Genomic DNA, 72,089 nt, shown 5'->3' on the forward strand with positions numbered 1-72,089 from the left:
TCATTTTTTGTTTATATCAGCTCCTCTGTTTAAAGTTTGGGGGTGATTCATCAAGGGGGGGGCCGAGAAAAAAGGGCGGTCCCAAAACGTGTTTTCTCCATGTTCATTTCCATAGGAAACTTTAGACAAGGCTACAGGTCGAACGGGTGAACGGAATTACCCCAAATTTGGCAGGGAGAGGAGTCTTGGTCTAGTAAGCACACTTTTGTTTATTTGGTGTAAATCCGTTCAGTAGTAGTAGTAGCTAGAAGCATAATGTGCGCGTGCAATGCAGTTGGGCCAGTCTGTGTGCATGTACACTTAGTAATCAGCTCACTACAGTGCCCCAAAAGACAACACCACGTGTCTGTAAGGCAGCATTGCCCGCTGGCTCAGGCCTACAGTACGGTCCAGCAGGTCTTTAAAATGAGAGAGAGATGTGACCGAATGAGGTCAGAGATCACATCATTACGCACTGCAACATCGCTTGTTTGCACCTGTGCATCAGCACCCAGGCTGATGCACCCCATCCCTTCCGCCGCACCATGCTCAATTGCAGTCACTGTGCACGCAGGCCCCACTGCTCACCTGCTGTCATTAGTTTGTGTCCAAACACGACGTCCAGCAGGGTTCACAATTCAGATGGAGTTTTGATTGCCAGGATGATGTACACCTCATGGGCTGGGCTTGCATACGCCAGGCCAGCGTAGGGGTGTGAATAATTATTCTGGGAACCTGGGCGTTGTTCAGTTCCTGCTGGGCAGGAATTGTACTTATGTGTGTGTCCCTGTTGCGGTTTTGATGTCGCACAATCCGCAATTTACATTAATGTAGCATGTAACGGGAGGGCGGCAACTATCGCTAATGAAATGCTGTCCGAAAACATTGAATGGACAACATCACTTGTTGTTGTCAAGCTTGTGGAAATGTGCAGACTCGCATGTCAATGGTGTGCGGTATTATTGAAAGTGTTGCTATCACGAAGCGCACACATGTGAATGTGCTCAGATGGAGGAAGGATCAGCAGTGAGGCTACGTCATACACAGTGATAACGCTCATTACAGTTATGCAATGCATGTCAAATGTGAATCTGAAAGTCTCACATATGACACACTACTATACTGGTAAAGCCTGACAACAGAGCATACTGCAACACAAATCTACACATTACTCTTTACTGTTTGTCACATGTGATCTAGGATGTGCACTCTGCCCATGGCTGATGATACCCATTTGACCCACCAATAGCCAGGCCGAAAGGCAGCACAATAATGCGCGCACACACACACCAGGGGCATCGTGTCACACACATTTGTTTTTTGATGTAATCTTTCAGATGCATGGGTATCACACGTGGAAGACTACTGTACAGAGCATGATTATTGATCAAGATGATTGTTGCATGTTGTGTGTACTATAAGATTAAGGGTGGGCATAATATGCGTAAGGGACCTACGCGGAGAGGCACGGAGATGGAACGAATCTCTGCACTCTCCGCATAGTTTCCTTACAAATATGCCGCCTCCCTCCCGCCCCATTAAATATATTAAAAAATACATGTTTAAATAACCTTACCTGATCGGTGGCGTCCCCGGGCTTCCAACCTCTTCCAGCGCGTCTTCTTCTGAGAACTGCACATGCGCGGGAGCCCGCACATGCACATTCCTCGGCAGGAATGCGCATGCGCGGGCTCCCGGGACACCGCCGATCAGGTAAGGTTATTTAAACATGTATTTTTTTATGTATTTAATAGGGTGGGTGGACAACTTCCGTTATGCCCTGAGTGTGCGGAGATTTGCCCTGTTTCTCCACCTATTATCGCGGAAGGCGGAAGGGCAAATCTCTGCACATTCCATGGGCGGAATGGAGTTGTCCGCCCACCCTTATATAAGATATGTGTACACAGCAAAAATGTTTTTTAAAAAGCTCTGTAAGCAGAAGAGGTGACTCTCATCAAACGGTGTAGAGAGAATGACTAAAATGGGTGGGGTCCTCCAACTGTTACAATGGGAAATGTTATGAACCAATCAAAAGCTTTTTTTTAAGGTCATATGGCAAGCGCGCACCGAGCCTGCAAGGAGGCCGCACCCGATGTGATTTTAAGAAAATATATTTACCATAATATAAGTTTATTGCAGTTAGAAATATATAAATGTGAAAAATATTTTAGATTATTGCTTGCTCTCATATACACTTTAAACTTATTTAGATATAGTTTTTAGACATCAAAAAATAAATGAGGGAATGGCGTACCTTGCGCGATACCATATGTCTATGACATGACACAGGGCCTGGCAGTGTGCACTCGTCGCATACGGAATGCGCAGCCGGTGCTACCCTATACGTAGATGATGTAACTTGCGTATTGGTACCGCACAACCATCGCATACCAAACTAGGAGCTGGCGCGACATTATACGTATATGATGTTAGGCGGCACACTGTGCTACGAAGCCGTCGGATACGAAATGCGCATCCGTAACGAGTTTCGCAATATCGCGGATAGGATTCGCGTGGTGATGGAGCTTGGTACACTACCGGTACAGGAGTCTAGTTTTCTAAAAAATATATATACATACTTTTTTTTGAAGATATAACAAATTTCACAATTTTTCAAATTTAAAAAAAAAAGGATAATAGAGTTCCAAAATATTACAAAAAAATAGAAAAAAATATAGGTTTTATATATATTAAATTATGAAATTAATATTTAATAAGCCTTTGAAATTCACTGAAAAAAACATAGGTTTTACAGACCTTATAGTTAGGAATTAGCATTTAAAAAACCTTAGAAATTCACTGAAAAAAACATAGGATTTACAGACATTATAGTTAGGAATTAGCATTTAAAAAACCTTAGAAATTCACTTAAAAAAACATAGGTTTCAGGGACGTTATAGTTAGTTGGACATTTGACTCATAAAACCAGAGAAATTCGTCTGTTATAGTTAGTTGAGCTAACTATAACTCGCACGCCCACAATGCACTGGTGATGATGTCACATATTACATGACTCATGACATGGTCAGTGACATCACTGATGACATTGATGATGACATCTCAAATGACATCACTGATAACATCATCCACGTGATAATCTGATGCATATACTGATGGTCTAATATAAACTTTGATACACGCACTCTAAAATACAGACTACTATTTTTGAAACCATACACACAACAATGCCAGATACTACATACCACCCACTATTTCCTAGGTCAACACTCACATCCACTCACTTATACATGCAGTTACTCATCAATACAGTACTATAATATGCACTCATACACCTATACATACATTGACAGTCTGCCACTCATCCATAGAGTTACTCACACACCTAGTCAGTCATGCAAAGAATCAATCACATAGGCATTTACTCATGTATACAGTTATACACATAAACTGTGTTATTTATACACACACCACATCACTTATTTATGCAGATACTAACACATACTTACTGTCTTATACAATCACTGATAAAAGCAGACTCTCTTTTATAGATCCACTCTTCAAATAACTTACTCTCATTTATAGTCATTTATATTCTCCAACACTCATATATACTGCCTTAAAACATATGTAGTTACTCACACATATACCAGTGAGACGTTCATTCACTCACCAACTCACCCATACACACACTAACTCACCGATACAGCCCTTCCCAGATGCACTTTTTAATCTATACAACCAGTGAATCACCCACTCAGACATGTATGCACAGAGTCACACACCCCCCGCACCCACCCAGACAGACACTCAGGCACCCATACAGATAGTCAGACAACAAATCAATAACCCATTTAGACACTCATGTAGCTACTCACCAACCCATGGAGCCGCTTATACACCAACTGAGACACTAATACAGACTTTCACACAGTTTAGTCACTAACCCATACATTCAGTAACACATGTTCAATCACTTATACAGTCAGTCACACACCTACTAAATAATCCATTCAGGGACTTGTAAATTCACTCTTTCTTCAATACACCTTGGCATAGATATATATGAAAAATATTTAAACTTTACAGAAACACACATTCACTGGATGATGTAATCAGTGATGTCATCAGTGATGTCATTTGAGATGTCATCAGTGATGTCATCAGTGATGTCACTGACCATGTTATGAGTGATGTAATATGTGACGTCATCACCAGTGCATTGCGGGCGCGCGAGTTGTAGTTAGCTCACCTAACTATAAAAGGGGAATTTCTCTGGTGATGAGGATTCATTATGGTCAATTCCTGCATCAAACGCGTACCCGATGAGGGGGTGGACCCCACTAGTCTTGCAATTAACCTCTCTTGCCCTTACCTATTCATTGAGGGCATGTAATGGTTGGTTCCCTAACGATAATCCTGGGCATCCTACCTTCGATAGAACTGGACAGGCAACAATAATTGATTATATTTTAATAAATGTTGAAATTTGGCATAAGGTTGCAAAGTTTTCTGTCCTCCCCCCCTGATGAAAGGGACCACAATCCATTGGTTGTAACCCTAGATAGCCATGTAGTGGAAGTAGGGCGAGACCTGGAAAATCCGCTACTAGACAATTTGATAGTGGTTGAAAGAGGGAGAAGAATATGCTTGGTCTCAATAATCCAAGCTCCAGAAGTAATGGCGGATATGTATACTAGCATTATTCCCTTGTTGGAAAAAGCAAGTCTTGTCTCTGGAAGCAGTGCTAATTTAGAATCCGATGAAGATCTAGGCAAAATCCACCTTGATATGGTTGCATGCCTGGCGGATTTTTTTTTATAGCAGTAATCCCAATAAGAGTAACCATCACAGAGATAAAAACCCCTGGTACAATAGGTCATGCAGGGATGCGAAGAGAGCCCTGTTGTCAAGTCTGAGGGGGGGGGGATAGCATTTAAAAAAAATCCTTTTAGCTGCGAAATCTGAATGGGAAATGGAAAGATGGCAGGCCATTAAGAATGCCATGGACGCTAAAGACACAAGAGCTTTCTGGAATTTAGTTCACACTGGGAAAATAGAGGGTAGGTCTGCCCTTGAGCCTAATATTGTTGAGGAAGCCTGGCGTCTGTATTTTAAAGATTTATATTCAAGCCCCTATAATGGACCTAGTGAGAGTGGGATATCGGTTTGTTGTCATACCTTCGATTCCCTTGGGGATATACCTCCAGGTACCTTGGCTGAGGTATTATCTGCCTTAGCCAAAATACTGCCAAAGAAAGCTCCTGGGTTGGATAGAATCCCCGGGGACCTGTATAGAAATGAACAGATTGTTTGGGCCCCATACCTCCAGACATTATTTATTGCCATTCTTTATGGCATGTCACCCCACCCTACGTTGGCCGGGGCAGAGATCATTCCTATTTATAAAAAAGGGTCTACCATAGAACCGGCAAACTACAGGCCAATCAGCCTCATCGATGTAACTCAAAACATTTTTGCTAGAGTCTTACTGGGAAGACTCCAGGAATGGATGGAAGACCTTAATATTTAACTCCTTTACAGGCAGGCTTCAGATGTAAAATATCTACTATAGATCAGTTGTTTAGGCTTCAACTGATCTATTGGAAGCATATAGTTTTGGAGGGTGGTAGTCTGTACCTTACATTCATGGATCTCAAATCGGCGTTTGACATGGTGGATCGTGACCAGCTGTGGGGAATCTTGCTGGATATGGGAGTACCACTATACCTCTGCCACCAGTTTAAACGCCTCCATGAGGGAACATTTGCTAGGGTAAGGTTCGGCAAAAATTAGAAATTAACGACTCCTTTCCCTGTAGGAAAGGGGGTGAGGCAGGGTTGTGTGCTTGCACCAACCCTTTTCTCACTCTTTCTAAACGGGCTAATAGGAGACCTTCTTGCCGTTAAGGACATTGACTCCCCAAAACTAGTCAACCGCAAATTTCCTGCCCTAATGTTTGCAGACGACACCCTGCACCTCTCGAAATCACCAATGGGGATGCAGCGTGTATTAGAGGAATTTAGTCGGTTTTGTAAAAGGAGAAATTTGGTAGTAAATATTAAGAAAACAAAATATATGGTCTTCCACGTTCACTCCATAAACTGTCCACGCCCAAGAATGGATGATGGACCTATAGAAAGGGTTCCTATCTTTGATTATTTGGGCCTCACACTAAATGACAAAATGGGGTGGGGACCCCAAATCAATCAAACTAATTTAAAGCTAATTCAGGCAGTCAGTGGGATTTTAAAGGTTTATAAGAGATGCGCCCTAAAGGTTATAAGCCCGCCTGTAGAAATCTACAAGGTTCAAGCTAGGGAGGCAACTATGTATGGGGCCGAACTTTGGGGACATAGCTTCGTTAATGCCCTCACTATAACTGAAAATAATTTTATGAGACAAATCCTGTGTTTGCCCAAAAGTACTCCTTTAACGCCACTAAGGATGGATTTGGTCATCCTTCTCATTGCAGACCTAATTGCTTCACACCCACTGCTTTATTGGCGACGGCTGTAGAGTACGCCAGAGCTATGACATTATAGAGAGGAATTAAAGGCTGTAATGTTCACTCTGGGGGCGGGTAGTATCCCGTGGTTCTCCTTTATCAGAGACTCATTCCGTGCGATAGGAAGGGAGGACCTATGGTAAGCACCGGAGGAGTCATGCTCAGCCATTTCAAAAAAATCCTTGGTTTGTGTACTGAAGGAGTAGAAATTGTCACCATTTTACAGACCGCTAACTCTTCTAGTTTAACCTATGGGTTCCTGGACATAAAATAGCAATATAAATTGGAGCAGGTGTTGGATTTTATTCAACCGCCAACAGCAAAAAAACTGTTTTCGCAATTTAGATATGCACTTACCAACAAATGGGGAGGCGCTACCACCCACCTTTGCCTGGGGTGCCTAGTAGAGGAGGAAACTGTAATTCCTGTGTTGTTCTTCTACTTGGCATATAAGTGGGCAAGGTTAAAGTGGGTTACTCAACTGTGTAGGAACCTAGGTATTAGAAATTATAAGGAATCCTACAGGGTTTTAAAATCTGATACTAACCCGTTTTTTGTAATTTCTAAGTTTTTTTTTGCAATGTGGTGCAACCGAAGGTATCTATTGAAAAATCGATGTGAGAATTAGTAATACCCGCTCCCACTTGACAACTATTGTGACCCCAGTTTTGGCAAAAACCTAGCCTGTAAGCGTAGGTATTTTATCAAACAACTGATACGAGATCTATTAAGACCTGCTTTTAATTGGCTGCTACTGCGACTTAGGTTTTATATAAAAACATAGGCTGTGAATTTCCTTTTAACTTTTTTAGTTTAATTTATATTTTTAATGATTGGTTTGCACTGATTATATTTCCCATAGTGATGATTATCATTTTATTCCCCTGTTTCCCAATGAGTGATTATTACTGCTATCTATGCTTGTACTATTTTATAATAAGTGGTTCCTACGACATCGTATTCTTTCTTGATATTAATTTTAAGTGGTTTTGTATATGTATGTACTTTTATGGCCGCAATAGCCGAAATAAAGTTTCATGAATGAATGAATATATGTTGCTCCAACATCTACAATCGTGCAGATAAAGGCCGAGGCACTCCTTAGGGAAAATCAATAAATGGATTTATTGGGCTAAATCACGGGATACTGACAGACGTGTTTCGGCACAGATGATGTTTTGTACAATCATATTTATGACCGATATTTTCTTTTCCGATAGTTTTGTACTTATCATTATAAGTATAGGATGTAGATATTTTTGACATGGATATTTTGGTCAAGAATTTTTTGTATGGGCATATTTTGAGTGACGATATTTTGTCAGTGTACCCCAGCTTGAGTTACATATAAGGTAGCTGGTTGTTGGACCTCCGGTCTGCAAGGCAGAGTGAGTAGATGCAAATAAGTAACTCACAGAAACATCTTCTTGCACCAAGTCGCTGACGCTAGTGGTGAGTGTACACCGATACAGTCTAGTATTTAGCAGCAAAGGGCAAATGCACGGGTGCTACAAGGAGAGAAAGGGACACAAACAAAGCAATCTTTGGCACATTAGAAGCATGCTCCCCAGATAGGGTTAACATTCAGCTCACCTACAGTTGTAGATGTATCTTGGGCTGCCCTTCACTGATCTCTAGAAAGTGGTGAAGATGGTTTTTGATGTTGTCTGGTAATGTGTCTTGACTATTTGGTGTGGCTATGGACCACCACACAGAAAAATGTTGTCTGGTAATGTGTCTAGACTATTTGGTGTGGCTATGGACCACCACACAGAAAAGGACATCTGCAGCAGCAGGCAGACAGTAAACCTTCAGAAGGCCATTGGAGTCAGTCCTAGCCCAGTTGAAATTGGCAGCACTCATGAAGCACTGCAGAAGGGTTCATGTTGCTGGAAATAGTCCTTTTTTGAAGGAGGCTTCAGCTTATATGCTCAGCCCCTAATGTCTGTCAATTGGGGCTAGATCACATTCATTGATCAAAAGTACAAGCAGTCAAGTAGAGGATGATTTTCACTTCTGAGAAAGGGTGCTATATATGGCAGATCTTATCTGATTCCAGAAAATCTCTGGGTGCTAGTGCCTTTGTGACACCTAGCAAGCTTATTTTCCCAGTGGTCTGATCTCAAGGCACTGTGAATAGTGCAGAAAGGGTGAGGCAAAAGAAGCACAAGATATTTTTCTTTGAATAGACACCACACTTATTCATACATCTGCTATCCATAAAAAACAATGAAAATATTGACAGGAGTTCCAAAGAAGATGACGATCAGCCTTCCATTTTCACTGGTTCCAATGTCCATGATCATTATTTCAAAATGCAACTCAGATAGTGTTTGAAAACATTTTCATTCATTTAATGAAAATAACCACAATGGATTTACATTTACCAGAAATCATTGGACTTAGTTTACATGAAAAGCTGAGCTTTTAGGCATCAACCATTGGTGACAATATAGTTTCTAAAACCAACACAATACTTGCCTCTCATCGGTACTTTGGAAGGTTTACCATCTTTCTTTTCTTAGATTAGACCACCGTTGTTGGGCCCTTTGGGATTAGGGGCACATTAGTACAGCCAAAATGGAATCATGCAGAGAAACTTCATGGGCAAATTAAGAAATGGTGAAGTTGGGAAAGCTGCACAGTCAATCAAATATCTTCCTAACACACATTACCTGAGGTGTACAGCAATGTGTTAGCCCTGCCAATATGCAGTGCTTATGTTTGAGGTTTAATTAATCCATGCAAATTCAGTAAGAATTATTTACCCTTGATAGCGGTAATCCATAACTAGTGGTGATATGGCACCACTACCTGTATGATGAGCTGGTCCACGTATCTCTAGACCAGATGTCAAAGTCAATTCAGAGATTTGTTGACATTTTGAATTAACATTATTTCCTTCTTATTGTGAAACAATTCACTCTTGATTTCCTCTGAGGATGATATTCATGTGGCTTCAGTTCCAGGCTCAGCAAGGGTGGTGTTTCTCCATGTGACCAGAGCAAATAGATTTGAATCTCTGTTTCCTGATCTGCTTATGTCTTCTTGAGCTCTGGCTACATTTTCAGGAGGAGACATCAGCATCCTTCTCTGCAGTGTCCTGGGTCAGGCTCAAGTTGTCGTGTTGTCCGTGCGACAGGTTTCCCAGTATAGAGAGATTTGAAGATCAGACTGTAGTGAATTTAGGAGGGTTTTCAGAAGTGGCTTTCATCAGTGAAATCCTCAGCTACTGCTTCAGGGGGAATGGAAGCATTACCATCGGTATTCATATAGCGTGAATCACTCCGAAGAACAAACTATACACTTAGCTAGGGGTGGGGTCAATATGAGTTTATATATAGGACTAATTCATCCTCTTTATTTACACTAAATGTAAGTCGATTTGCAATGGACTTACATTTCACAGATTTACTATTCTGAGCACAGTGAGAGTTAATGGTTTGATGAGACTTACACGATTTCCAGTCACATGGTGACACTGGGATTAGACCTCGCATACCTGGGCTCCAGAGGAAGCAGCTCATATGCCAGACCACATCTCTTCCCTCCTTTGTGAATGTGTTGAAGTCCATAAATGGATAGAACCATCCTGCGCGGTTCGAAGTAAATGCATTGCATATGTGATCCCAAAAACTATCCGGAGGACCAGGTTCAGTTGCTGCCAACGGGTCCAGGTTGGGAAAAATGCAATAGAAACTGCATTGCCAAATGTGTACAGTGTGTATCTGGGAAAAATGTACAAAGCAGTAATGTTCGTGTTGACAGCTTTCACACGTCATTAGAGGGAACAAATTGAGTTGCTGTAGAATCAGAATTAACTACCAGTGCTGTCTCTGCTCTGCATGAGTGTCAGTTGTTTGCAATTAAATGTGCTAATGTGGTGTTGTTAAACTGCTATTGTGTATGTTTTACTTTCATTCTGCTCAGATTGCTTCTAAAATGTTTGATAAAACTATTTTGTGACTCTCAGAGTGTGCAACCCCTCCAAACTTCTTTTTTTGTTTTAAGAGGACAATTTCTGGCAAATGCAGCGAGTTGAAGGTTTCTCTAAACATAAGAGGAAAGAGGAAAGAGTAGAACCTAAAGCTACGCGTGGGAAACAAAGTTTGAGTCGTAGGTCTAATTGGTTGCAGCCATTGTGGCAGTTCGTTTCAGAAAACAAAAACCATTGGCTCTTTGTTTTCAGCCAACAAAAATAATCAATAGATAAAACAAAGCATCCACTGACATCTGTGGTCACATGTCTTCCAAGAAGCACAGGCATGCCATAAACTGTTACAATTGTAGTGTTACACACCTCAATGACATTCATTTTAGTGGCCCAGAAAGAGGTTTGTCTGCATCATTCGTTCTGCACATATGACAGACTCTGACCCAGCCCTAAAGACTTTCCGGGAACTCTCCCCATCCTATCAATCAACACAAAGGTACTCATTTAAGCAACTTCAGGAGGATGAGTGGTTCCATTATGCCTGCTTGACATGTGAGTGATTCTGTCCTAGACTCACCGGCATACGGGGATGAAGTTATATTATGAAGCCAAACAATTATCCACTTCACCTGTGTTAATTATATTGAATGGAGGGAGAAAAAAGGGTCCGTCATCCCAGAACAGGTTTTAACCTGTGAAATGCAGGTTACACGCATATCTTTTCAGCAGAAACATTAACCTAAAGAGAGAGAGGACTGCACAGTTTAATGTTCTATCTTTTCTGGAAACTTTCACAGAGACACAGTACTCGATTTTTAGGTCTCGACCTTGCTATCGCGTAAGCGATCGCAAAGCGAGACTATAGAAAGCGGGTTTAAAAAGTGCTCCCAAAAAGCGTATTGCATGGCTAGCACGCGCACAATCACGCGCATCGTGCCGCCATGCAATCCGCCTTTTGGGAGCACTTCAAAGTGTCCGCTCCCCTGCCTGGAATGTGCTCCCCCGCCAAGCGCGCGCGCCACGCTCCGCCGGGCTTGTCTTGTGTTGCTTTGCACCCTCATGTCCTACAATCCTCGTGCTTGCCCGGGTGCAGGCTTCCTCAATGACTTTTAATTCAGTGATTCAATTTAGTGATTTATTTATTTGCAGGTTTATATGGAGCGAACACTGCCCGAGGGCTTTGTGGAACGCTTTACAAGAGCACTTTACACGAGGTCACATTCAAATTTCTAGGCATGGGGAGGTTTAGTGATTTGCACAGAATCACAGGGTGGGGCGTCGACGCCGGGACTCGAACCTGCTTTTACAGTTCAAACGTTGCTAGTTCTGGCTAAAACGCCAATTTAGCACTGCCTTTTAATTAAGTCACCACTGCTACTGCCCCTGGCACGGTTACAGATCAGTTCACTAAAGCCCCTTGCACAAATACAGATCTTATCTCTACAGACCTTCACACTAACACGGAATTAATCACTAGAGCCCCTCACTCTTTTACACATCTTTGCATTACTAAAGCTTGCATAGTTACAAATGTGAACACTACAGCTCCCCGTTGTGTTACAGATCGTATAACTGATAACACAGCGCATTATTACAGATTTGATTTTTACAGTACTTTCCAATAATAACCATGTGACTACCACAGCATCTAGCGCTGCCATAGAAGTGATCCATATCGTCACATGCACTATTACAGATATAACAATAATGGTCTCTAGCAATAATATAACCCTGATCACAACAAAACCACAGGCTATTACAGGCCGGTTGGCTACAATTCTTCACTCCATTATAGATCTGATCACTAAGCATATGCTATTATTTCTAACTTGATCACGTCACCCTCTCCTATTACAAATATGACTACAGAATCACATCTATCTATTACACATCTTTTCACTGCAGGCCTTCACAATATTACAGATTTGTTCACTACAGCTCCTTGAACTAGTAGCAATCTGTGCACAAGCGCTCCTTAAACAATTATACATCTGATCACTACAGTCCTTCATATTTTTTATAAATCAGACGACCACGGACCTTCACTCACTCATATGTCTGTTTGCAACAACCAGCCGCACCATTACAGATCTGCTCATTGAAGCAACATGCACTATTAAAGATCTTTTTCTTTCATCTCCTAACACAAATGCAGATCTGTTGACTTGATTCCTCACTCTACAGCTGTCATCCCTATAGCCACATGGTAGACACTATTGTGTCTTAAAGGCACCCTCAAACAGCTTCACAAATCTCATCATTGCCTCCTGTTGCATTATAGGTCAGATCACTACAGCTGTTCACATTATTACAGACCTGATCGCTGCACCATTGCATACTTTTCCAGCTCTGAGATCTCCCGCACCTGACTTGTTACAGGTGTGAGCAATGGAGGCCTTGTGCAACTACGGATTTGAAAACTATAGCTTGTTGTACTATTACAGGTTTGAGTATTGCAGCTCCTTACACTATTGCTTAGGTGATCACAATAGCCCATGGTTTTCACGCCATGAAACCACCGAGTTTTGCACTATGACACCTCTGATCACTACAAAAGGGCGGCTAGACATTTCCTTCAGGAAAGACTGCCATTGCATCATCGAAGAACCTCTAGTGATAGCACGTCAAAAGAAGGAGCATGACGTTCAAGTTATTTTTAAATCCTAGCCTATGACCAATCCGGTTTCACGCTGTTTATTAGCTTAGGTGACCTACCGGGAATAATTGATTTAAAGAAGGAAGTGAACAGGCATCAGTGCTGGGAAGAGAAACTATCTGTGCCTCAAGGTCTTGCCGTGAGTTACATAGCTGACAAGTCATCCCATTCCACAGTGTCACCTCGGAGCTCTGAAGATTCCACGGTCCATGTGTATGTAAGTGGGTTGTCCGGGCCAGGTTTTTCATTGCATTTTGGGAAACGTGAGCATTTTGGACACCTCCAGCAAGCCCAAACAAATTTACCCAGGAACACATTGTAGTCTGGGCTTTCGGGATCCCCTTTTTAACATTGTAACTTTGGGTTCACAAATTCCATAATGCAAGGTGCAGCTGGCTAAAAGGCCTTGGAGAGATGAATGTGTCATATTTGACAAGGGGCCACTTTGCAGCAAGGTGGGCCTCTGAATTGCTTTCAAGTTGATAGAGAGCCCCCTGGGGGCCTAACTCTTTGATGGAGCTTGCTTCCCAGATACCATGACTATAACTGTGGCCAAATTTTTGAGGAACAATGCTGGCCATTTCATGAAACAACATAGAAAGCAGAAAGCATCGCAATCAATATTTTATAGTTCGTGTATAATCGGAGAATTAAATCCAAAAGCTAATTTCTCCTGAAGATGACTGATGCTTCTTGTATGTCGTCCTAGATACCTCTGAAAGTACATAGTTACACAACAGCGTATGTATGCTGGTTCATGAAATTATGCACTAGTTGGGCAACAGTTACTTCGGGAGACATCCATGTTAGCGCCAGGCTTTTGTCTAGCCATAGTTACCCAGAACGTGGCAAATGGTAGTCATGTATTCATACTTTAAAATTCTGGATAGCTGCGGCCTGGGGTCTTGAGTAAGAACTAGAGTCATTTCCCTTGTGTTGATGTAGGGAAAGCGAATTCCAATTCCATTTGCCTCAAAACAGGTCTAATCATCCCCTGAAGCTTCCCAGCTTCTGCTCACAGTTTTTTTGCTTCGCTAGCCCGCACAACAAATATCTGTTGCTTTGGTTAAATACCCGCATCACTAGGCACCTGGCGCCTTCCCCTTTGCAAACTGCCAATGAAATAGTTCCAATCTACCCACTGTCCCGGAGGAGGTTTTGTTAAACGTTTACTGAAAGAATCCACCCCAGATATGACCACACATGATTTAAGAGAGGTACGCCTGAAGAAGAGACCAACAGCTGTCTCGGAGGCTGGCTACCTATGCTATGAGTTGCTTTAATAATGTTATTATATCTCAAAGAATGTATACTTTGTCTTAAAAAAAACCAAACACTTTTCTTGTTTGGGTTTCGATCCTTAACAGCAACAGTGTATAAATGTTGCCATTATTTTTCAAGGCTATTTAACCTGTGTGCAAATCAGGATCAACAAGCATTGGCAAAGCTAAATTTGACATTTTCTGACAGCCTACACTTTGTCAGTGCTTGTTTTATGTTGTCATGGTTTTTGCAAAACATTTTTGCTAGGGAAGATGTAGGTCCCTAAACATTAACTAAAAGCACAACTATTTGTATTTTCAGAGAGCAGCCATATGCAAATCAGTCTTGACCCTGTTCCTTATGGGAACAGTTCAGCCCGAACTGCCAAGCTTGGTCCTCCCTGGACCGGAACGGAAACAAGCATCCTGGGACCGATTTCTGGGCATCACCCCTCATCAGCCAGGCTAGCTTGAATCCAAGAGCGCAGTGAGCACAGGACCTACGTCTGGGCAACCAGTAATTCTTAAAGCACAATTTACAAAAATAATACCTTAACATAATTAGTCACATTTGATAGTCTTCCGGTCCTGCCGCTCTTGAAAGCGCTGGCCCTATTTACCTGCTCGCAGTCGTTTTTTAACCCCAAGAACTGTCGTTCGGATACACTACTGGAGCTAAAAGCACCTATTGTCCAAGTCTTCTAAACGACTAGTAGGGAGTTATATGTTAAATCCAAGCAACTTATGGGAAACATTTTTTTCAAGTTTTTCTCGAGGTTAAAGTGCACGCACTGAGCGAAACAAAAGGTTAAGACTTAAAGTGTGCTAGAATTTCCCACTGACAATTTAACGTGAACTATTTTATTGCCTTAAGAAAGAGGAGCAAATTTGAAATGCATTCTTCAAGCTTCAATAAAACTTTTACCATGCAGGTCAAGAGGTTGAACAAGAATTTTTTGTAAGTTTTAAATTAAAAGCTGGAAAAGGGTTAAAAGTGGCATTGTTACTGAACTGCTGCACACCCCATATGCAAGGTAAACAAGCATTTGCAATGCAATAGGTCTCGTATTACTGAATGTTTGAGCGATTGGTTTTGCAAGTAATAAAGCAACGCCAATAGCTCAAACTTTCAGTAATGCGAGACCTATTGCATTGCAAATGCTTGTTCTCTTTCTTGCTCCCGGTCCATTCTTTCCTCCTACTTCTCGCAGCAAATATCTGCCTTCCTGACTCTTTCTTGTCTTTGACATTACTATCAGAAAAGGGATTATTAGTTAGGGAGGAAATCTGTTCTTTCAAAGTATTAATGGCCTAATTAGAAGTTTGTCGGTCTATAGCACCCCCAAACTCTCAGTGGAGGTGCAGTGGAGATGGTTGTCCAACTGCTGTATTATGAACACAGCAGTTGGACCTCCATGGGACCACTGCAACTACCAGGGATCCACGATCCCAGGCATTGGCGCAGCGATCTTGGGGAGCCAATATGCTTGGTGGTGCCGCTGCGGCACTGCCAAGCATATTACGAGTTTCCTCACCACCAGCGGTCTCATCGTGGTTCTCAATCCATGACACTGCTGGGTTTGAGGAAACAAATGGCTCCCGCCTTGCTCCTATGGATGTGGGTGCATGCAGGGGGGCACATGTTGTGCCCCCTGTGTGCATGCACCCCTGTTCCTAGACGGCCAAGCAGGAACGTGGACTGGCGGTCACGCTGCAGTACAGTTCTGAGGCTCACATATGAGCCTTTGTACTGCACCGCTGCAGAACCGCCACACTCGTAATCTGGCAGGCGGCAAAGAGGTTTGGCAATGTGGGAGCGGGCGGTAGCATGGTTGCCTGCTCCTACAATGCCAAACTCTTAATTAGGCCCTTAGTCTTCAATCTTCCCAGGTCCAACACTTAAGTTCAATCAAATAAACCATGGATTAAACCATGGTAGCTATGGCACAAAGCAGAAATGGCTTAACAAGAGGAAAACGGGATAAATATTGAGCAGTATCAAAACAAGTAAAAAGTAAACACAAAGCAAAATGAAAATCACAAAACACATTTTTTTAAATCAAAAGAAACTAGAAAAGCAATGCCAAAATTATTAAAATTCATCCAGGTGTACTGAAGGTATTATTTTTTTTTTCTTTTTGTTAAAAGGTCCCAAATAAACAGCAAAATGTCTATAGGTCCAGTAAACCAGCACCAGGGCACAAGTTGAGGCTTACCTTGGTGCACTGGAGACCAGCTAAGTCAAGTGGGTCAATTTGGTCAAAGATATTACCTTTTGACGTAGTCTTTGTTCGAGAAGCAGAACTTCTCGAGGAGGGCAAGGTTGAAGGCTCCATCCTGATAAATTCTCTCAAAGTTGAATACTCTAGGGTTAGATCAAATCAATGCCATTGACATTTGCATGAATAGCTCTGAGCAGGAATATTCAAATGTCATACCTGCCAAAGTCCTCGCCTTGGCCAGCTCAAAATGCTTCAGTAGGACAAGACTGGAAGCTGTAGCTGTGCCACAGTAAAGCCAAAGTCTTTGTTTGGGCAACCAAGAGCTCTGAGCAGGACCAACTTGATAAATGAACCGCATAAGGTGTGCCTTGGGTAGATAGCTTTAGGAGTTCAGTCCCGGTCCTCAGGAGAATGAGCATTTTCTATGTCTCAACTTTTCCAACTTGCTCCCTCTTACGATCTCCGGGACAGCACTAAAAGACATGATCCTCTCCAGCGGCGGCCCCCAGCACAGTCCATTCCAGGTCCACTTGCTATTAGTTAACTGGTCAACCCAAGAAAATGCTTCTTGTAGTTTTTGATGTCCCTCTAGCTACACAGGAGGTTAGAGAATTTACTCATGAAGTCCACTTCGAAGCCCTGAGTACAAGTGGGAGCAGCTCTAGCCTTCCAGCTCTCCACACAGGTCACAGTCAGAAGCAAATTCCTTTTCTGATCTACCACAGAACTGGATGTGTTCTGAGGACCTAGGATGAGGTGCCACTTTTGTACAATTCACTTGCCAGTGGTTGGGCTAACACATGGACACTCCCTAACCAATTAACAGAACGTTTCCAAGGGCAAATTTTACCCCTTAGGCAGCACATTCTCTTTGCCTTACAGCACACTATACCACAGGGCACCATTCTCATGGAAAATCAAGATGGCAGAACCTTTCTATCCCTGGCATTTCCAGAGATGTGCATAGGGAAATGAAAGTCCCCTCCTCCTAAAGGACACCAAACTGGTTCTGGGTCAAGCTCCAGCTCTTACCGGAATGAACCCTTACTGGTTACAGTTTGCCCAGGATCCAAAGGGCCCATTTACCCCAGATTTTACTTCACGTTTAACTATGAATGGACAAACCTTGATCCCTGTCAAGTGAATGAAGTTACTGAACTCTCCACAACTGTATTTCCTGAAACGGGTAAGTCATATAGCGCGCACCCAGGTCTTACTGCCAAAAGGCTCAATCCATTGACTCTGTATTGAGAGTAGTTTTCACACCTCATCAAGGAGAAAGCACTGAGAGGGATGGCAGCTGCAGGCAGGCTAGTTTTAAATATGCTAGCTTCAGGCACTGTAATTCTAACTTTCTAAAGGTAATTTTTCCTGTACATTTATCAAAATCCAACTACCGTATTGGATTGGATGAATAGACTTTGTAGCTGATTCCATACCAATGTTAACAAAAATTGTATGTTGACTGTACTTTTGTTTTTTCAATTGAAACAGCCGCAGACCAATAATGGGAAAATAGCTTTTTGGGGCTAGTCACTGTAGGAACATGCCAGCCTTAAATTCTAACACGTTTTACTTTTAAATACTAAGCAGCTTACCTGATGGGCTATAAGGCCTACTCATTGGTGATTTACTTAATATTTAAAATTAGGGTTTGTTCTAGTCAAAAGAGGTTATTTTGAAGGATTGTGCCGGCAGGTTTAATAGTTGTATTGTTTGCTTACACCCGGAGGCATGAAGTCATGCTTTCCTCATCAGCGTAGTGGGTGGCTCAATATGTTCTTCAGCCTACAGTTGACATTTAACTTCAACGTCATGGAGGTATTTCATGCACCACCTTACTGGAAGGTTAATTATGTAAATTTGGAGTTTTCCAATTCTGTGATATTTAGGGGTTAAAGAACATGCACTCGTCAGCAGTGCCGAGTCCAAAGACCAGGATCATCAATCCAGAAACATTTAAGAAAAAAGAGGGACTTTAGCACATTTAACTTTTGAATCTTTTTATCATGAATTTCTGCCCTAAAAATCTAAACATCCATTAAACAAGCCCTGGAGACTCATGTTTTAAGGAAAGACATCGAATCTCATAGACTTAGCATTACAAGTTTACAGCAAGTTGAAATTTGACCTGAAGCTCCATTGTAGATTCACAAATGTTTTGCTTTAAACCAGTCCCAATACAGGGAATACCGTGTGGAATAATGCATGGTAATTCTATGTTCACGCAGGGATTCCCTAATCGGAGAGGTTTAACTCATATTTGCATAGTACCGGGGGTTAATGCATGGTAGTGGTAATTATGTGAGCAGAGTTTGTATCCTGCCAGTATTATGCAATTTGTAAACATGGCCTTACCTGTAATTTCTACTACCCAAATCATGCCTTGCTTGCTCACTCCACGTATCACATTCCTGACACCCTTCTTATGGTTGAGATGCATGCGACCTTCTAATGGACTAATGGTGACCACAGGAAGTTTCCTCGGAATAAGTCCCTTTATTGACCTTTAAGCCGAGTGGTAATAGGGTATTTGTTAATATACATCTGAAATATGTGTATGGTAACAGGGTGAATGTTTCAAAAGTAGTGAACTCTCTGTATTATATTTACGACTGAAACGATAAAATGAGGACTTGGGGCAAGACATCGAATGTTTTCTCATAACTATGATTTCACACAACTGCTTAAAAAATCCAAAAGAGGTCAGGCTGGTGCACAGGTTCATGGTTTTATTGCGTGAAGCTTCCCCCATGCACGCATTTTAATATCAGTATTGCATGTACTGCCAAAGGCTGGCAAATCCAAGACACTGACGGAACAAATAGTATATATAAACTTAATGTTCTTCTCAGAGAAAGAAAGTGTGAATGAACCCAACCAGCATTCTAACTGCTGACGTGCAAATTTCCCACAGATCTCAGCCGCATGCGTTTAACCCGCTGCACTATTTCCTTAACTTCGGAAAGGCGCTAAAAGCCAAGAGTCCCTCAGTTTTCCGTCTATAAGTCTCTACATTATACTACAGAACGGTATATTGGCACCCGATGCATTTTGTGGTGCGTGGTGCGCTTTGATAAACAAGAACCCGCCCTCTTATCTATTTCATAAAAGTGTTTTACTTGAGAGCGTATTTTCGATCACTTTGACAGCGTGATTTCTTCCCGTATCCTGAAGTTTATACCTGTGAATTATTAATGCAGCTTTTGTTTGTAGCTATATCTTAATTCCTCTCCTCTCATTCACCTGTCACGACTGTTTTGATTCTCATCTCCGGTTGAGGCACCGGATCCGTCTTTCAGAGATACCGCGGTGTCACCAGTATTTTTCAGCTGTTAACAAATTATTCAGACTTCACAGGAAAATCAGAGCATTTCGAGGTTTCCATTGGACCTGTCAGTCAGCCTGATGGTACTTTGAATTTATCTTGTGGATAAAAGAAAGAATTTAAAATACATCTCGTGTGTCAGCTGAGAGAACATAGGGCGCAGCACTTGCAATAAACACGCGGTTCGTTGCCTTCATTAAATGAAAGTTCGCCTCTTTATCCACCAGAAAACAATGCAGCAGAATTAGCAAAGACTCACAGAAGAAACCTGCTCAGCACCAGCATAAACACGGGAGCTCATACTGGTTTGCAGCAGGGGTTTAGATTGTTTTCTTACATTATGTATTAAATCAATACAAATGTTTTGCAAGCTAGCTAAAGCTCAAGGAAATAAATTGCCACGTCGGTCCCCAAGAACACGCATGAGGTAATGGTCAAAGGTCAGCACTACACAATAGTGAGCATTAATGTGGTAGGAGGGCCTAGTGGTTAAATTGTCAATTTTGTAACATAGAAACCAAGCTCAAGATAAACACATGGTTGCATGTTCCAGGTTTGAGCTGGCATGCTCTTGGTGAGCCTAGCACAAGCTGGTACCATGCGTGCCAAGAGTTAGCGTATTTGCTGGAGAAACCGCTTTGTAGGGCAGATTTATTAACATTTTACACTAGGTGTGCCTCATAGAATTGACTCAAACCAGTGCAAAATACTTATTTTGAATTTACTTTTGCGGTTGAAAGTTTCCTGAAAGTAACGCAAAGCACTACTTTACTTCTCTCGGAATTATTTTGCATGGGGGGCATTCCATTGATGGTACTTTGCCATGTCCATGCAACCACCCACGGTTGTTGATGCAAAGCCCTATCTACTAATAATAGTAGACAGAGTTATGTGGAAAAATGTATGCTTTTTTGGAAGTGTTGTTAACTTTTCTGACTTTCATGTGTGCTGCACTATACAGCACACTTTCAAAGGGGAAACAAAATTAAAGTTTGTCTGTGCATAATATTTTGTACTGGAATGTTACCCTTCCAGTACAAAACCTATGCTATACATCGAGCACACACACTTACGCTATGGTGCACATGTCTGTGCATGGCTCTAGTCAGCATAATTGTGCACCAACAGTAGGTAGAAAGCAGCACTTTGCCATATCTTAGTGGATATGGTACTTTCCTGCTCTTTCCCTCTCACGCTATGCAGCACAGCAACTTTGGTAGCTGTGCTTCGTTACTTGAGTATTTAGTAAACATATCTGTGTTTCTAAGTGTGCCTTCTGATGGACATAGTACTCAACCTCTTGATAGCATTCATTGTCCCCCTCAAAGGCCTGGGTCTAGGGCACCTGTCTCAAATGCAAAAAGTACGACTTATAGCCATGTTGTCTGTTTCTGTACATGGTCACCCCTGGCAAGAGTCTAAAATGTGGCCAGGAACCACCACTCTTCTTCTCATGGAAGGTGATGTTTGTTGTTACTTGAGTATTTAGTAAACGTATCTGTGTTTCTAAGTGGGCCTTCTGATGGAGATAGTACTCAACCTCTTGACAGCATTCATTGTCCCCCTCAAAGCCTGAGTCTAGGGTGCCTGTCTCAAATGCAAAAAGTATGATTCCTAGCCATGCTGTCAGTTTCCGTACATGGTCACCCCAGGCATGAGTCTAAAATGTGGCTAGGAACCACAACTCTTTTTCTCATTTTTTTACCGCTGCCAACCAGAGGTAGCATGCTCGTGGTCCCCCTTCTAAACATAGGTAAATTAACATTTCTCTAATTGGCACATTTATTTTACTTATAAGACAGTAGTATGTGATTTTACATGTACTTAGGGCCTTTAAACTAAATGCTACAAGTAGGCTGCAACACTCGTTGTGGGACTCATTACAATAGTACTGTGAAACAATTCTTCAATGACTGCCCATGCCACCGGTGTGTGTAGTTTTCAAACTGCCATTTCAAACCTGGCAAAATAAACCTTTTTCCAGGCCTAAACCCTTGTGTTTTAATTCCTATAAGTTACTCCTTACATAGACCCTAAATGCCCATAGGAAAGGGTGAACGGATTTGAAAAGTAGGGTATGTATATTTGTTGTTTTACCTGTCCTGGTAGTGGGTAATCTTCAAAGTTGATTTTCGCTTTTGCAAGTTTAGTACTCCCATGGGAAAATCCTGGGATACAGTATAATGAATTATAATGGGCAACTTCAGTTTGGGAGCAGCTAGAACCATAACCAATTACTCATTTTAATAGTAATTTAAAACCCAACTTAATGGGAGAGTCACATTTTATATCACGATTTTACAAATGACACCTTTGGAAAGTTTTCACTCCTCTGCCTAAGCCAAATGTGCCTTTCTGTCAGGGCCCAGTGTCACCTGACTGTTAATGGCTCTCCTGTGGTGTCATGTGTATCACTCCCAGTAGACAAAGGTCTTGGGTGCGGAGAGTTGTTTTTCTTCCTTGAGCAGGATGGCTGGAGGGAGTTAGGCCAACTCCTCCCTGAGCTTGAAAGTGTGCCTATCCCTAAACTGGACGATGTAACACACACCTAGGCCTGCCTTTCTTTGTATTCCTAGTCAGTTTGACTCCAAACCCTGGGGGTGGGGGCTGCCCCAGAACTGGTTTAGAGTGGAAAATAAGGAGGGTTGCTCGTCATCATGGCCACACCTCCTGTTGGGCACAGGGAGCTTTGATCAGGGGAAGTAAGGCTTTGCCATGCTGGATTTAGGTAGAGAAGGGCACTGTGGAATAGTTTACAGTGAAACACATAGGAAGTGCTGCAAAAGTGGGTAGGGTTACCCATGGCAACTTTTACCCCATTGGTTAGGGAGTGGCCAGGAGTTTCTTTCACCCACGGACTGGCACTGGGCATAAATGTGGCATCCCCAGTACCCTACTCAGATCACTTCTGAACCCATGGACAAACAGAAGACGGCATGATCTACTTTCTGTGATCTGAGAAGAGCCTTGAAGAGTGGACTAGCTCTCCCTTTGTGTAACCAGGACAAAACGTTGACTCCAAGGGTCTGTTTGGGAAAGAAGGACACAACAAGCGCCAATAGGCATTTTCCTGCATTCCCAGCTGACCAGTTCCAATTGTACCTGTCTAGGGCCTTGCTGGTGGCTTCTGTTGTAGTTAGTCTTCACTTCCAAGTTCTGTCCCCAGAGGTCATAGTCCCTTGGCAGGTATCAAAGCTTACTCCTCGTGAGGTTTCCTGAAACCTGAGACGTAGAACATTTTTGCTAGCCTTTTTCTCTGCGAACAGAGGCGGTCCCAGACCAACCTGCAAATTCAATCGTATGGAGGCACATCACCACTGGGCAAAAGATTCAGGTTGCTCCCTGTACATTTTACTCCACTGCAGAAATTTGGATCCAGTAGGACCTTGCGGAGAAGGTGTCCAGCGTCGTAGAGCTCTCTTTGAATACAACATGCTGGCTTATCCCCCTGGAAGAATCAGAGTGCCAAAAATGTGTCTAAGTTCAAAGGTAGAATTCTTCATCGGGTTAAGGTGTGAAAAGGATTTGGCTGGCGAGGGAACTTCCTCGGGCAAAATTATTAATTTCTCCCACTCAGAGCTTTCCCTTCACCAGGACTTTGTCCGACAGCTATCCGGCCTCATGGAATCAATCTTCATCACAGCATGCTGCCTTGCCCACTGAAGATTTTTGACTTCCTTTCCAGAGACTAAGTCCGAAGATAAAACTATTCATTGGGATGAACCTAGTCCCTCTATCTGACCTGTGCTCCAGTGCTGTCGGCATTAACATTTTAATTTGTCCCTGTCAAGAGCAAACAGATGACCGCATTAGGCCTTAAAGCTTTATGGTGCCATTTTGAATTTTAAACTTTAAAAATGTTTAACTTTTGTTCAACTGATTGGAATTTTTTTGTTTTGGTGGATCTTCATTTAACAAAAAATACTTTTTTTCTAAAATGATTTGGGATTTTTCTTGTGTTGTTCTTTCACTTTATTAGTGTTTCAGTATTGCATAAATACTTCACACATTGCCTCTAAGTTAACCTAGTTGCCGTGTGCCAAAATACCACAGGGTTAACCCCTTCGCTGCTAGGCCTTTCCCCCCCACCCCGTGCTAAGCCTTTTTTGGCTATTTGGGGTAGTTTGCGCTTGGGACCCTGTAACTTTTTGACCACATAAGGTATCCACGCAAAATTTGTGTCCTTTTCTTCCAACATCATGGGGATTCTAAAGGTACCCAGGGTTTGTGGATTTCCCTGGAGGGGACCCAGAAATTAGCCAAAATACAGCAACATGTTTTTTTTGGGGGGGACATGGGAAAAAGGGCTGCAGATGAAAGTGTCTGTTTTTTCCCTGCAAATGGCATCAAAAAAGGGGTCGTGGTGCTGAAATCACCATCTTCCCAGCATTCAGGGACAAGCAGACTATTTTCAGATAACCAAAATATTTTACACAGTTTGGGCATTTTTCTGGGACATAGCCTATTTTTGCTATTTTTTGTGCTTTCAGCCTCTTTCCAGTTAATGGTAGAAATGGGTATGAAAGCAATAATGGAACTATGAAAAGCTATACATTTTAGAAAAGTAGACAGAATTCTGAATTCAGCAAGGGGTCATTTGTGTAGATCCTTCAAGGTTTATTTATAGAAACTAACAGTTAAATATAGGAAAAATTGAAAATTAGTTGAAAAAACAGCCATTTGTTTCAACGTTTTCACTTGTAACTTCTTCTAATTATGACAGCTCTTTGAAAGCAATATACCGTTACATCCGCTGGACCTAACTGGTTGTGGAGATATATAGGACTTATAGGTCCACCAAGAATCCGACGAACCAAGAGCCAAAAACTAAGCAGCGACTTGCAATGATTTTTTACTGTGTACCGGGTCTATAGCAATTATTCCGGGGCAATATATACATGGGAAAATCGGTATGAAAGACACCTATGTGTTTCTGCAATGGGAACAAACTATAGAGTTTAGAAACAATAGATATTTGCACATTTTCGAAATTGGGAATACTCATACTAGCATGAGAATTATCTGTCATTTTTCAAAATGAAGTCTTTTTTACACATTGTCTTTCATTTGGAAGGCAGAAATGCATCGAAAGTAAATAGGTAATAACAGTTGCTCTACAAATCTGAATTACCCTAAGTCTCCCGATGCAAATGGTACCTCACTTGTGTGGGTAGGCCTAGTGCCCACGACAGGAAATGGCTCAAAACGCAACGTGAACACACCACATTTTCACAATGAAAAACTATTTTGCTAAGTGCCTAGCTGTAGCTTTTGAACCATAGCTCTGCCGGCACCTAGGGAAACCTAGCAAACCCATGCATTTTTTAAAACTAGACACCCAGGGATATCCAGGATGGGGTGACTGGACTGGCTCTCACAAAGTTCTGTTACCCAGAATCCCTTGCAAACCTAAAACATTGTAAAAAAAAAAAAAAACATTTTCCTCACATTTCTGTGGTGGAAAGTTCTGGACTCTGCATGGATCCACAAAATTCCACCCACCCTGCATTCCCCAAAGTCTTCCGAGAAAAATGGTACCTCACTTGCGTGGTTAGGCCTAGTGCCCGCGGCAGGAAACAACACAAAACGCAACGTGGACACACCACAATTTCACAGTGAAAAATGAACCTTTTTTCCAAAGTGCCTAGCTGTAGTTTTTTTAACCCTAGCTCTGCTGGCACCTAGGGAAACCTAGCAAACCTATACATTTTTATAAAGTAAACACCGAGGGGAATCCAGGATGGGGTGACTTGACTGGTTCTCACCAGGTTCTGTTACGCAGAATCCCTTGCAAACCTAAACAAACAACAAAAAAACATTTTCCTCACATTTCTTTGGTGACAAGTTCTGGTCATCTGTGTGGATCCACCAGAACTTTCCACACAGAAATTTGAGAAAAAAAGTGATTTTTTTAAGCTAAATTTGAGGTTTGCAGGCGATTCTCGGTAAGGAAATATTGGGGGACCCATGCAAGCCATACCTTGCTGGACTCCCCAGGGTGTCTAGTTTTCAGAAATGTATGGGTTTGGTAGGTTTCCCTTGATGGCAGCCGAGCCCGGGGCCATAAAGGCATGGGACCCCCCCCTTGCAAAACCAGGTTGTTTTGTGTTAGGTAATTTTGAAGTCACCTCACTATGTTTTGGGCTCTTGCCTGCTGCGGGTACTTGAACCACCCACACAAGTGAGGTACCATTTTTCTCTGAAGACTTTGAGGAATGCGGGCTGGGTGGAATTTTGTGGATCCACACAGATTCCAGAACTTTCCACCACAGAAATGTAATGAAAATTTGTTTTTTTGCACAGATTTTGAGGTTTGCAAGGGATTCTGGGTAACAGAACCTGGTGAGAGACAGACAAGTACCCCATCCTGGATTACCCTGGGTGTCTAGTTTTCAAAAATGTATAGGTTTGCTGGGTTTTCCTACGTGCCGGCAGAGCTAGGGTTCAAAATCTACAGCTAAGCCCCTTGCAAAAAAAAGGGTCAGTTTTCACTGTGAAAATGTGGTGTCCATATTGCGTTTTGGGACGTTTCCTGTCGCGGGCACAAGGCCTACCCACACAAGTAAGATACCATTTTTCTCGGAAGACTTTGGGGAATGCGGGCTGGGTGGAATTTTGTAGATCCACGCAGATTCCAGAACTTACCACCACAAAAATGTGAGGAAAATGTGTTTTCTTTGACACATTTTGAGGTTTGCAAGGGATTCTGGGTAACAGAACCTGGTGAGAGCCAGTCAAGTCACCCCATCCTGGATTCCCCTGGGTGTCTAGTTTTAATAAATGTATAGGTTTGCAAGGTTTCCCTAGGTGCCGGAAGAGCTAGGGTTCAAAATCTACACCCAGGCTCCTTGCAAAAAAAGGGTCAGTTTTCACTGTGAAAATGTGATGTGTTCACGTTGCGTTTTGGGCCGTTTCCTGTCGCGGGCATTAGGTCGACCCACACAAGTGAGGTAATATTTTTCTCAGAAGACTTTGGGGAATGCGGGGTGGGTGGAATTTTGTGGATCCACGCAGATCCCAGAACTTTCTATCACAGAAATTTGAGGAAAATGAGTTTTTTTTTTAACTACGTATGAGGTTTGCAAGGAATTCTGGGTAACAGAACCTGGTGAGAGGCGCGCAAGTCATCCCATCCTGGACTCCCCTTGGTGTCTAGTTTAAAAATAATTAAAGGTTTGCTCGATTTTCCTATGTGCCGGCTGCGCTAGGGCCCAAAATCCACAGGTAGGCACATTGCTAAATCAAGACTGTGCCTTGTGGGCTTTCTGCCACCCTGGGGGCGGAATGTGGGGGGGTTGCTCTGATATGCCCCCAAGGGGGGCAGAAAGGCTGTGGCTATGTTTTTGGGGGTGGAAGAAATGGTATGCCCATTCTGGGCAGCCCCCACGCATAAAAAAAACCAGCATAATTGCTGGCACCTAGTGGGCTTTCTGCCCCCCCGGGGGCAGAACAGGGGCCACTGCCCCCATTCACCCCTCGGGGGGGCAGAAAGACTGTGGAATTTTTAGGGGAGGTGTGGGCATTGGCACTCCCATTCTGGGATGACCTCAACCCTGAATTTAAAAAAGAAATCTTGAGGCCTAGAGGGCTTTCTCCCCCCCCCAGGGGTCAGATAATGGGCTATTGCCCAATATTCCTCCGAGGAGGGGCAGAAATACAGTGGTCATTGTTTTTGGGGTGGGGGCATTAGCATGCCCATTGTGGGAGCCCCCACCCCTACATTATTAAAAAAAATATCCTGGTGCCTATTGGGCTTTCTGCCCCCTTGGGGGCAGATTAGGGGATATTGCCCCCATCTGCCCCTGGGGGGGGCAGAAAATCTGTTGCATTTTTTGGGGTGGCTGGGGGCATTGCCATGCCCTTTTTGGGGAACTCCCACCCCAACGTCAATAAAACAAAACTGGATCCTAGTGGGCTTTCTGCCCTCCCCGGGGGGTACTGCCGCCATCTGCCCTCGAGAGTGGGGGAGAAAGACATACATTTCTCTGGGGGTGGGGTTGGGGCATTGCCATGCCATTTTTGGGCAGTCCCCACCCCAACGTAAAAAAAAATACAATTAAATCCCTGGTTTCTTGTGGGCTTTCTGCCCCCCCCCCGGGGGGGCAGATTGGGGCTAGGGGACAGAAAGACTGATATTTCTCTGGGGGGGTGGGGGCATTGCCATGCCCTTTTTGGGCAGCCCCCACCCCGTCAATAAAAACACATAAATCCATTTTTCCTAGTGGGCTTTCTACCCCCTGGGGGCAGAAAGACTTACATTTCTCGGGGGGGGGGGCATTGCCATGCTTATTTTGGGCAGCACCCACCCCAACGTCAATAAAAAAAACATTCCCTGGTTTCTAGTGGGCTTTCCCCTTCCTGGTGGGGGGCAGATTGGGGCTACTGCCCCATCTGCCCCCCAGGGGGAGCAGAAAGACTTACATTTCTCTGGGGGGGTGGGGGCATTGCCATGCCCTTTTTGGGCAGCCCCCACCCCAATGTCAATACAAAATAAATAAATCCCTGATTCCTAGTGGGCTTTCTGCCCCCATCTGGCCCCCAGGGGGGGGCAGAAAGACTTACATTTCTCGAGGGGGCATTGCCATGCCCTCTTTGGGCAGCCCCCAAAACAACGTCAATAAAAAGAAATATTCCCTGGTCTCTAGTTGGTTTTCTGCCACCCCGGGGGTCAGAAAATCTGTTGCGACCAAACAAATATGGGGGGAGCAAAGGCCCTTGCCCAAGGGGCCATTATACCTCCCTGGCGCTAGTGGGTGGATCCCTGCTTGGGGATCGCCCTCCTGGGGTGATCCTCAAGCAGGGAACCACTAGGGAAGGATATCATTGGAAAGGGGAGATTCTCCCCTTTCCAACGATACCTCTCCCATCTTTTCGGTGCTCGGGGGGCTGAGATAGCCCCACAAGCACCAAAACTGAGAAACTGAAACTAAGTTTCAGTTTCAGTTTCATTGCAATGACGATAGCGCGCCATGCTCGTGATTGTCATTGCAAAGAAATTCACAAAGAGACCTGAGACGGATGTATGACGTTACAACGCACACTTTTACAACGCATGCACTTACAACGCATTTTTTACAACGCATAATCCATTACAACGCATGACATTACAACGCATGACACTACAACGCATTTATTAAAAATACCTTTACAACGCATTACCATTACAACGCATACTACCTTTACAACGCATACCATTACAACGCATAATATTAAATTACATTTAAGGTAAGTATTAGATAGTATAGGGGTAAAAATTACTATTCTAACTCCAGGGGGTGCAACAGTAGGGTACGTGTTGGATAGTATAGGGGTAAAAATTACTATTCTAACTCCAGGGGTTGCAACAGTAGGGTAAGTGTTGGATAGTGTAGGGGTAAAAATTACTATTCTAACTCCAGGGGGTGCAACAGTAGGGTAAGTGTTGGATAGTGTAGGGGTAAAAATTACTATTCTAACTCCAGGGGGTGCAACAGTAGGGTAAGTGTTGGATAGTATAGGGGTAAAAATTACTATTCTAACTCCAGGGGGTGCAACAGTAGGGTAAGTGTTGGATAGTATAGGGGTAAAAATTACTATTCTAACTCCAGGGGTTGCAACAGTAGGGTAAGTGTTGGATAGTGTAGGGGTAAAAATTACTATTCTAACTCCAGGGGGTGCAACAGTAGGGTAAGTGTTGGATAGTGTAGGGGTAAAAATTACTATTCTAACTCCAGGGGGTGCATCAGTAGGGTAAGTGTTGGATAGTATAGGGGTAAAAATTACTATTCTAACTCCAGGGGGTGCATCAGTAGGGTAAGTGTTGGATAGTATAGGGGTAAAAATTACTATTCTAACTCCAGGGGGTGCATCAGTAGGGTAAGTGTTGGATAGTATAGGGGTAAAAATTACTATTCTAACTCCAGGGGGTGCATCAGTAGGGTAAGTGTTGGATAGTATAGGGGTAAAAATTACTATTCTAACTCCAGGGGGTGCATCAGTAGGGTAAGTGTTGGATAGTATAGGGGTAAAAATTACTATTCTAACTCCCGGGGGTGCATCAGTAGGGTAAGTGTTGGATAGTATAGTGTAATATTATGCGTTGTAATGGTATGCGTTGTAATGGTAGTATGCGTTGTAATGGAATGCGTTGTAAAGGTAGTTTTTAAAAATGCATTGTAGTGTCATGCGTTGTAATGTCATGCGTTGTAATGGATTATGCGTTGTAAAAAATGCGTTGTAATGGTAGTGCGTTGTAAAAGTTGCGTTGTAAAGGTTGTTCCCCACCTGAGACAGTTGGGGGAGCTCTTCCCCACCTCCGCAGGCAAAAAAAAAAGGGAAATCCCTCTGCTGTCTGCAGCAGCGGGATTTCCTGAGCATGTGCTCATGACGGAATGGTTCCGTCATGAGCAAACTAGAACTTGTGCTCATGACGGAACCATTCCGTCATGAGCACTGCAAGGGTTAAACACAGGTTTATTTAGGAACTTTTGTGGTTCACGCTGACATAGATTGTGGTTATTATCTGAGGTGGGTTCAATCTCATCCCCCCTCTCCTAATACTCCAACCTCTTACGACCGCCCAAACAAATTCAGTCCCCCCAAAATCGTTCTTTGTGCACAAAAATGGGCATAAACAACAATTGAACTAATGAATCAATTTTATTAATCTGCCCCCTTGCATAAATTCTAGCTTCAGCACTTGGCCAATTATCTGTGTGTTCTAACATCAAACATGTGAAAAAGACGTGCACTGTGCACAGTGTACCTCAAGTCATGTTGCTGCTTCACCTCCTGACCTTGCCTCCGTTTTTGCACCATAATTTCAAATGTAGAGCACCTTCAGCCATATCACACCAAGCGATCATTGGAAGTGCTAAGTTAAGACATTGTCTCTGCCACCATTTTATGGCTGATTTGTTTCCTAAATAGTTGACATGCTGTAGTAGTACTATTTCACAGGCACTTTCAAAGCATGGGCTGCTTTTGGATCCGGTTTGAAATACTGCAACATCTGTTGACATTTCTAAAGTAAGCAACAATATAACAAAATAAAATACTCAAAGTAACATAACACAATTGAATCATAACAGGGTACAATGCAACAAAACAATCAAAACAAAAGGCAATACGATTACTAATTTCAGCAAAATAACACAACACAGAAACACCGCAGCATAAAAACACAACAGAACACATCACCACTATAATAAAATGCTACACTACAAACGTTCTTGTCTCACATTAGCACCTCCAGAATCATATTTTCATAATGCAGAGGTAAAAGTTGTTTGCCTTAACTCACCACCAAGGACATGAAATAGAGCCATTCAAAAATGTTCTGTGGCCCGGTCCCGTATGCTTTAAATCAAGCTCCTGTTACAATAAAAATATTATTTTGTGGAACCTTCGGTTTCACCCTAGGCCGATATCGCGGCCATCTCGAGGAAAAAATACGAGCTCATTTATGTACCAGATATGAAGCCTTATGCTGTGCTTTACTGCTTCCGATCGTAAAAGAGAGATATTGTCTGCCTTGATGCCCCAAAAACACACGTTTATTTGAGGGATGGACGATAACTTTTAGTTTAGTCTCAGTAACTTTGGGTCTGCTTTTAAGTGTCCACCTTGCAGACTGTTGAAAACAAGGAACACATATTCTGTTTATGGAATAATATTGGGATGCCGTACCTACAAAGACCAGAGACTTTCAAACAGACTCGACTTAGACAGAAAACAACCTGCACGCCTTTGATTCCTTTCTGAAGAAAAAAATGAAAGGGACAGTGATACATATTTTACGCCCGGCGAATCCACAATGGGGCTTTCGAATACAGAGGCGAAAACCTTTGAACTAAACAAAGATCCGTCCCCTTGCACGGCGTGTTCCATATCACAAGCACCACGCGAGAGGGACTGTGCTCGACACGGGGACCAGCTGGCTTTTTCCGCGACGCCTCTCCTGGAACAGGCAGCCATGTCATTTGCAGCCTGCGTCGGGGCGCACTAGGCGCCATGTTGTTGACTCCTCTGGCCCGCTCTCTCATCTCAGATCGTTGTTTGTCTGCTGAATGCCCTGTGAAAGCATCCACTCACATCTGAGTGTCCCTTTGTACTGCCCGAATCGCCGCAGTCTCCTGCAAGCTGCATTAAGTTGATTAAAGAGCTTCCATGGGCAGTTATTTAGTCTCCAGCGCTGCCCTTAGATTAAAGACAAAGCGCTCCCTCTCGTAAGATTTGTTTGCAAAACTGAGACTTACAAAAGGGTCAGCAGGAGACAAAGAGGAGAAAATAATCCTTTTATTACAAATGATATCTGATTACCCCTTTGTTCCAAAAAGACAGCAGTTACATTTTGCTGGAGCAAAGCAAGCTATTACATTCTCCATAGAAAGCTTCTAGCAGAGAATACCTATTCCTATGTAAGTGGTAGTAATTTTCACAAATTGTATAAAATAGCTCTGTTTCAGCCAATTCTTTGAGCTTAGGAAGATGAGTGAGAGCACAGCTCTCGGTATAGCGGAAAAAGAAAATAGCTGGACCTCAAGTCGCAGATGCAATATTCTTAAAATTTAGTTTTTAAACTTTCAGATCGTGGTAGAAGGGAGGGCAAGCACTTCTTATCTTTGTTTATATACTTTAATGTAAATGTCTGCCAATTTCATTCATGGCAGCCTTACATCTTCTCTAGTGCTGTGAATCGGGTGATAGAATGTGAGCTACACATGGCCCAACTAGCAAATGTCTAGCTCGAGAAGCAGTGTGAGAATTTATACTGTAAGTTGACACCAAAAGAGATGTTGAACGTCTGCTTACAAAGTAACGGAGATACTAACATTTTCGGAACTGGGTCAGTTCTCAACATCAATATAGTGAAATAGAAACCCTAAACATGATCACTAGTAATGGTGAAACTGTCTTGAAGTTGATATACACTCAACAAGTCATTTGAGAGGTAGATGGTTTGTGAACTGTTACTACCCAATGATGCAGTAACATTCAAGAAAACAGCTGTCTCTGAAACAAATGATGGGCTGTATCCTTGCCTTTGACCCTGCACAGCGCTCTGCTGACTTTGACAGGGCCCATGCTATACAAATACCACATATATACATACATACATAGATACATACATACACACTTTCCTACAATCTCCAGCTTGCATGTTTTTTAGGTCGGTTATTGCTAGTGTGTTTTCTGAAGGAGACGCACTTCTTCAATGCTGTTCTATTGGACTTTTGAGCGATCATGAGACTCGGACTGTCCATGTCTGTAAAGCACATGATGTTCTTTCTTCCTATTAAAGGGGCAGTATTTTAGCCCTTTTCACATTGCTGGCACCAGTGGCATTTGATGTCACTGATCACAGGATCCTTGTGCAACATATACAGGATCTAGTAGACATGGGTGTCTCTCTAAGGGAAAAGGCCAAAACAACTCAGTCATAATCACAAGTGACAATTATCAGAAAACCATTACCATGCATGTGACTTTATCAGGCATGCCTTTAGCACACATGTCTTTTACCACAAATGCCTTTACAATGAATTTCATTATTTAAAAATATATATATTTTTATTTGATTTTACACCATAGGAATATGATAATAACCCCCCTACCCCCAAGCAGACTGTTTCCACAGATATAACCAATTTAGTTGAATTGACAACACAGAAATACAAAAGTGAAGCATCAGGTACCCGAAAGGGGGAATACACTTTCAACCGAACATCCCACCGTACTCAAGTCATACTTAGTGATTCCGAGATGATAAGGGGAAGCTATACCCTTGACATTTTTTCTCGAGTCTTCTTACTTTTCCGCGAATAGATTGCCCTTTCCAGGTAGTAAATTTACAATCGGTGTGCAAACCATTGATGGCACACTCAACAAACATAATGGGTTGAATATTAGGTGGAGCTGTCTCATCATGAAGCCCTAATAGAATCCACTGAGGGGACAAGGTAATATCTATCCCCAGTTTGTCTGCCAAAAATTAATTGATCCCCAATTTAAGACCATCTAACGTAGGGCAGGTGGCCAACATATGGACTAGATCTACTCTGTAATCTTTACATCTGTGACATCTTGTCCCTGTGGCCCCTCCCCATTTGGCGATCTTCCCCGGTGTTATATAGAGATTAAAACAGGTTTTAAAATGTTGAGTCTGTATTTTGGTTCAAATTAATGACATCTGTGCACCTTCCAGTGACCTAAACAGTTCACTGGTTTGAGCATTATTCTTATTTTCACAGCCCTTTGAATTTTAGCCAAGTCATCTGCATTGTATTAATAACATCTCTGTATAGGGCCCCTTTCCTAGTATCATCAGCCATATCTTATCGAATCCCATCGTCCCACCGTCGTTCTTCCTTAAAAAATCCCTGATTTGTAAGTATTTGAAAAAAATCATTGTGATCAAGCTAAAACACTTGTCCAATAGTATCAAAAGTCTTAAATGAATTTAACATAAAGAAATCTCCTAGTAATCCGTGTCGCCCATTTGCAAACATACGTATCCAGAAAAATGTCAGATAGAAGAGGATTACCCTGTATTGGAGTATAATGATTGAATCTTCCCATGTCTAGTTTTTTATGAACTTTGCCTCAAATACAATAGGCCACCGTTAAAACTTTGAAACATACTCTTTTATAGTATCCAAATTCAGTTTGCCGACATAAGCATCCCCTGCTTTTTTCCCCTAATAGACACGCGTATATAGATGGAGTCATACCATCCTGCCCAAGGATAACTTCCTTCTTGGCTAAGAGGACTGCCAGTTGCTGCAAAGCAGCAGCCCAATAATATAATTTAAGATTGGGCACTGCTAACCATCAGCGTTTGGCAGAGTCAAGAATTTCAGTGCTCGCCTAGAACTAGCAAATGCCCAAAGGAATCGTGTTAGCATCCCATAGAGTAATTTGAACCAGTTGTTGCCTATCTCCAGCTTGATGGCCCAGAAGATATACAGTATTTTGGGCAGGAATATCATTTTGATCAGATTACTCTGCCGAATCAGTGAATGTCTCAAATTATTCCATCTCTCAAAATCCTGTTTGTCCTTCTGAATTAGGGGTGTTAAGGTAGCTTCCATGATCTCTCCAACCTCCGATTTAATAATCACACCAAGGTAAACTGCCTCTTTGGCAATCACTACAGAATAATGGGGTAACCCAATGATTGTTACCGGACCTGGGTACAATACGGGAATGAATAGATTGGTCCATGACAGCTATTTAAAGGTGCGGTGAATCACCAACTAATTGCTGAGTATTGTCAAGTTATCCAACACTGATTATTAATATCATATAGCAAAAATGAATGTTTTTTTAAAATGCATATAGTTAATACAAGGAACTCTATGTTCGAGAGACAACAACGTGACAAGCGACCAATGTCCAACATGCAGTTAATGTCAAAGAAAAGGAAAAAGAGCGCCAGAAAATCAATTGCAGTATTTTTATTTCATATACTTAAGAGCACTTTATGCATTTGTAGTCATAGTAAGGTTGCAAGGAAAGGGGGAAGGGTTTAGGATGGTTGTGCTCGTGGTGGAAAGGGATGGATAGAAGTCACTGGTTAAGGAATACATATTAATTCAATCCTTGCGAAAACAGACTGGTAAAAAAGACCAGTAGACAGAACCTGCCCTTGCCAATTCTTTAAATCACAGTTACACAGTATAGTAAAGCATTAATGCAACATCTTTGGTAACCAGCCCATCTGAAAGGAGTTCATCTTTATTAATCATAACCTGGGTTTTTCCCCTGTTCAAAAAATATCCAGAGAGTTAGCCAAATATCTTGGCTTCCTTTTTGATCTCAAATAAAGCACCACAGAGTTCAGGAGTGACAATGCCAAGATTGTTGGCATATGCCAGGATTTTAGTCTTCGTCCAGTGACTTAATTGGTTGAATTGTACAATTGCATTGGAGTTGTCTGATCAGGGGGTCAATAAAGAGAGCAAATAAAAGGGAGGAGCAGGGACATCCTGGCCTGGTACCCCGTTCTATAATCACCTCTGCAGACAGACCTCCCATTAGAGAAATCTTGGCTCTAGGGCTGTGATAAGGGCTTTCACTGATCTGATATATCCCTGTTCAATCCCCATATAGGACATTACTGCCCAGAGATACGACCAGGAGACCCTGTTAAACGCTTTTTGTGGCATCCAATAAAATCAGAGCCATGGGGTCTAGTGTCACCCCAGCCACCTCAAAGAGGGTAATGACACAGCAAATATGATCGGTGGTCCGCTTTCCAGGGATAAAGCTGTGCTGTACTGGAGACGTAAGCTGGCTAATAACCATTGATAAGCGTGTTGCCAACATTTTGGCGTAATCTTAGAGTCTCAATTAATGAGTGTAATAGGTCAATATGAGCCCAACTCCTTAGGTTGTTTATTCTTTTTTTAGAAAAACTGCTATCTTTGACATAGCCCAGCTACCAGGCAGGGTATCCCCTTCCTGGTAGTGGCCTTCCCTGATTTTAAGCTACTAATAGCCAAGCCTATCTCTTCTATTGAGATGAGCTGATCCAACGCCTGCTTGTCATTTGCCTCAAGGACCTCTTCAGGAGAGGCAGAGAGATATTCCCCCATGGAATTAGTGTCTTCATTTGTCTCCTTGGAGTACAGTTGTTGGTAAAAATGCTGGAATGCAGTCCTAAAATCAGCCAAATCAGATTTTATACCAAGCAAAGGATCCCTTATTTCCCTTACCTGGCCCCCCACAAATGTCTGCCTTGTTCTAACAGTCGAATGTTGACCTATCTTCTCATTATACTCGTATATTTTCTCCCACCATACCTATTATTTATCTGCCACCTTTTTTACAGATATCACAAAAATTCTTGATCTGGCAGTAGCTAATTCCAAGAGAGCCATGTTGGATCCGTCCCCTGACGATATCTTATCGACCAGTTTTAATTCAGCTTTGATTAGGTTTGAATATAGTCCCTCAATTATCTCTAGGATATACCTCAGCGACTCTCCACGCAGGCAAGCCTTAAAAGTATCTCATATAACGCTGACTGGAGTGCTACCATGAATATCCCGCATAAAGTGTGGAATCCATGCTTTAATATAGCTCACATATTGTGGGTCTAGAGGGAGTGTCCTTTTAAATGACCAGGAATGGTCCACTCTCGGGAGCTGGGTCATTTCAATCTCCAAGTCAAGAGGAATGTGGTCCAACAAGACTCTCGGGAACTTCGAGATATACGAGTGCGTGGCTAGACTTTTAGAAACCAGAAAATGATCTAATCTAGCATGGACCTTCTGAGTGGCTGAAAAAAATATATAACCAGGATGCGCCTTCATGGTCTCTCTCCATACATCAGCCAGACCATGGCTATTCTGCAGATCAGTAAGCGCCTTGAATACTTTTTGTTTCCTATCGCAATAGCTCTTACTTCCCTGCCTAGACTTGGTGCATGACAGATTGATGTTGAGATCAGAGCAGACTATGAAAGGTAGAGGCAAGGATGCCAGCTCGCTGTTTAACCAGCAGAACAATGTTGGGTCATCTAACACCGGGCCATAAATAGAGCATATCATGAAGGAATAAGAAGCAAAGCGACACTCAGTAATGACCCATCGGCCCAGGCTGTCTGACTGAGATCTATGAAAGTCGCAGACCCCTTTTATAGACAGAATATCAATCCCTTTAGTACGAGTTCGCTGTGTAGTACAGCAAACCATCTGAAATCCTAAATCACCAAGTACATTTCTCTGGGATTTCTCTATATGCATTTCTTGTAGGCATAGTATATCTGGTTTCAAAATCTTTAAATCAAAAGCAATCCTTTGCCTCTTCCTACTATCGTTAAGCCCACATATGTTTACAGATGCAATATGGATTTTATTTATTTAAACCCCCAAAAAAATTAGCCCTAATGATAAACCTGACAAAAACAGAATCGCCCAATTGTATGTCAAGGAGTCTTTTTCCTAGCATAATCTCCATCCATTTGCTTTCCACACATTTACATCATTATCTGCTGTGTGGCCACCAAATGAGCATCTAGCATCTGGCCAGGCTTTTTCAAAGACATCTTGTCGCAACAGAAAGTTTCAGAAGACCAAAATTGATCTTAGCTTCTCCGGTTGGCCCCTTTGCCCAGTTTTCCATTGGACGAGTGGGAATTTGTGCACCCGATGTATCTCCGTATCCCAATTCCAATTGGACAGTTCAGGAAAGTTGCCTCTGAGCAGGTTAATAATAAAGGCCCTGACATAATTTCCTTCGACATTCTCAGCTATGCCCAAAAAACTTAAGATTATTCCACCGTTGGCGGTTTTCAAAATCCTCTAATTTCCAATGTACGTCTACAAGCTGGGTATCATGACTATCTACTCGAGCTTGTAATGTGCATGTAGTCTCCTCAATAGCGATTGTGTAAGCTTCTATTGCCGCAATCCTCTCAGCCATATCTGTACAGCATTTATTCACCTTGCAAATGACCCCCCTGGATTTTCTGTGTGGCTAGGTGTGCCTTACGTGTCTCTGCTCTAGCTTCTCCCCGTAGCTGCTTTAGCATAATATATATTAGATCCATAGTAGGAGCCTCTGGGGAAGCAATACTAGCTTGTACAACAGGTTGAGCTCCCGCATCTTCATACACCTGTTGAGTCGTAGAATAATCCCAGACCAGCTGGGATGGGACAGCTGGGAATGTAAGGTTAGCGTTGATTACTGAGATGCCTTTACTAGGAAAACTATTCCTAGTTTTCCTCCTTTTATAAGACATTTTCGCATACTCGGGGGCTGACTTCCTTCAGATGTACTGCTGTCGGAGCCTCCTGAGCCCAGACCTTCTTCGGAGAGATCCTCAGTAGTGACCAAGCCATTCGACTCATCAATAAATGAAAATAATGTATCCCCTTGATCCGATGAGTTTATATTCTTAAATTCAGAGCTTTGTTGTGGCAAATTGAACTCAAGATCAGGTGTATTTAAGGGAAATGCCTTATTCTCGAGAGATACCGGGGGAGTGGAGGGGGTCATGTTATCTGTCATTTGGTTTGCTTACCACTTATACCCCCTTCCACCTCTACCTCTGAGCCCCCCTCTTGCCTGGGTGTCATTGCCCCTGAGACAAGATTTGGCGTAGCCCACTCCTCTAGCCCAGCTTTATCAGATTTATCAGTACTCATAGCTTGGGTTGTGTCAGCTACCGGAATCTGATTTCCTCCTTTTTTCCCTTCCTCCAACTTACCATGACCAGCATGCCATGTGGCTGAGCTGAAGATTAATGGAATTAAAGACTGTTTCAGTTCTGTCTGTGAGTGTCTTTCAATGACCTCTGATTCTCTGCCAGGTTGTCTATAGGGGAGCCGACTTTTGATTTTCCTTTGGTTTCCACATAGCTCTTGTCGCCTTTTATCTTTGCGTCTGTGACTTGGCGTGTTGCGAAGGAAGCCAATTTGAAGCTTCCCTCCACTCCTTCTCTTTGCCAGCTTGATACAAGGCGCAATTGTGGAATCCAGAGCTTTGCTCCGCAATGCAAGCCCGATAGTGGCCCCGGTCAGCCTCGTCAACACCAGCATGATCGCTCTCTTCTCTTTGAGCGAGAGAGGATACTCAGTAACATATCCAGCCTGCCGAAGGAGATCCGCTGCATACCTGCACACTTTTCAAGAATGCAATGACACGGCCATCCCTCTAAAGCCTTGCAAAAAAGACCATATCACCAGGGCTGTTCAGGATGGGTACTGCAGTGTTCTGGGCAGCCACCATCTTGCCTTCACAACGAATTTCATTCTAAAGGCATGAATGATAAAGGCATATGCGTGGTAAAATTTTTAAAAGTAAGTATGATTTATTTTAATTTTGAAAAGGCATGAATGGTAAAGGCATATGCATGACAAATGTTTAACAGATAAACACAGGCCAGCATTAACTGTCACAGATATATATGTATCAATATATATATATATATTCACTGAAAAAACCATAGGTTTCACACATGTTATAGTTAGGAATTAGCATTTAAAAAACCTTGCAAATTCAGTGAAAAAACCAAAGGTTTCACACATGTTATAGTTAGCTGGACATTTCACTCGTAAAAAACCAATGAAATTCCCCCGTTATAGTTAGTTCAGCTAACTATAACTCGCGCGCCCGCAATGCACTGCTGATGACGTCACATATTACATCACTCATGACATGGTCACTGACATCACTCATAACATCACTGATGACATCTCAAATGACATCACTGATGACATCACTGATGACATCAACCTTGTGATAGAGTGGCAGACCTCCTCTTCCCCTAATATAACCTTTGATACACACATTCAAAAATAGAGACTGAAATTTTCAAAACAATGGACATACCAATACCAGTTACAAGAACGTCTTAAGTAATTCTAAGAACCACATACACATCCACTCATTCACCAACAGTCCTATACAGTCACTCATACATGCACTCACTCATCATATGTACTCATGCACCTATACATCCTGTTACACAATGCCACTCATCCATAGAGTTACTCACACATACTCACTCATGCTAATAAAGAAACAAACATACATTTATTAGCTTATACAGTTATACACACACCACCACACTTACTTCTACGGAAACTTACACATACTTAGTCTTATAAACAATCACTTATAGAAACACATACTTATTCATATGGGAACTCTTTCAATCTCTCACTCTCACATATACTCACTTATATACACCAATAGTCACATATACTAGTTTAAAACATATGTAGTGACTCATAAAGACACTATTGAGACAGTCAATCACTCACTAACACAACCATTCACATACTCATCCACCCATACAGTACTGCACACATGCTGTCTTCAACACATACAAAGAGTGAATCACTCATTCATGCACCTATGCACTACATAATTCCCCCCACCGAACCATACAGACACTCAGACTGATACTCAAAAAAACAACTAATAACCTATATAGACACCCATGAAGCTACTCACCAACCCATGCAGCCACTTATACACAAAGTGAGAGACTGATACAGATATTTTCATATTTAAACATTACTCAGTAAGCCATGTATTCACTATGATACACTTAATCAGTCAGTAACACAATACATTTTTCAAAAACAAAGCATCCATTTAGACACTTATATACCCATTTATTCTTCCATTGACCTTGAGATATACATATATAAAACATATTTAATTTTCAGAAAAACACACATTCACTGGATGATGTCATCAGTGATGTCATCAGTGATGTCATCAGTGATATCATTTGAGATGTCATCAGTGATGTCATGAGTGATGTCAGTGACCATGTCATGAGTGATGTAATATGTGATGTCATCAGCAGTGCATTGCGGGCGCGCGAGTTATAGTTAGCTGAACTAACTATAACGGGGGAATTTCATTGGTTTTTTACGAGTGAAATGTCCAGCTAACTATAACATGTGTGAAACCTTTGGTTTTTTCACTGAATTTGCAAGGTTTTTTAAATGCTAATTCCTAACTATAACATGTGTGAAACCTATGGTTTTTTCAGTGAATTTGCAAGGTTTTTTAAATGCTAATTTCTAACTATAACGTGTGTGAAACCCATGGTTTTTTCAGTGAATTTGTATGGTTTTTTAAATGCTAATTCTTAGCTATAACATATGTGATTCCCATATTTTTATTTATTTATTTATTTATTTATTTTTTTATAAATTCTTATATTAAATGTGTTTTTTTTTAAAAAAACACGTTTTTTAAAACTTTTTATTCTCTTAAAACACTATGTTTTTTTCCTTTAAAATCTGCAATATTGCAAGATTTTTTTTTTTTTTACCAAACAGGTAAGATATATTAGTATAACTTTGAAAATATAATTTTTTTTTTTTGTTTTTATTTTTTTTAGTGCGCGTACGGTAAGCTTACGGTAAGCGTACGGTTTACGCAATGTCCATAATTTATCTACGCTGTTTGTGTACAGTTACGCAATTTGCGTAGCCACGCGTACTGCGCGTGGGGCGCGTACGCGTGTACGCCACACGCGCACGTTACGCGGAAGTGTTGGGGAGTGACTGTTATGCGCATGCGCGCGAGCACGTGTCTTTTTAACGCGCATGCGTACTTTTGCCGTAAGCGCACCGTAAGCGTACGGTTGGTCATGTGATCATGAAACACAACTTTTGATTGGTTGAAACTACTTTCAGTTCTAGAACTCTCCTACACCACACCCATTCCCCTCATTCCTGCTTGTGATCCCTTAGGAGAAGGAGCTGGGTTGTCTTTGTGATACGATGGCAGAACAGCAGAGCCCTTCTGAGAGTGAGGCTAGCAGCTCTACCTTGAGGCAGAGAGCGAGGAAACAAAAGACCTCTTTCATATGGGAGTATTTTACTTTTCCAGAGGGCCAGCAAAAGGTAAATGCACCCTTAGTGACTTGTAAGCTGTGTGGCCGTGTACTTTCAAGAGGGAATCCCGACAGGAAGTATTCCTTCGGGAATCACACCATGATGAGACACCTTAAGGATGTACACAGAAGGACACATGCTCGACTTACTGAAGGTAACCCTTCAGTAAATCAACCAAGCACATCCACAGCAGCTCAGCCTGGACCATCATCTGCAGTGCCGAGTCCTTCTTCTGCAGGTCAGGTGAGCCCTTCATCTGTGGGGGGAGCATCTCCTTTTTCTTCTCCTCAGGAAATTAACCCTCGGTTTCTGAGGGTTGAAATACGGTGCGCCACTTGTCATGATCTAATTTGTTATAGGGAGACCAGTATTTCCCTAGTGAACAATAAAATAGATCAGCACACTTGTCGTACCGTCTAATATTCCCATTCTTTCTTTCCTCTGTCCCTGCATGAACACAACGGCTCTTTTAAGAGCCAACCTTACCTTTCATCTATTTTTTATATATGTTTTTAAAACTTTTTTTTTTTTTTTTTTTACCGTACGCGTACGGTACGCGTAATTATTTTTTATTTTTTAAAAAAACACTAAAAATCAATTATCACATTACAAGGTCCTTGAGAGACTACAAAGAAAAACTGAAAATGTGATTGTGGAGAAGTGGAAAAAAGGGACCATGATATTTTTGACTTACCATACCCACTCAAAAAATATTTATTCATTTAATTTTTTTTTTAATTGCTTTAAAAATGATTCTAGTTTTCGAAAATTATCTATCTCAATCTGAAAAAAAAGAAAAAAGTATTAATATTTAATAAAACATTTTATAATACAGTACACATATTTACATATTTTTCAAAAAAAAAATTTGCCTTTTTTTTGCTGTTTTCAGAATATATTGCATTTCACTATAAATTGAGAAAGCAATTGCATTCATCATTTAACAGCGGGCAAAAAAAAAATAACAATCTCAAAGATTGTATAAAAAAAGCCCAGAATCTCTTTTAACTTAAACATAACATTATAGAAATGCATAATATTCTAAAAAAATATCAACTAATATCAATACTTATTTCTTTAAAATACCATCTGATATTTTTGTTTCAGAAGTATAATCCCAAAAATATATCTCAAATAACTCCACAATACATCTGGTTCCATTTCCTTTAGGCCAAATAGTAATTTTAAAATTCTTTTTTGATTAAATTTCCAATGTTAATCCAATAAAAAACTAAAGTTTAAATTGTACAGATCTCACCGATTCTCTGTAACATTTTGGTTTCCGAAAGATTTATTAATAATTAAATAAGTCCACAATAGAATTGTTTACCTTTCCGCATGGCCAAATAGTAATTTTAAAAATCTTTTTTGAATAAATTTCCAATGGCAATCCAATAACATTCCAAAATTTAAATTGTGCAGATGTTACCGATTTTGTCTAAATTTTTGTTTTTCCAAAGTTTCATTAAAAATTAAAAAAGTCCACATTACAATTGGTTACCTTTCCATTAGGCCAAATGGTAATTTGTAAAATCATTTTTTTTTTTAAATTCCACTGGTAATCCAGTAAAATTGTAAAATTGTTTTGTCCAGATGTTGCCAAATCTCTCTAAAATTTAGGTTTCAGGAAGATTAGATAGGAATTTGCTAAATCAAAAGGCAAACGTTGCTTAAAAATCAATTGGGAATCATTACACAGTGTCCAGCCTTTTTTACATTTAAGATAAACTGTGTAATGTCCAGAAGTTACAGTAGGTCCATCATGGAAAATTATTGCAACTGTTACAAAAGTTTTTCCTGAAATTGATAATTGCTGTCCTGTAAACTTCTTTATTAAAGAATCTAATTTTGAACCATCAGCTTTACAGCGTTGCATCATTAAAATTACATACTGTCCGTATTCCTTTAAAATTAACGTTGAAAACATGTCAGATTGACACTCACTGCATTCCATGCTATGATTAGCATCTTTAACTAATTTAGCAAAAGTGACTGTTTTACTTTCTGGCAATGTTAAATAAATAAACCTTTCAGAATCAACATTAGAGCCACATATATTATAACAGTTTTCACAACTATGTTCCCATTTATAAGAGAGACCAAATACATTTTTAATGGGAACCCCTTCTTCTTCCAGTACCTGAAGAAAAAACATCAAGAATTCCTGTGCGTCTTGCTGTACATTTTGAGAAAACTGTGTTCGTCCTGAACATACATCTAAAAGTTTTCTAATTTCAGTGGCACTTTCTATTTGAGTTTTATCATTACTCAGCTTTTGAAAAAGGAGACTCAACTCAGAACAGAATCTTTTTCCCTGATTTACTATTATCTGCTCTTGCACACTTTCCAGATAAAATGCAACATTCAGCACTACATTAGCGTAGCAGTTGACACCAGAGCTATTTTCAAAATGACATCCTACAACCTGTTCTTCATTTTCCTTTTTCTTTTTGCTTGCAATTACATCACTCCTCTTTTTTTTCCTCCTCTCTACATCTTCATTACAGATATTCTCATTTCTCCTTTTACGAGAAACTACACGTTTCTCCAACACAGGATACTGACCTAAATGAGGAGCATAGCTTCTTCTTAATCTATTATACTCCTTTACACAATTTGCATCAGCACTAACTTTTGAGTCATCAAAGACTATCATGAAAAAACCTGATAATGATTTCACTCGTGACAAAGCAACATATGCCATACCTTCTTTGAACACAGTTGAACCAATGTTCACAAATGCACAATCTACAGTCAATCCTTGAGACTTGTGAATAGTTACAGCATATGCTAGAGAAAACGGAAACTGCTTCCTACGTACATATAAATCTTTCACAAGCATGAAACGAACTGAACAACGACAAATGTCTTTAACTTCTTCTATCTGATCAAATTTTATTTTTAAACATTCAATTCCATCTTTTTTCTGATAATTAATAAAACCCACAACTCTTCCCATAGCTCCATTAACTAAACCTTTTTCAACATCCAAATTTCTCCTTAAAAATACTCTACAGTTCATGCAAACATATAGATTTTTTTCTAATCCAGCTGTTTTGGAAAGGTTCTTCTCTAGTGAATCCAAATTATTTTTCAGTGTGCCTGTTAATGTGACAGTAATTCTTCCATCCTCAATTTTGTCCACTGCTTCCAATTTCCTGATATCTTCCTTTTCCAATTTCAAAAGCTCCTCATTGAATATTGAGCATTCACGTAGAGTTGTCATTAAGCAGATGACACTTTTCTTTTCTGCAATGTTCTTGTATATCTTCTCTGCAACTATTTCTTCCTTTGGAAATAAATTATGTAGCAGCCGACTCTGTAATGCTTTTTTGCCAGCTTCAGTGAGTAGTCCAATTCTGATATCTTTCAGAATACTTCCATATTCTTCATCGTTTGCTTGCCTCATATTAGTAGTTAGTTCCTTGTACTCAAAGAAGGACCAAATATTTGCATTACCGATGCTTCCCAATGACTTCTTTGTGTCTTCATGTGTCACAGTTTTAAACACTGGTTGTCCTTTAACTGGAGTAAGTTGCAAAAGATCTCCAAAAACTATGACGTGTTTTCCTCCAAATAACACGTCATAGTCTGTCTTCAGAATTTGCTGCATTCTTAAATGCACAAAGGCAAGCATTAAGTTTGATACCATGCTCACCTCATCAATAATGAGAACTTGCATCTTCTTCAATACTCTTGAAACTTCCAAGCATGCTTCTCCAGTTAGCTTGTTGTATTGTATTTTGTTCTCATGCTCCACTGGTAACATTAGCAAACGATGTAAAGTGATTCCTTTTATGTTATATGCTGCTAACCCAGTTGGAGCAGTAACCACACAAGACAAAGTAGAATCCGTTTTTTGCTGTAGGTAGCTTTTGATGACTTTTATAAGGAATCTTTTTCCAGTTCCAGCTTGTCCGCTTACATACATCCTGATTGGATGAAATGATGTGCATGAGCACTCTTTTTTTTCATGTAGAAATCCGTGATCAATTTTGTTTCTGATCTCTTCATACATTTGTTGCTGCTCTTAGTTCAGTTGTCTTTCCAAATTTTGTAAGTCTATAAATTCTTTTTGAGCTTGATTCATAGCTGTTTCCACTTCATTCATGGCTATTGATGCTTCATTTTCAACGATTGGTTGTCCTAGGGGATCTTGACTGAGTGTTCCTGAACTTTGGCTGTCCTGAGAACTGTCTCTAGCTACTTCTGCTGCAATTGTAGTTTCCTGTTCAATTTCTTCATTTAACATTTGCAGATAAGTTGAGAATGTACTGCATTGTATGCTGTATTTGTAAGCATTAAAAGAATCTTCATAGCTTTGAAATTCTCCCAGTAGTTCATCCTCTGTAGGCCATGGTTTAAACAGCTGTAAAAGAGCCAAGTAGTAAAATTCCTTTTTGTCAGTAGTGTCGCAACTCAGCTTCCTGTGATTTATCAAACTTCCTTTTGTTTGCTTCACCAAACATCCTTCCTCACCAATGACTTTATATTTTCCATTGTTGATGTCTTCTGCGGCTTTCCGTGAATAAATGTAGTTCTGCAGCACTTCATACAGACACATGTTCTCCAGATGATGACTTCTCTTTGGGTAATATGTGTCCAACATGTTTGATTTCAAAATATCTGTACTTTCTGGGTCATCCTCGGCCAAATATTCAATTTCTCCAACAGATTTCAGTACCCGATTTCTCATTGCTGCAAGGCCTAAACTTGCTCAAATTATTCTTCTTGATTTCGAGTAGAGACTTGCAGAAGATAACCTATCTGAACATTCGTAGGATCCAATTTCTCGATGCGATAACATCTTCAAACTGAAACTGTACAGCTTCTTACTGACAGTCTTCTCGTGAGAAATCTCTTCCCACATTTCCTTCAATTCTGTTTTTTCTGATTTCGTAATGTAAGACGTTACATATCGAGCAACAGCAATGGAATTGTCAGCTACATACTGTATATCCATGTTAGCATTCCACATGGATAAAATGACTGGGTTGTAGTCATTTATATTTTTTGATTCTTCTTTTCTTTTAAGGTTGTAGGTATTCTTAGGTGATTTTCTTGTGATAGTATGTCTCACAGATGACATAAAACTGTTTACTCTTCCATTTGAAAGAACAGGTCTAGGAAATCCAAATCGACATTTAGTGTAGTATTTATCTTTGCTCTTGTATTTCCGTCGACAGTATTTTCCACACCGATGACTTTGGAAACGTAAAACTTGCTCCTTTAACTTTTTATCTTCTGTGCTTTTTGGTATAGCACATGTTGCAAATTCTTCAATGTAAGATAACACTGCTTCATCAGCATCTGTTCCAAACTTTGGGGCATCCTTGATCCACAACAGCATATGAATATGAGGAGCACCTCTTGCCTGGTACTCTTTTCTCCAAAAGAAATCCACTACTTCTCCTAGAGGTGGATTTTTTTTATTGCAGATGAACGACATCATAGCCTCAAATCTATGATTGAAATATCTGCAAACATTAACCGGATCCAATGAGCACAGTTCTCCTGCTGTCTTGTATTCAATGTTTTTAATGTTTGAATTTGCCTCTCATAGAAAATCCAGTAAATCATCCCAAGCGTACTCAGCACAGCTTAGAGTAACGAACCATGTTGGTGTTCCTAAATTCCGTAACATGCATTTTAATTCACCATGACGTCGGTACCAATATTCATTTGTCCCACGCTGACAAGCCACCAGATTGATCAGTTGTGTTTCCAAATGATCATCTCGGTGCTGCACTTTCTCCATAAAATCCTTAGCAGACACATTTTGTAAATGTACTCCACTTTTTAAAATGTGATTTACTGCATAACACAGTGCAGACAAGTCGCTTTCAAATAAAAGATGGAACAAATAAGGAATACTTTGTCGAAATCTGGGATCTTCGGCATATAGTCTTGTAGTCCGATACTCAGAAGCTGGAATCTGTTCTGGACGTTCATCGTATCGTCCTCCTTTTCCTGTAGGAAACAGCTGGGGAAAACATCGAGCTTCCAAGCTCTCCTCCCATACACTCACGGGAGTTCCTTTTGCTTTCTTCATCTGAAACAGATCAATATTGTCTCCCATAACTTCTTTTGAATGAAGAGGATGTATGCTAAAATGTTCATAAATTTCTTCTTCCTTTGACTTGTCCACTTTTTCAATTTGTCCAGTTGGTGTTTCTGTGTCTTCTTGTAAATCTTCTTCTTCTTCTTCTTCTATATAAATTGATTCATACCATTTGTTATTCCTTTTCAAATACAAATTTGCTCTTTGTACTTTCCGTACATCTACCAGCTCCTGCCAAATCTTCTTATTCTTTGTAGGTACACCATTAACCAGAATAATTAATGGTTCAGTTTCCAAAGTATCCGCATCAATAGTTTCCATATTTTTTTTCAAATCCATGGGCAAATACACCACTCTACCTTTTAAACCTCTCAGTAAATCTGAAGGAGGTAATTTACCAGTTTTGGGCTCCATACGTACTATGGTCTGGAACGGATGAACACATTGAATGAGTATAGACTCATATGTATTTAATTCAGAAAGTTCAGCAGGAATTGCATCCAATTCTAAATTATTATGTACAGCTCTGGTCGGCATTCTATTTTCTTCTAACTTATTATAACAGTATTTACAAATACGCTGAACTTCACCCAATTCAAAACAATTTTCAAGAAATATATATGTGGCAAAATCCTTCCACTTATAATTATCTTCATTTTCACTTTTTCTATAGAGATCAACATACCTGGTTTGTTTTCTATAATGAGTTCTGCGGCAACAAATACAAGTAATATTTGGTCTTTCATTAGAGATTATTGCAAATTTTGTTATGTGATCATTAAATGTCTTACTTACAGAGGGTTCTACATTCTCTTCCACTTCTTCCTCATTTACTGTGTCCTTTTCTGCACTGTTTTGTTCAGGACCAAAGTAACAAAACTGAATTTCATCAACAACCTTCTCTACATCTGATACCGATCCACGGAACAGAGCCCTATTCAATTCATCTAACTTTATTGCTGGACTTTTAGCAAAATACAACCGTCTCACAAACTTTCTCATTTTAGTATGATGAACAGCCAGCATCCTAAAATGATGGAAAACACTAATACACACTTTTCTAGATAGACAAGCCAGAGAATGACCCTGCAAACCAGTATTCTCTCTCACTCTGCATGGATCCAGACTTTGAAGCACCTTAATCTTCTGTTTTACACTTTTTTTACTATATTCTCTTAGAAACTCATGAAATTTATCAATAGATTCCTGACGCACAGTGCAAATACTACTACAATTCCAAGTGTACACTGGGGCTTTAGGACGTCTCCCCATAGCCTCATCCGCCATCAGTTGTACCTCATCTCTTGGAACCATTATCTCCTTCTCCATTATGCAACCATTTTTCACTTCGTAAGCACGACCTCTGGTGTCAACTGCATGCAGCAAACTATTACTTTGAAAATAGCTCTCTGCATTAAAAAAAGGTTCAATACTTGAACTATGCATCCATTTTCCTAAAAACACTTTACAAAAGTTTGTTCTGTTCACTACTCTTTTCCTTTTGCTTTGTGATTTCAGTACATTAACCATTTTATCTAATGTACGCATCCTAATCAAAATTAAAATGAATAGTTTCCTTTTTAATTCTAATGCCTTTGCTGCAATGGCTTCAATTTCTTTTTTTCTCTTATAAAACTTAGCCTTTTGCTTATATTTCTTCACATCCTTTATCAAATTGGACATAACTCTTCTCTGAAACATTTTTCTACGTATCTCTTTAAACGCTGTTTTTCTGTTTAAGTTTATCTTTTTAGTTGCAGAAGGTATATTTGCATTAACTAAATGCTCAATTTTTTCCTCTCCTTTTCTATTGAAAACATTTTTTCCAGTACAGACATTTTGTACATGTTTCCTTTTTTTGAATATGTTCTTTAAAAAATCTTTTGTTTGCTTACCAGAAGATTTTTTCTTTTTCCCAACATGAGCATCTCCAACTAACTTAGGTCCTCCAGTTGTCTTCAAATATAGGTTTTTTTTGTGGTCTTTCTTTACTCTGGATTTTGTAGGCATCTTAAATTTTGTTCACTGCTCTTCAGCAATACCTGAAAAAAACTAAAAAAAAATTCCTTTATTTTATTTAAATATATTACTAAATTTTTTATGTTCTTTAGAAATCTTAAAATACTATAAACCCCTTTCCTATAAATGAAAATCACAATAACACCTTCAAAAATTAAATTTCTAAAAATAATTCCTGTGTGCACACAAAGTCATGCTTTGAAATTAGGCAGAAAACTGCTTTTTCAGACCAGCACCATGTGTAACCTGGTTGACTGCCTACACTCCAGCAAGGGCAACCAGCCTTAGTGATGCTGAATGTATTTGCATTACTGACTGAAACCTCAAACCCCACTCGCTTGTGATTACTGTGCATGATTCCACAGGGTAAGCAGCTGGGTGTGTGCTAAGAGTCTGCTTCTGCACCAAAAAATGGCTCCCCCTTTCCATCCAATGCAACTGTGAAATCACCAGAGCAATACGCAATAAATCTCTGCCTGTAATTCCTATTTGCACACAGAGTCATGTTTTCACATTAGTCACAAAACGAAATTTCTTTGCCAATTTGAAAGCACACTTACTACTCTTTTTTTGGCAAGTGATAAACACTTTTACAGTCTGTCACATTATGAATCCACTTTTCAGATTCTTAAAAAAGCACATGTCCAAACTGCTTTTTCAGACCAGCACCATGTGTAACCTGGTTGACTGCCTACACTCCAGCAAGGGCAACCAGCCTTAGTGATGCTGAATGTATTTGCATTACTGACTGAAACCTCAAACCCCACTCGCTTGTGAATACTGTGCATGATTCCACAGGGTAAGCAGCTGGGTGTGTGCTAAGAGTCTGCTTCTGCACCAAAAAATGGCTCCCCCTTTCCATCCAATGCAACTGTGAAATCTCCAGAGCAATACGCAATAAATCTCTGCCTGTAATTCCTATTTGCACACAGAGTCATGTTTTCACATTAGTCACAAAACGAAATTTCTTTGCCAATTTGAAAGCACACTTACTACTCTTTTTTTGGCAAGTGATAAACACTTTTACAGACTGACACATTATGAATCCACTTTTCAGATTCTTAAAAAAGCACATGTCCAAACTGCTTTTTCAGACCAGCACCATGTGTAACCTGGTTGACTGCCTACACTCCAGCAAGGGCAACCAGCCTTAGTGATGCTGAATGTATTTGCATTACTGACTGAAACCTCAAACCCCACTCGCTTGTGAATACTGTGCATGATTCCACAGGGTAAGCAGCTGGGTGTGTGCTAAGAGTCTGCTTCTGCACCAAAAAATGGCTCCCCCTTTCCATCTAATGCAACTGTGAAATCACCAGAGCAATACGCAATAAATCTCTGCCTGTAATTCCTATATGCACACAGAGTCATGTTTTCACATTAGTCACAAAACGAAATTTCTTTGCCAATTTGAAAGCACACTTACTACTCTTTTTTTTGGCAAGTGATAAACACTTTTACAGACTGACACATTATGAATCCACTTTTCAGATTCTTAAAAAAGCACATGTCCAAACTGCTTTTTCAGACCAGCACCATGTGTAACCTGGTTGACTGCCTACACTCCAGCAAGGGCAACCAGCCTTAGTGATGCTGAATGTATTTGCATTACTGACTGAAACCTCAAACCCCACTCGCTTGTGAATACTGTGCATGATTCCACAGGGTAAGCAGCTAGGTGTGTGCTAAGAGTCTGCTTCTCCACCAAAAAATGGCTCCCCCTTTCCATCTAATGCAACTGTGAAATCACCAGAGCAATATGCAATAAATCTCTGCCTGTAATTCCTATATGCACACAGAGTCATGTTTTCACATTAGTCACAAAACGAAATTTCTTTGCCATTTTGAAAGCACACTTACTACTCTTTTTTTTGGCAAGTGATAAACACTTTTACAGACTGACACATTATGAATCCACTTTTCAGATTCTTAAAAAAGCACATGTCCAAACTGCTTTTTCAGACCAGCACCATGTGTAACCTGGTTGACTGCCTACACTCCAGCAAGGGCAACCAGCCTTAGTGATGCTGAATGTATTTGCATTACTGACTGAAACCTCAAACCCCACTCGCTTGTGAATACTGTGCATGATTCCACAGGGTAAGCAGCTGGGTGTGTGCTAAGAGTCTGCTTCTGCACCAAAAATTGGCTCCCCCTTTCCATCTAATGCAACTGTGAAATTACCAGAGCAATATGCAATAAATCTCTGCCTGTAATTCCTATATGCACACAGAGTCATGTTTTCACATTAGTCACAAAACGAAATTTCTTTGCCAATTTGAAAGCACACTTACTACTCTATTTTTTGGCAAGTGATAAACACTTTTACATACTGACACATTATGAATCCACTTTTCAGATTCTTAAAAAAGCACATGTCCAAACTGCTTTTTCAGACCAGCACCATGTGTAACCTGGTTGACTGCCTACACTCCAGCAAGGGCAACCAGCCTTAGTGATGCTGAATGTATTTGCATTACTGACTGAAACCTCAAACCCCACTCGCTTGTGAATACTGTGCATGATTCCACAGGGTAAGCAGCTGGGTGTGTGCTAAGAGTCTGCTTCTGCACCAAAAAATGGCTCCCCCTTTCCATCTAATGCAACTGTGAAATCACCAGAGCAATACGCAATAAATCTCTGCCTGTAATTCCTATATGCACACAGAGTCATGTTTTCACATTAGTCACAAAACGAAATTTCTTTGCCAATTTGAAAGCACACTTACTACTCTTTTTTTTGGCAAGTGATAAACACTTTTACAGACTGACACATTATGAATCCACTTTTCAGATTCTTAAAAAAGCACATGTCCAAACTGCTTTTTCAGACCAGCACCATGTGTAACCTGGTTGACTGCCTACACTCCAGCAAGGGCAACCAGCCTTAGTGATGCTGAATGTATTTGCATTACTGACTGAAACCTCAAACTCCACTCGCTTGTGAATACTGTGCATGATTCCACATGGTAAGCAGCTGGGTGTGTGCTAAGAGTCTGCTTCTGCACCAAAAAATGGCTCCCCCTTTCCATCTAATGCAACTGTGAAATCACCAGAGCAATACGCAATAAATCTCTGCCTGTAATTCCTGTATGCACACAGAGTCATGTTTTCACATTAGTCACAAAACGAAATTTCTTTGCCAATTTGAAAGCACACTTACTACTCTTTTTTTTGGCAAGTGATAAACACTTTTACAGACTGACACATTATGAATCCACTTTTCAGATTCTTAAAAAAGCACATGTCCAAACTGCTTTTTCAGACCAGCACCATGTGTAACCTGGTTGTCTGCCTACACTCCAGCAAGGGCAACCAGCCTTAGTGATGCTGAATGTATTTGCATTACTGACTGAAACCTCAAACCCTTAAAGTATTCTTTATTTTTACCAGTACACCTTAATTTATGGTGAAAACATAGTCCATATTATTTTACATGTTCTTCACATTTAAATTTCTCCCAAAACAGAAAATAATAAACACAACTTCAACAAAAGGAATCCCATTTCTATTATTCATTTCTTAATTTACCATATACATCCCCTCTCAAACTCTAAACTCACCATTAAAATTAGTTAGTTGTGAAAGAAATGTGGCACTCAAACAGCAGATTATCAGAGCCAGGATCTCTGTTCTTTACACCTCTCTCCTCTCAGCAGAACCAGATAATGGCAAACTTTCCCTCTCTTTTTCCACACATATACATGTTAGTTTCAAATCTCAGTGCTTCCCCCTTTTTTTCAAATGTAATCACACATTTCTATTGGTTGAAAACCAACCCTTTTCCAAAAGTACCCTTCCCCCAACTTGACTTCTGCCTAGTACCCTTCCCCCAACTTGACTTCTGCCTGCTATCATAGCAACAGCTCATGGAACACTGCTGTGTGGAGTTAGGTCAGAAGTTCACCAAACAATGTTTCAATTCCACAGAGCAAGAGTGCTTGACTTTTCAAACCTAACAGCAAATCCATAGTACTGTTCTTTGGTAACACATTGTTCTGTACCAATACAAAACATGCTTCTATTAATTTACACATACAGCCTAGTTTTTATTGTAGAATGGTATGAAACAGCCAATCAGTTCTTTTTTTTATGAAAAAAATATGTATGCCTCCATTTCCAAACTGTCTTTCTTTTCATATTGCCATTCTACTGAAAGACACCTCCTGAGTGCATGCAGTTCTCCTTTGAAGATGTTCACAGTGTGGATTGTAGGGCACAGCTATGTCTTCTGGAGTGAAAAGTATGCAGAGAAAACAGATATGGTGAGAGACCTTGCTTTGCCAAATGTAGACATTAAATGGATTGGTCAGAGAGGGTTAAAGTGGCACCAATTGATGCCATTGGTGAAATCCTTCATGCACATCCAACACCCTGACCTCATAATAGTGCACTGTGGTGGCAATGACCTAGGCACTTTGACTGGGGTAGGTCTGGAAATGCTTATGAAGGACACCTTTGCACAACTGTTTTCACTTTTCCCTAAAACTGCCTTTGTGTTTTCTAACATATGCCAAAGGCAAAAATGGAACTGGTCCAATCATTTCTGTCCGCAGATTGACAAAGCAAGAAAGCACGTCAACAAATCTGTTTATGCTTTCCTCCGGGACTATGGTATGGGTTCCATTTACCACAACAACTTGCGTTACGACATGCAAGACATTTATAGAGGAGATGGTGTGCACTTCAATGATGAAGGGAACAGAGTCTTCCTCTTGAACCTTAGACTCTGCATCGGTACTTACTTGTAGGTACCACTAAAAAATCATTTCATAAACAAAACGGCTCTTTTTAGAGCCCTCTAATATCTAAACACTTAAATCTGAATTTCATTTATTTTTTTATTTTTTTTTCTACCGTACGCTTACGGTAAGCTTACCGTACACGTACCCCGCGATTTTTTTTAAAATCAATAAATGTTGTCTTTGTACTTTTCTGTCCTTCTTTGACCCCCTTACAAATGTAAGGGGGTCTGTAACTCTCCTCCTTGCCCCCTTTTCAAGATATCACTCTTTTTTTTCTGAGTGAAACACACGAAATGGCGGCCGCCGCTTCCTGGTTTCGACCGATTCGAATGTTTACTAAGATCTAAGAGCCAATCAGAATCACGCTCGCGCACGCCACCGTACGCGTACGGTAAGCATACCGTAAGCGCACCGTAAGCTGGCTCAGATATATATATTGATTTAAAGGATATTTTCTCAGAATCTACTGAACAGATTTACACCAAACCTACAAAAGGCACTTCCTTGACCTGAGGACTACCTCTCTGCCAAATTTCAAGTAATTCTGTTCAGCCGTTCGGGCTGTAGCTGTGTCTAAAAATGCATGGGAAAAACGCGTTTTGGGACCCCCCTTTTATCTCAGCACCTGCTTGACGAATCCCCCCGAGACTTTCAGGGTAGGAGCGGAGCGTAGCGCCCCACCTATTTTGAAATATTCGCGAGGATTCGTCGACCGGCGCCAAAGTTATTCCAAATAGAATGTTGCGGATTTCCTATGGAAACGTGGTCCTAACTATAACTACCTACTGGCGACCGCCAGTAGGTAATATATATATATATATATATATATATTCACTTAAAAAACCATAGGTTTCATACATGTTATAGTTAGCTGGACATTTCACTCGTAAAAAACCAATGAAATTCCCCCGCTATAGTTAGTGCAGGCAACTATAACTCACGCGACCGCAATCCTCTGCTGATGATGTCAGATATTACATCACTGATGACATATGTGTCTTTATGAAAAATAAATATTTGTAATATATGTATAGCTGAAGATTAATGGAAGAAGACATGGGTAAATAAGTGTCTAAATACAGTGATGTAATATCTGACGTCATCAGCAGAGGATTGCGGTCGCGTGAGTTATAGTTTCCTGCACTAACTATAACGGGGGAATTTCATTGGTTTTTTACAAGGGAAATGTCCAGCTAACTATAACATGTGTGAAACCTATGGTTTTTTAAGTGAATTTGCAAGGTTTTTTAAATGCTAATTCGTAACTATAACGTGTGTGAAACCTATGGTTTTTTCAGTGAATTTGTACGTTTTTTAAAATACTAAGTTATGTATTTATTAAATTTTTTTTTTCAGGTTTTTCACCGTGCGCGCACCTCGCGAGTTTTTAAAAAAAATCTTTTTTTTTTTTGCCCTTGGGGGTCCTTCTGTGACCCCCTGACCAAGGCTAGGGGGTCAGGAACTGTCCACTCTGCCCCCTTTTCACGTTCTCCACCTTTTTTTTTCACCCCCTCAGACTGCGAGAGACAAAATGGCGGCCGACACTTCCTGGTTTCGCCCGATTCGAATGTTTACTGACATCTAACAACCAATCAGAATTGCGCTCACGCACGGCAGGGTGCGCGCTCAGTGCGCGCACGGTGCACGCGTATAGATATTGATATGCTTTTAAATGCTATTTTCTCAGGAAATACTGAACATATTTAAACCAGACCTGCAAAAGGCACTTCCTTGACGTTATTGCTACCTCTCTGCCAAATTTCACGTAATTCTGTTCAGCCGTTCGGGCTGTAGCTGCGACTAAAGGTCCTATGGAAAAATGCATGGGGAAAATACGTTTTGGCACCCCCCCTTTTTCTCGGCCCCCGCTTGACGAATCACCCCGAGACTTTCAGAGTAGTAGCTGAACGGAGCGCCCCATTAGTTTTGAAAATTTCGCGAGGATTCGTCAACCAGCGCCAAAGTTATTCAAAATAGAATTTTGAGATTTCCTATGAAAACTAGGTTGTAACTATAACTATCTACTGGCGACCGCCAGTAGATAATCTATATATATATATATATATATATATATACATATATATATATATATATATATATATATATATATATATATATATATATATATATATATATATGTATATATTACCTACTGGCGGTCGCCAGTAGGTAGTTATAGTTAGGACCCCTTTTCCATAGGAAATCCGCAACATTCTATTTTGAATAACTTTGGCGCCGGTTGACGAATCCTCGCGAATTTCTCAAAATAGGTGGGGCGCTATGCTCCGCTCCTACCCTGAAAGTCTCGGGGGGATTCCTCAAGCGGGGGCTGAGATAAAAGGGGGGTCCCAAAACGCGTTTTCCCCATGCATTTTTCCATAGGACCTTTAGAACGAGCTACAGCCCGAACGGCTGAACAGAATTACTCGAAATTTGGCAGAGAGGTAGTCCCTAGGTCAAGGAAGTGCCTTTTGTAGGTTTGGTGTAAATCTGTTCAGTAGATTCTGAGAAAATAGCCTTTAAATCAATATATATATCTGAGCCCGCTTACGGTACGCTTACCGTACGCTTACGGTAAGCGTACGGTGGCGTGCGCGAGCGCGATTCTGATTGGCTCTTAGATCTTAGTAAACATTCGAATCGGCCGAAACCAGGAAGCGGCGGCCGCCATTTTGTGTATTTCACTCTGAAAAAAAGAGTGAAAACAAGAAAAGGGGGCAAAGAGGAGAGTAACAGATCTCCTTACATTTGTGAGGGGGTCAAAGAAGGACTGTAAAGTACAAAAAAAACATTTATTGATTTTTTAAAAAATCACGGGGTACGCGTACGGTAAGCGTACGGTAAAAAAAAATAAAAAAAAAATAAATGAAATGCAGAATTAAGAGTTTAGATTGCGATTCTGATTGGCTCTCAGATCTTAGTAAACATTCGAATCGGCCGAAACCAGGAAGCGGCGGCCGCCATTTTGTGTATTTCACTCTGAAAAAAAGAGTGAAAACAAGAAAAGGGGGCAAAGAGGAGAGTAACAGATCTCCTTACATTTGTGAGGGGGTCAAAGAAGGACTGTAAAGTACAAAAAAAACATTTATTGATTTTTTAAAAAATCACGGGGTACGCGTACGGTAAGCGTACGGTAAAAAAAAAAAAAATAAAATAAATGAAATGCAGAATTAAGAGTTTAGATATTAGGGAGCTCTAAAAAGAGCTGTTGTGTTTATGAAGTCATTTTTTTAAGTGGTACTTACAAGTAAGTACCGATGCAGAGTCTAAGGTTCAAAAGGAAGACTCTGTTCCCTTCATCATTGAAGTGCACACCATCTCCTCTATAAATGTCTTGCATGTCATAACGCAAGTTGTTGTGGTAAATGGCACCCATACCATAGTCACGGAGGAAAGCAGAAACAGATTTGTTGACGTGCTTTCTTGCTTTGTCAATCTGCGGACAGAAATGATTGGACCAGTTCCATTTTTGCCTTTGGCATATGTTGGAAAACACAAAGGCAGTTTTAGGGAAAAGTGAAAACAGTTGTGCAAAGGTGTCCTTCATAAGCATTTCTAGACCTACCCCAGTCAAAGTGCCTAGGTCATTGCCACCACAGTGCACTATTATGAGGTCAGGGTGTTGGATTTGCATGAAGGATTTCACCAATGGCATCAACTGGTGCCACTTTAACCCTCTCTGACCAATCCATTTAATGTCTACATTTGGCAAAGCAAGGTCTCTCACCATATCTGTTTTCTCTGCAAACTTTTCACTCCAGAAGACATAGCTGTGCCCTACAATCCACACTGTGAACATCTTCAAAGGAGAACTGGATGCACTCAGGAGGTGTCTTTCAGTAGAATGGCAATATGAAAAGAAAGACAGTTTGGAAATGGAGGCATACATATTTTTTTCAAAACAAAAAGAACTGATTGGCTGTTTCATACCATTCTAGAATAAAAACTAGGCTGTATGTGTAAATTAATAGAAGCATGTTTTGTATTGGTACAGAAAAATGTGTTACCAAAGAACAGTACTATGGATTTGCTGTTAGGTTTGAAAAGTCAAGCACTCTTGCTCTGTGGAATTGAAACATTGTGTGTCGAACTTCTGACCTAACTCCACACAGCAGTGTTCCATGAGCTGTTGCTATGGTAGCAGGCAGAAGTCAAGTTGGGGGAAGGGTACTAGGCAGAAGTCAAGTTGGGGGCAGGGTACTTTTGGAAAAGGGTTGGTTTTCAACCAATAGAAATGTGTGATTACATTTGAAAAAAAGGGGGAAGCACTGAGATTTGAAACTTACATGTATATGTGTGGAAAAATAGAGGGAAAGTTTGCCATTATCTGGTTCTGCTGAGAGGAGAGAGGTGAACACAACAGAGATCCTGGCTCTGATAATCTGCTGTTTGAGTGCCACATTTCTTTCACAACTAACTAATTTTAAAGGTGAGTTATGAGTTTGAGAGGGGATGTATGTGGTAACTTAAGAAATGAATAATAGAAATGGAAATTCTTTTTGTTGAAGTTGCGTTTATCATTTTCTGTTTTGGGAGAAATTTAAATGTGAGGAACATGTAAAATAATATGGACTATGTTTTCACAATAAATTAAGGTGTACTGGAAAAAAAAAGAATAGTTTAAGGGTTTGAGGTTGGACTCAGTAATGCAAATACATTCAGCATCACTAAGGCTGGTTGCCCTTGCTGGAATGTAGGCAGCCACCCAGGTTACACATGGTGGTGGTCTGAAAAAGCAGTTTGGACATGTGCATTTAAGAAAATCAAAAAAGTGGTTTCATAATGTGTCAGTCTGTAAAAGTGATTTTCACTTGCCAAAAAAAAAAGAGCAGTAAGTGTGCTTTCAAATTGGCAAAGAAATTTCGTTTTGTGACTAATGTGAAAACATGACTCTGTGTGCAAAGAGGAATTATAGGCAGAGATTTATTGCGTTTTGCTCTGGTGATTTCACTGTTGCATTAGATGGAAAGGGGGAGCGATTTTTGGGGGGAAGAAGCAGACTCTTAGCACACACCCATGTGCTTGCCATGTATAATCATGCACAGTATTTACAAGCGAGTGGGGTTTTTAGGTTTCAGCCTGTAATGCAAATACATTCAGCATCACTAAGGCTGGTTGCCCTTGCTGGAGTGTAGGCAGCCACCCAGGTTACACATGGTGGTGGTCTGAAAAAGAAGTTTGGACATGTGCATTTAAGAAAATCAAAAAAGTGGTTTCATAATGTGTCAGTCTGTAAAAGTGATTTTCACTTGCCCAAAAAAAAAGAGCAGTAAGTGTGCTTTCAAATTGGCAAAGAAATTTCGTTTTGGGACTAATGTGAAAACATGACTCTGTGTGCAAAGAGGAATTATAGGCAGAGATTTATTGCGTTTTGCTCTGGTGATTTCACAGTTGCATTAGATGGAAAGGGGGAGCGATTTTTTGGGGGAAGAAGCAGACTCTTAGCACACACCCATGTGCTTGCCATGTATAATCATGCACAGTATTTACAAGCGAGTGGGGTTTTCAGGTTTCAGCCTGTAATGCAAATACATTCAGCATCACTAAGGCTGGTTGCCCTTGCTGGAGTGTAGGCAGCCACCCAGGTTACACATGGTGGTGGTCTGAAAAAGAAGTTTGGACATGTGCATTTAAGAAAATCAAAAAAGTGGATTCATAATGTGTCAGTCTGTAAAAGTGATTTTAACTTGCCCAAAAAAAAAGAGCAGTAAGTGTGCATTCAAATTGGCAAAGAAATTTCGTTTTGGGACTAATGTGAAAACATGACTCTGTGTGCAAAGTGGAATTATAGGCAGAGATTTATTGCGTTTTTTTCTGGTGATTTCACAGTTGCATTAGATGGAAAGGGGGAGCGATTTTTTGGGGGAAGAAGCAGACTCTTAGCACACACCCATCTGCTTGCCATGTATAATCATGCACAGTATTTACAAGCGAGTGGGGTTTTCAGGTTTCAGTCTGTAATGCAAAAACATTCAGCATCACTAAGGCTGGTTGCCCTTGCTGGAGTGTAGCAGTCTGGACATGAGCTTTTTAAAAAATCTGAAAAGTGGTTTCATAATGTGTCAGTTTGTAAAAGTGATTTTCACTTGCCCAAAAAAAAGAGCAGTAAGTGTGCATTCAAATTGGCAAAGAAATTTCGTTTTGTGAGTATTGTGAAAAGAAATGTAGTAATATATTTAAATAAAATAAAGGAATTTTTTTTTTAGTTTTTTTCAGGTATTGCTGAAGAGCAGTGAACAAAATTTAAGATGCCTACAAAATCCAGAGTTCAAAAAACGCTAAAAAAAAAACTATATTTGAAGACAACTAGAGGATCAAAGTTAGTAGAAGATGCTGATGTTGGGAGGAAGAAAAAATCTTCTGGTAAGCAAAAAAAAGATTTTCTAAGGAATATATTCAAAAAAAGGAAAAAATGTACAAAATGTCTGTACAGGAAAGAATGATTTCAAACAAAAAGGACAAGAACAAATTGAGAATTTAGTTAATGCAAATATACCTTCTGCAACTAAAAAGTTAAACTTAAACAGAAAAACAGCGTTTAAAGAGATACGTAGAAAAATGTTTCAGAGAAGAGTTATGTCCAATTTGATAAAGGATGTGAAGAAATATAAGCAAAAGGCAAAGTTTTCTAAGAGTAAAAAAAGAAATTGAAGCCATTGCAGCAAAGGCATTAGAATTAAAAAGGAAACTATTCATATTAATTTTGAATAGGATGCGTACATTAGACAAAATGGTTAATGTACTGAAATCACATAGCAAAAGGAAAAGAGTAGTGAACAGAACAAACTTTTGTAAAGTGTTTTTAGGAAAGTGGATGCATAGTTCAAGTAGTGAACCTTTTTTTAATGAAGAGAGCTATTTTCAAAGTAATAGTTTGCTGCATGCAGTTGACACCAGAGGTCGTTCATACGAAGTAAAAAATGGTTGCATAATGGAGAAGGAGATAATGGTTCCAAGAGATGAGGTACAAGTGATGGCAGATGAGGCAATGGGGAGACGTCCTAAAGCCCCAGTGTACACTTGGAATTGTAGTAGTATTTGCACTGTGCGTCAGGAATCTATTGACAAATTTCGAGAGTTTCTAAGAGAATATAGTAAAAAAAGTATAAAACAGAAGATTAAGGTGCTTCAAAGTCTGGATCCATGCAGAGTGAGAGAGAATACTGGTTTGCAGGGTCATTCTCTGGCTTGTCTATCTAGAAAAGTGTGCAATAGTGTTTTCCATCATTTTAGGATGCTGGCTGTTCATCATACTGAAATGAGAAAGTTTGTGAGACGGTTGTATTTTGCCAAAAGTCCAGCAATAAAGTTAAATGAATTGAATAGGGCTCTGTTCCGAGGAACGGTATCAGATGTAGAGAAGGTTGTTGATGAAATTCAGTTTTGTTACTTTGGTCCTGAACAAAACAGTGCAGAGAAGGACACAGTAAATGAGGAAGAAGTGGAAGAGAATGTAGAACCCTCTGTAAGTAACACATTTAATGATCACATAACAAAATTTGCAATAGTCTCTAATGAAAGACCAAATTTTACTTGTATTTGTTGCCGCAGAACTCATTATAGAAAACAAACTAGGAATGTTGATCTCTACAGAAAGAGTGAAAATGAAGATAATTATAAGTGGAAGGATTTTGCCACATATATATTTCTAGAAAATTGTTTTGAATTGGGTGAAGATCAGCGTATTTGTAAATACTGTTACAACAAGTTAGAGGAAAATAGAATGCCGACCAGAGCTGTACATAATAATTTAGAATTGGATGCTATTCCTGCTGAACTTTCTGAATTAAATACATATGAGTCTATACTCATTCAATGTGTTCATCCGTTCCAGACCATAGTACGTATGGAGCCCAAAACTGGTAAATTACCTCCTTCAGATTTACTGAGAGGTTTAAAAGGTAGAGTGGTGTATTTGCCCTTGGATTTGAAAAAAAATATGGAAACTATTGATGCGGATACTTTGGAAACTGAACCATTAATTATTCTGGTTAATGGTGTACCTACAAAGAATAAGAAGATTTGGCAGGAGCTGGTAGATGTACGGAAAGTACAAAAAGCAAATTTGTATTTGAAAAGGAATAACAAATGGTATGAATCAATTTATATAGAAGAAGAAGAAGAAGAAGAAGATTTACAAGAAGACACAGAAACACCAACTGGACAAATTGAAAAAGTGGACAAGTCAAAGGAAGAAGAAATTTATGAACATTTTAGCATACATCCTCTTCATTCAAAAGAAGTTATGGGAGACAATATTGATCTCTTTCAGATGAAGAAAGCAAAAGGAACTCCCGTGAGTGTATGGGAGGAGAGCTTGGAAGCTCGATGTTTTCCCCAGCTGTTTCCTAAAGGAAAAGGAGGACGATACGATGAACGTCCAGAACAGATTCCAGCTTCTGAGTATCGGACTACAAGACTATATGCTGAAGATCCCAGATTTCGACAAAGTATTCCTTATTTGTTCCATCTTTTATTTGAAAGCGACTTGTCTGCACTGTCTTATGCAGTAAATCACATTTTAAAAAGTGGAGTACATTTACAAAATGTGTCTGCTAAGGATTTTATGGAGAAAGTGCAGCACCGAGATGATCATTTGGAAACACAACTGATCAATCTGATGGCTTGTCAGCGTGGGACAAATGAATATTGGTACCGACGCCATGGTGAACTAAAATGCATGTTACGGAATTTAGGAACACCAACATGGTTCCTTACCCTAAGCTGTGCCGAGTACGCTTGGGATGATTTACTGGATTTTCTACGAGAGGCCAATTCAAACATTAAAAACATCGAATACAAGACAGCAGGAGAACTGTGCTCATTGGATCCGGTTAATGTTTGCAGATATTTCAATCATAGATTTGAGGCTATGATGTCCTTCATCTGCAATAAAAAAAATCCACCTCTTGGAGAAGTAGTGGATTTCTTTTGGAGAAAAGAGTACCAGGCAAGAGGTGCTCCTCATATTCATATGCTGTTGTGGATCAAGGATGCCCCAAAGTTTGGAACAGATACTGATGAAGCAGTGTTATCTTACATTGAAGAATATGCAACATGTGCTATACCAAAAAGCACAGAAGAGAACAAGTTAAAGGAGCAAGTTTTACGTTTCCAAAGTCATCGGTGTGGAAAATACTGTCCACGGAAATACAAGAGCAAAGAAAAATACTACACTAAATGTCGATTTGGATTTCCTAGACCTGTTCTTTCAAATGGAAGAGTAAACAGTTTTATGTCAGCTGTGAGACATACTATCACAAGAAAATCACCTAAGAATACCTACAACCTTAAAAAAAAAGAAGAATCAAAAAATATAAATGACTACAACCCAGTCATTTTATCCATGTGGAACGCTAACATGGATATACAGTATGTTGCTGACAATTCCATTGCTGTTGCTCGATATGTAACGTCTTACATTACGAAATCAGAAAAAACAGAATTGAAGGAAATGTGGGAAGAGATTTCTCACGAGAAGACTGTCAGTAAGAAGCTGTACAGTTTCAGTTTGAAGATGTTATCGCATCGAGAAATTGGATCCTACGAATGTTCAGATAGGTTATCTTCTGCAAGTCTCTACTCGAAGTCAAGAAGAATAATTTGGGCAAGTTTAGGCCTTGCAGCAATGAGAAATCGGGTACTGAAATCTGTAGGAGAAATTGAATATTTGGCCGAGAATGACCCAGAAAGTACAGATATTTTGAAATCAAACATGTTGGACACTTATTATCCCAAGAGAAGTCATCATCTGGAGAACATGTGTCTCTATGAAGTGTTGCAGAACTACATTTATTCACGGAAAGCTGCAGAAGACATCAACAATGGAAAATATAAAGTCGTTGGTGAAGAAGGATGTTTGGTGAAGCAAACAAAAGGAAGTTTGATAAATCACCGGAAGCTGAGTTGTGACACTACTGACAAGAAGGAATTTTACTACTTGGCTCTTTTACAGTTGTTTAAACCATGGCGTACAGAGGATGAACTACTGGGAGAATTTCAAAGCTATGAAGATTCTTTTAATGCTTGCAAAGACAGCATACAATGCAGTACATTCTCAACTTATCTGCAAATGTTAAATGAAGAAATTGAACAGGAAACTACAATTGCAGCAGAAATAGCTAGAGACAGTTCTCAGGACAGCCAAAGTTCAGGAACACTCAGTCAAGATCCCCTAGGACAACCAATCGTTGAAAATGAAGCATCAATAGCCATGAATGAAGTGGAAACGGCTATGAATCAAGCTCAAGAAGAATTTATAGACTTAGAAAATTTGGAAAGACAACTGAATCAAGAGCAGCAACAAATTTATGAAGAGATCAAAAACAAAATTGATCACGGATTTCTACATGAAAAAAAAGAGTGCTCATGCACATCATTTCATCCAATCAGGATGTATGTAAGCGGACAAGCTGGAACTGGAAAAAGTTTCCTAATAAAAGTCATCAGAAGCTACCTAAAGCAAAAAACGGATTCTACTTTGTCTTGTGTGGTTACTGCTCCAACTGGGTTAGCAGCATATAACATAAAAGGAATCACTTTACATCGTTTGCTAATGTTACCAGTGGAGCATGAGAACAAAATACAATTCAACAAGCTAACTGGAGAAGCATCCTTGGAAGTTTCAAGAGTATTGAAGAAGATGCAAGTTCTCATTATTGATGAGGTGAGCATGGTATCAAACTTAATGCTTGCCTTTGTGCATTTAAGAATGCAGCAAATTTTGAAGACAGACTATGACATGTTATTTGGTGGAAAACACGTCATAGTTTTTGGAGATCTTTTGCAACTTACTCCAGTTAAAGGACAACCAGTATTTAATACTGTCACACATGAAGACACAAAGAAGTCATTGGGAAGCATCGGAAATACAAATATTTGGTCCTTCTTTGAGTACAAGGAATTTACTACTAATATGAGGCAAGCAAGCGATGAAGAATATGGAAGTATTCTGAAGGATATCAGAATTGGACTACTCACAGAAGTTGGCAAAAAAGCATTACAGAGTCGGCTGCTACATAATTTATTTCCAAAGGAAGAAATAGTTGCAGAGAAGATATACAAGAACATTGCAGAAAACAAAAGTGTCATCTGCTTAATGCCAACTCTACGTGAATGCTCAATATTCAATGAGGAGCTTTTGAAATTGGAAAAGGAAGAGATCAGGAAATTGGAAGCAGTGGACAAAATTGAGGATGGAAGAATTACTGTCACAGTAACAGGCAAAATGAAAAATAAATTGGACTCACTAGAGAAGAACATCTCCAAAACAGCTGGATTAGAAAAAATCTATATGTTTGCATGAACTGTAGAGTATTTTTAAGAAGAAATTTGGATGTTGAAAAAGGTTTAGTTAATGGAGCTATGGGAAGAGTTGTGGGTTTTATTAATTATCAGAAAAAAGAAGGAATTGAATGTTTAAAAATAAAATTTGATCAGATAGAAGAAGTTAAAGATATTTGTCGTTGTACAGTTCGTTTCATGCTTGTGAAAGACTTATATGTACGTAGGAAGCAGTTTCCGTTTTCTCTAGCATATGCTGTAACTATTCACAAGTCTCAAGGATTGACTGTAGATTGTGCATTTGTGAACATTGGTTCAACTGTGTTCAAAGAAGGTATGGCATATGTTGCTTTGTCACGAGTGAAAACATTATCAGGTTTATTCATGATAGAGTTTGATGACTCAAAAGTTAGTGCTGATACAAACTGTGTAAAGGAGTATAATAGATTAAGAAGAAGCTATGCTCCTCATTTAGGTCAGTATCCTGTGTTAGAGAATCGTGTAGTTTCTCGTAAAAGAAAAAATGACAATATCTGTAATGAAGATGTAGAGAAGAGGAAAAAAAAGAGGAGTGATGTAATTGCAAGCAAAAAGAAAAAGGAAAATGAAGAACAGGTTGTAGGATGTCATTTTGAAAATAGCTCTGGTGTCAACTGCTACGCAAATGTAGTGCTGAATGTTGCATTTTATCTGGAAAGTTTGCAAGAGCAGATAATAGTAAATCAGGGAAAAAGATTCTGTTCAGAGCTGAGTCTCCTTTTTCAAAAGCTGAGTAAAGATAAAACTCAAATAGAAAGTGCTACTGAAATTAGAAAACTTTTAGATGTATGTTCAGGACGAACACAGTTTTCTCAAAATGTACAGCAAGACGTACAGGAATTTTTGATGTATTTTCTTCAGGTAGTGGAAGAAGAAGGAGTTCCCATTGACATTTTTTTTGGTCTCTCTTATAAATGGGAACATAGTTGTGATAATTGTTATAATATATGTGGTTCTAATGTTGATAATGAAAGGTTTATTTATTTGACATTGCCAGAAAGTAAAACAGTTACTTTTGCAAAATTAGTTAAAGATGCTAATCATAGCATGAAATGTGGTGAGTGTAAATCTGACATGTTTTCAACATTAATTTTAAAGGAATACGGACAGTATGTAATTTTAATGATGCAACGATGTAGAGCTGATGGTTCAAAATTGGATACTTTAATAAAGAAGTTTACAGGACAGCAATTATCAATTTCAGGAAAAACTTTTGTAACTGTTGCAATAATTTTCCATGATGGACCTACTGTTACTTCTGGACATTACACAGTTTATCTTAAATGTGAAAAAGGTTGGACACTGTGTAATGATTCCCAATTGATTTTCAAACAACGTTTGCCTTTTGATTTAGCAAATTCCTATCTAATCTTCCTGAAACCTAAATTTTAGACAGATTTGGCAAGATCTGGACAAAATAATTTTACCATTTTACTGGATTACCATTGCAATTTTGTAGAAAAAAGATTTTTTAAATTATCATTTGGCCTAATGGAAAGATAACCAATTGTAATGTGGACTTTTTTAATTTTTAATGAAACTTTGAAAAACCAATAATTTAGAGATAATCGGTTACATCTGCACAATTTAAATTTTGGAATGTTATTGGACTGCCATTGGAATTTTTTTCAAAAATGATTTAAAAAATTACTATTTGGCCATGCGGAAAAGTAACCAATTCTATTGTGGACTTAATAAATTATTCCAAAAATTTTCGTGAACCAAAATGTAACAGAGAATCGGTGAGATCTGGACAAATTAAACTTTAGAATTTTATTTGATTACTGTTGGAAATTTATTCCAAAAAAAATTTTAAAATTACTATTTGGCCTAAAGGAAATGGAATCAGATGTATTGTGGAGTTATTTGAGATATAATATTGTGATTATACTTCTGAAACAAACATATCAGATGGTATTTTAAAGAAATAACTATTGGTATTAGATGATATTTTTTTAGAATATTATGCATTTCTATAATGTTAAGTTTAAGTAAAAAGAGATTCTGGGCTTTTTTATTACAATCTTTGTGATTGTTATTTTTTTTTGCCCGCTGTAAAATGATGAATGCAATTGCTTTCACAATTTATAGTGAAATGCAATATATTCTGAAAACAGCAAAAATAAGGCAAAAATATTTTTTGGAAAAAAATGTAAATATGTGTACTGTATTATAAAATGTTTTAAAAATATTAATACTTTTTTCTTTTTTTTCAGATTCATATAGAAAATGTTCGAAAACTAGAACCATTTTTAAAGATATTTTTAAAAAAAACAAATGAATAAATATTTTTTTGAGTGAGTATGGTAAGTCAATAATAATAATTGTAGTCTCTCAAGGACCTTGTAATGTGATAATTGATTTTTAGTGTTTTTTTTAAAAAATAAAAAAAAAGTACGCGCACCGTACGCGTACGGTAAAAAAAAAAAAAAAAAGTTTAAAAAAAAATATATTAAAAAATAAATGAAAGGTAAGGTTGGCTCTTAAAAGAGCTGTTGTGTTCATGCAGGGACAGAGGAAAGAAAGATTGGGAATATTAGACGGTACGACAAGTGTGCTGATCTATTTTACTGTTCACTAGGGAAACACTGGTCTCCCTATAAGTAATTAGATCGTGACAATGGGCGCACCGTACTTCAACCCTCGCAAACCGAGGGTTAATTTCCAGAGGACCACAAAAAGGAGATGCTCCCCCCACAGATGAAGGGCTCACCTGACCTGCAGAAGAAGGAGTCAGCTCTGCAGATGATGGTCCAGGCTGAGCTGCTGTGGATGTACTTGCTTGTCTTTCTGAAGAGTTACCTCCAAAAAGATGACCATGTGTCCTTTTGTGTACATCCTTGAGGTGTCTCTTCATGGTGTGATTCCCAAAGGAATACTTCCTGTCAGGATTACCTCTAGAAAGTACACGCTGACACAGCCTGCAAGTTACTAAGGGTGCATTCACCTTTTGCTGGCCTTCAGGAAAAGTAAAATAATCCCATACATAAGAGGGCTTTTGTTTCCTCGATCTCTGCCTCAAGACAGTGCTGCTAGTGCTAGCCTCACTCTCAGAAGAGCTCTGCTGTTCTGCCATCGTATCCCAAAGACAAACCAGCTCCTTCTCCTAAGGGATCACAAGCAGAAATGAGGGGAATGGGTGTGGTGTAGGAGAGTTCTAGAACTGAAAGTAGTTTCAACCAATCAAAAGTTGTGTTTCATGATCACATGACCTACCGTACGCTTACGGTACGCTTACGGTACGCTTACGGCAAAAGTGCGCATGCGCGTAAAAAAGACACGCGCTTGCGCGCATGCGCATAACAGACACTACCCGACACTTCCGCGTAACGTGCGCGTGTAGCGCACACGCGTACGCGTCCCACGCGGAGTACGCGCGGCTACGCAAATTGCGTAACTATACGCAAGCAGCGTGGATAAATTACGGACGTAGCGTAAACCGTACGCTTACCGTGAGCTTACGGTACGCGTACTAAAAAAATAATAAAAAAAATAGAAAAAAAGTACTGCAAATAAATTTTACGTTTATTTTAAAAAATATATTAAAAAAAACATATTAAAGAATTTTAAAAATTTAATCATACTCTTTATAAAAGGTAAGAAAATTAAAATAAAAATATGTTAGAAAAAATAGAAGAAAAAAAAAAATTAGCATTTAAAAAACCTTGCAAATTCACTGAAAAAACCATGGGTTTCACACACGTTATAGTTAGGACTTAGCATTTAAAAAACCTTAGAAATTCAGTGAAAAAACCATAGGTTTCACACACGTTATAGTTAGGAATTAGGATTTAAAAAACCTTAGAAATTCAGTGAAAAAAACCATAGGTTTCACACATGTTATAGTTAGCTGGACATTTTACTCGTAAAAAACCATTGAAATTGCCACGTTATAGTTAGTTCAGCTAACTATAACTCGCGCGCCCGCAATGCACTGCTGATGACGTCACATATTACATCACTCATGACATGGTCAGTGACATCACTCATGACATCACTGATGACATCTCAAATGACATCACTGATGACATCATCCAGTGAATGTGTGTTTTTCTGAAAATTAAATATGTTTTATTTATGTATATGTCAAGGTCGATGGAAGAATAAATGGGTATATAAGTGTCTAAATGGATGATTTGTTTTTGAAAAATTGATTGTGTAGCTGACTGATTAAGTGTATCATAGTGAATACATGGCTTAGTGAGTAATGTTTAAATATGGAAATATCTGTATCAGTCTCTCACTTTGTGTATATGTGGCTGCATGGGTTGGTGAGTAGCTACATGGGTGTCTATATGGGTTATTAGTTGGTTTTTTGAGTATCAGTCTGAGTGTCTTCATGGTTCGGTGGCGGGTATTACGTAGTGCATAGGTGCATGAATGAGTGGCTCACTCTTTGTATATGTTGAAGACAGCATGTGTGCAGGACTGTATGGGTGGATGAGTGTGTGTATGGGTGTGTTAGTGAGTGAATGACTGTCTCAATAGTGTCTTTATGAGTAACTACATATGTTTTAAACTAGTATATGTGACTATTGGTGTAAATAAGTGAGTATATGTGAGAGTGAGACATTGGAAGAGTTCCTGTATGAATAAGTATGTGTTTCTATAAGTGATTGTTTAAAAGACTAAGTATGTGTAAGTTTCCGTAGAAGTAAGTGTGGTGGTGTGTGAATAACTGTATATGCAAGTAAATGTATGTTTTATTCTTTATTAGCATGGGTGACTATGTGTGTGAGTAGCTCTATGGATAAGTGGCATTGTGTAACAGGATGTATAGGTGTATGAGTACATATGATAAGTGAGTACATGTATGAGTGACTGTATTGAACTGTTGGTGAATGAATGGATGTGTATGTGGATCTTAGAATTACTGAAGAGGTTGTTGTAACTGTTATTGGTATGTCCATTCTTTTGTAAATTTTAGTCTCTATTTTTGTATGTGTGTATCAAAGGTTATATTAGGGTGAGAGGAGGTCTACCACTCTATCACAAGGATGATGTCATCAGTGATGTCATTTGAGATGTCATCAGTGATGTCATGAGTGATGTCACTGACCATGTCATGAGTGATGTAATATGTGACGTCATCAGCAGTGCATTGCGGGCGCGCGAGTTATAGTTAGCTGAACTAACTATAACGTGGCAATTTCAATGGTTTTTTACGAGTAAAATGTCCAGCTAACTATAACATGTGTGAAACCTATGTTTTTTTTCACTGAATTTCTAAGGTTTTTTAAATCCTAATTCCTAACTATAACGTGTGTGAAACCTATGGTTTTTTCACTGAATATATATATATTCAGAAGACAAATCTCCAGGTTTTGACTTAATCATTATTGTAATTTGCTTTTTTCTTTTACTGTTTTTCGCAATTTTTTCAGAAATAAAGTTTATGCTTTTCAACTCAAATTGTAAAATAAATAGTGTTACAAAAAAATATATAGAATGCGATTGGAACATGAGTAATATATATATGTCTCATTCATTGTAACATTTGTAGATTGCATGCTCAGATATAATCCAATCTATGCTACATAATGCAAAAAACAAAATAATGGTATAGTACCCGAATATTGCATGCACTGATGATGTAGTGGGTCATACTGCTGTATGTAAAATACATTCAGACTGTTGTAGAAATCAAAACCTAATCTGGAGCTTCACTGATACACCTGGTCCTTTTAAACCAACAAAGAAGAGATTGGCACAGAAGCTGTAATATAAAAGACATCTTTTTATATATT

This window comes from Triturus cristatus, chromosome 4_2 (genome assembly GCF_964204655.1).
Source record: "Triturus cristatus chromosome 4_2, aTriCri1.1, whole genome shotgun sequence".
Lineage (NCBI taxonomy): Eukaryota > Metazoa > Chordata > Amphibia > Caudata > Salamandridae > Triturus > Triturus cristatus.